A 72,089-nucleotide genomic window follows, 5' to 3' on the forward strand; every position below is an offset into this window, starting at 1 on the left:
GCAATCCGTGGTTACAATGTAGTTGGACCCCAGCGGTTAACAGGGGGAAGAAAAAGCTTTCGCCTTGACTGTGAGTGACTTCGCATCACTTCTCCCCAAACTCCAGAAGGCAGCTCCTGCCTGGACCTCTGACACATGGGTAAGGAGATGTTTAGGAAAAAGGCTCTCATCCCAGACGCTCCTCACCTCTTTCAGGGTGGTTTTGCAGAGACCTTGCCACCACATGTGTCATCAGTGGGATAACTGATCGCACTAGGGTGCAGGGCATCTTGCCCTGGCGGCTCCCCAGGGGGCCCAGGTCCGCAGCCCGTCAGTCTCAGAGGAGAGATGCCCGGACAGCGCGCGGTTACAGGGGTCCGAGTACTAGGTCAGGAGCTGATCTCCCTTCTCGTGTGCTAACAGGGAAAGGCAGCACTTGACGTGGAAGGGAATGAGGCAGAGAACACGGACCACTAAGAGTTACCTCCTCTTCCACATACGCATTTCCCACCCACCCTGTGCTTGGCATTACACACCCTCGCTCCCCGAAGTGTGGTCCCGGGACAGACCTGCAGCTGCAGCAGGACCTGGGAGCTGGTTAGAAGCGCAGAGGCCCTGCCCCGGGCCCCCTGAGTCAGACTCATCGGAGCTAATGCAGTTCCCTGGGGGGCCTGTGTGCGCATTAACGTGCGAGAAGCGCTCTTAAATATTATGGAATGGCGCTCCACTTCAGCTTTTCCAAAGAAAACCTTCCAAAGAACTGAACAAACCTTGACCTTTCAGTAAAGGGTGTCACTGAGGTAGCTCAGGTGTGCCCCAGAGCTCCAAAGCAAAGCGGTGAGGACTGCTGATGGCATCAGAGTGGCCGGTGTGGCTTTGACACCTGCAGACCCAGGGCTTCACTACCGTCGTGAAGAGGCGTCATGCACGCCCACCGAGCTGCAGGCACAGCAGGGCTAAGAGGGCTCCCGTCTGCCCGCTGCCGGGAAGGGCTCAGAGCCGTTCACGCGACGCCGCGCGGGGCTCCAGCGAGCGAGGCTTTGGGTGTCTACGGCGGGCCCTGCGATGGCTACCTGCAGGCCCCACGGGCTGCCACCTCCTGGTCTGGGCTTTTACTTGTACTGCGTCACCTCAGCCGCTTCCCCGCCCTAGCCCCGGCGGGCAGTTCACGAAGGTCTTTGCCCCTTACTGTAACACAGTCTTCGTAAACAGAGCAGCTGAACTGCAGCAGGAATCTCCTACTCACGGCTCCGGAGGCTGGAATTCCGAGGTCAGGTGGCGGCGCGGTCGGGCGCCGGCGAGGACCTCTTCTGAGCTGCCAACTCCTCGCTGTGGTCGCTGGGGGCTGACCGGGGCCCCTTGCATGAGGGCACTAATCCTGCCCGTGGCCCACCCGCCACCCACAGGCCTCGCCCACCTCCCAGGGCCGCTACATTCTGGGGGGAGGTTCCAACACATGAATCTGAGAGACACACACACATTCCATCCACAGCAACAAATAAAGATTAGAAGTTATTTTACAGAAAACAGCATAAAAACTATTTCCATATATATTTTAAGTTTACTCACTTGTTCATCTTGGTGCATTCCAATCTCTCTTTTTTTTTAATTCGAAATCATTAAAAGTCTCACCTTTCTACCTGATCTTGAATGCAAACAAATGGAATTAAAAGTTTTCTTTTCTTCCCCAAGATAATAGCTTTGAGAACAGGGTGACAAAACTGCGGATCCAGAAAGAGTGAGGACGGCCACGTGAAACCCCTTCCCAGAGAACTTGCTCGCACGCCACGGAAGGGGAGCTCCCGCGGCCTCCGCACCAGGCAGCCGGCTGGCGGCCGCGTCGCAGCCAGCCTGAGTCACAGGCAGGCGGCTCAGGCCGCTGCGAGCTGAGCCCGCAGGGCTGGGCTCCTCCGCAGCTGCTCACCGCCCCTAGGTGTGGATATTTACTCCCGGGGTTGAGCGTATTTTCCGCCACACCTGGATGCCTCCAGGTCACCAGGGGAGAACTTTCAGTGGAGGGGAAATGACAGGCCCCTGACGGGAACGCGAGCGTGGAGGAGGGTTACTCACGCTCCTCGCTTGGGAGCAGCTTTGCTTCCCGCTGGAACCGTGTGCGAGTAGGATGAGGCAGACGTGCTAAGAGGCTCTCCGACGCTTCCTGCTGTGTTCGGTTAGCCTTTGAAGGATGCCGGAAAGGGGCTCCGTTCCGATACCAGAGCGACTCCAGGATTTAGGAGGCCAAGCCCGGGGCTGCCGCCCCCTAACCAAAGTGGGTGAGCGCGTGACTGAGCCGCACGTGGAGGTACCACTTTAAATATTTCATGTCGCCATGGCCCAAGCTGGACACACTGCCCTTCGGGGGGAGGCTTCAAAAGTCAAGGAACTTCAGTAAGTAGCCCGGAGGGGAGCGAGGAGAAAGAGGTCCCCCAGCCTCTGTGCATTTGCAGAGCCAGCGGTCTCGCCCTCCAGGGGCTGCTCTGCCCACTGGCCGGACGTCCTTGGTCCAGGCCAAGCAGATGAAAGCAGGAAGCAAGCGAGCCAGGAGCTGAATGTTTTCAAAAAATAGACCGGACGGGAAGGAGCAGAGGTTTGCTTTGAGAGCAGCAAACACAGCCTTGGCTGCCTGCCAGGGAGGAGCTGACGTCTCCAGCAGATCCTGGAAAGCTCAGGGCTGCGGGGCCTCTCTGGGGCTGTGAATGGGTGGCAGGAGGGCTTCCGGGGTGGGGGTGGCGGTTCATCCCTTCTCCCTTCCTCTGCGGGGAGGCCCAGGGCCAAGAGGAAGAGCCCAGCCTGGGTCTGGTGTACGGGATCAACTCCCTGGGGCTCAGCTCCCTGAAGGGTGGAGGATGGAGAATAGCCAGGCAGCATCCCACGAGGTCCCCTAGCAGGTGCTCCTGGCCAGACGGGACCTTGCTCACAAGAAGGTTCTGTTACCAGGCAGTTGACAGCTTTGGGGTCCTTAGGGAGGGCCTGGCTGGATCTTAGCCCGAGGCTTCCCCGCCTCCCTTACAAGGAGTCTCAGAGGGGCCTGAACACACCCCCAAGAATAAAACCCTTCGCAAAGACAGACCCTTCCCTGGGCTCTGCCCCTGATGCCCTTCACAATTAACTGGCCTCTCTTGCCTTTTTAGGGGAGCGTGTCCCTGCCCACTCAGCACAACACAGTTATCAACCCAATCTTTCATCTTGCAAAGTGGCTGTGGGCGTGACAATTGCTGGGCATCCTCTGGTACCACTGGATGGGGGAGTGAGGTGTCATGGGCAAACACAGTGAGAGACAGCAGCTTTATTAAAACTTTATCCTCAGTCATTTTAACAGGGGTGCCCTCTGCGTGCCCATAAATGTTCATACCCTGTGAGAATGGGGCCGGGACGTCGGTGCGTTTTGCTCTTTTTGAAGAGCAGGGACATTCAGAGCAGACGTCACTGATGGTGATAATAATGAGATAACGACAATTGTACCAGTGGAGGAAGAAAACACACAGCCTGGTAATTCTGTGATTACACTGACTCATGGAGTGAACTACCTGAAACGCGGGGCGAGGACACCTCACCATCAAGACCTCGTTAGCTGGAGGCCCAGCTCATCTTGCCTGAGGGTTTCATCGGAAGTCCGCGCCTGGGGAGCCAGTGAGGACGATGAGGAGCTCAGAGACCAGCCGGGTCACGGCGGGGCACTGGGCCAGAGACCGAGCTTGTCAGCACCTGCTCACGGGCAGGGACCATGCTCCTGGGCCCTGAGGACCTCGGGCCTCCACAGCACATCCCAGGAAGAGGGTCACTGCGTGGTCAGCTGGAGTTTCCCCAAGCAGCTCTGCTTGGGTCACTAAGGAAATGCATCACTTGGTTGAAACAGCAAATCTAAGGCAACTTCCCAAGAAACCTGGGCCTGATCACCTCACTCACAGCCTTTCTGGTGCTCCTGGCCGTCCTGCCCACCCTCTGCTAGGAGACACACCAGCCACCATGGCGTCCAGCCCACCTGTGTCCTGCCCCTTCGCATGGAACATACCTGCATCCCAAATGAATGGCCCTTCAAAGCCAAGGGAAGTTCCTGTTTGTTGGCTTAACTCTGTCTTTCCTCCTACCCCATCCATCCTCTGTATGAGGCAGTAAAGCCAGGCTCTGAAGGGTCACACTGAACTGGCAAAGCTTCAATAGACGACTTGCATAACTGATTCTCACTTAGAGATGAGGGTTCAAAGTGAACCGTAAAACGTGGAACAGTAGATCAGAAAACAGTCTTTGGCCTCCTTCTTGTTTATCTAATTTGCCAAGTATGTTCCTGACCCAGGGCCTTTGCGCATGCTGGTCCCTAAGCCTTCAGTGCTCTTCCTCTGAATGTCCACACAGAGGGCCACAAGATAAATATCAGATGCAATGCATGTATACAGTGTAACCATTAAAGCAGCCAACTCAGGCTGGAACAGTTACAGTGACACATGAGACAAATATTCAACAAACTCAGTCAAAATACTCAACAGGTTGTTGCTGTGGACCTACTATGTATCAGAGGTTGTGTTTGCTCTACCAAAACCTAGTGGGAAAGGGCAGGGATGTGGTCTAAGTGCAGTGAAGTCTGATTCCTTGTTTCTTGGCTGTGTGAACTTGAGCAAGTGACCTCGAGCAAGTGACCTCTGCGAGCCTCAGCACCCGGGGCACCATGGAGCCCAGGGGGACCTGTGGACGTAAATGAGGACGGAGGTGAGGGCCTTAGCACAGCGGCACCACAGTTACAGGAACAGCGCCTTGGTGGCTCCTGTCTCTACAGCCTGATCCTGTCCATCAAGGACCTCCCTCCTGGGAGGAACATCCACAAACAGGTAATACATGAAACTCGGGAGATGCTGTAACAGAGAAGTGAGCGGGCTGCTCCGGAACCCAGAGGAGTGGGTAACTAGCCGTGCGGAGGTGAGTTGAAAACAGGCTGTGCTGGCATGAAGACTCTTCCCCAGTAGTTCTGGACTCCGGACTCCTCCTTCTGGCCCCTGGACCTGTGGCTTCCCAAGAGTTCCCTCTGAAGATGCAGCCACGGGATAAGCTTCGGTCAGTGGAAGTGAGCAGAAGCAACAGTCTCACTCCTGAGTGTCAATTTTAAGAATCAGGGGACAACTGGCCTTGTTTCCTACTAACTGTGTGGTGACTTGGGAGCTAACAATGGTCCCTCCACCAGCCCAGTCCTCTGGTGACCACGGCAATCCAGGCCCCGCTCCTGCGTGCCCACTCACTTTGGAGAATGATGCTTCTGAGGTCTGGTGGCTTCTTGTCATTGTAGCATTACCTAGTCTCTCCCAACTGATCTGATAAATAGTGACAATGTCTGTCTTAAAGACTGAGTGCAGGTGCCCAGGGCAAAGGGAACTTTCTATGCAGAGGCGGAGTCCTAAAAGGATTAACATCTGGTGACGGGTTCAGGGCTCCTGTCACCCACACTGGGAACCCCGGGCAGAAGGCAGAGGCTGACTCTAGTTCAGGTGGGCACAGAGCACCTCTAGCCTGCATAAGGCACCTTTGACAAGGCCAGTTCCCCCAAGGCAATTCAAACTCAGAAGCCATTCAGCAGACTCTCCAGATTCAATAAATTAAGAGTTTAAAAATGGATTAGTAAACGAAAATTAGAAAAAGATGAAAGGGGGGATGCAGTAGTGGAGGCAATGAGTTGAGGACCGAGACAGCACTGACTGGTACAGCATCCATAGGCACATTAGAGGTGAAGGACCAGGGCAGGTATGGCTGGGACCTGAATTACTGACACAGAGAAAACTTTCATCATAGAGAATACAGAACAGATGAAAGAAGACAAAGATATTAAAACATTTAAAAAGAAGCCAAATCATCTACAAAATAGAAACAGACTCACAGACACAGTAAACAATCCGGGGAGAGGGGGTGGGAAGGGATAAATTTGGGAGTTTCAGATTTGCAAATGTTAACCACTATATGTAAAAATAGATATAAAACAAATTTCTTCTGTGTAGTACAGGAAACTATATTCAATATCTTGTAATAACCTTTAATGAAAAAGAAAATGGTAATAAATATATGTAAATATATACCTGACTGGGACATTATGCTGTATACCAGAAATTGACACACTGTAACTGACTATACTTCAATGAAAAAAATTTAAAAATAAAACTAAATACAAATAAAAACAAGCTAAAGATACAGACATGAAGATGTGTCAAAGCCCACTGAAATAACTGTTTACCCCTAAAGGCAAGAACTCAATGAATGTTTTTCTGAAAGTATTTAAAAGTAAAATACAAGAACACTGTCATGACATAAAGAAAAAACTAGTCTCCCAAGGAAAAAAAAATACGAGCAAAAATAAACAAACGGGACCCAATTTTACTGAAAAGCTTTTGCATAGCAAAGGAAATCATAAACAAGATGAAAAAACCTACGGAATGGGAGAAAATATTCTCAAATGATGCAACTGACAAGGGCTTAATTTCCAAAACATACAAACAGCTTAATATTAAAAAAAGAAAAAGAAAATCAACCCAATTTAAAAATGGGAAGAAGACCTAAACAGACATTTCTCCAATGACGACATCCAGATGGCCAACAGGCACAGGAAAGGATGCTCAGTATCACTAATCATTAGAGAAATGCAGATCAAAACCACAGTGAAGTTTCCCCTCGCAGCAGTCAGCATGGCCCTCATCAAAAAGTCCACAAACGATAAATTCTGGAGAGGGTGTGGAGAAAAAGGAGCCCTTCCACACTGCTGGTGGGAATGTAAATTGGTGCAGCCGCTGTGGAGAACTGTACGGAGGGTCCTTAAAAAACTAAAAACAGACTTACCATATCCAGCAAGTCCACCCGTAGGCACACATATGAAAAAGACAAAAACTGTAATTCAAAAAGATACATGCTTCCCAAAGTTCATAGCAGCACTATTTATAATAGCCAAGACATGGAAGCAACCTGAATGTCCACCAACAGACAGTTACATAAAGAAAATTTGTCACACACACACACACACACACACACTAGAATACTACTCAGCCACGAGAAAGAGTGAAATAATGCCATTTGCAGCAACATGGATGGACCTAGAGATTGTCATACTAAGTGAAGTAAATCAGACAGAGAATGACAAATATCATATGGTATCACTTATATGTGATTTACAAATGAACTTATTTACAAAACAGACTCACAGAGATAAAAAACAGACTTACGGTTACCAAAGGGAAAAGGAGTGGGGAGCAATAAATTAGGAGGTTGGGATTAACGGAAACACACTAAAAAAGGAAAGAAAACTCTGTACCTGCAAACGCAATGCGTTCACAGAATCGCTGAAATTATTTGAAATAAAATGCCCAGCACTGAGGCATGTCCTGGTTAAGCTCCTGACCTTCAAGAATCAAGGCAGAACTTTTCAGAAGTGTAAACAGAGCAGAGAAAACACTGTAAGAGCGAGAAATCAAGTTGGGTGGGATCTCTATACCCCGAATCCCAGTAGGCAGTGGGGAGATGTCTACATAATGTTCTTGAGAAAAAGACCATATGACCAAGAACATTCCACCCAACCAACCCGTGGCTCATCTATAAAAGCCACAGGAAAATATTCTCAGATATGAGAGGACTCAGGCAACAAAGCAAACATAACATTTCTTGAAAAGCATTTTGAGTTTTCTGCTTGTTTTTAGGAACAAAATTGAGACCATTTTCAGAAGGGTCAGAAAGTAAGCCTGTTCAAAACCAGTGTCAGGAAATAAATCAACTTAAATAGATGTTGGGTAGTTGAAAATCATGTGAATTATATTACAGACGAGATTTTTTTTTAACCTGGGCAGTGCCAAATGAATCATGTAACTCACAAAATACAAGGAGGGGTAAGAGGAGAGGGCAGGAGAGGAGGGTGGGGAGGGCATGAGGGAACAACCGGTAACGTTTAAATGCATATTTTCAAAGGTGCTTCCAACCTCTAATGTTTTGCGTTAACTTCTCCCAAGGGATCTTTTAGAAAATGGGGTCTTTGGGTACACAGGTATTTGTTTCCAGTTCAGCCACTCTTTCCAGGTTCATTCTGTTTTCTTCTGTCCCCCGGCGGGGTACAAGTCACATAACTTGGTAAGGTTTCCGGTGGAACTCAGGGGGAGAACCATGAAGACGAGCCAGAAGGAGGAGGCAGAAGCCAGGTCATAAAATGCTCTGTGTCCACGAGGCTAAGGAGGTTGGCTTCCCCTGTGAGATAATGGTTTCATCGAGATACACAATCATGCGTGCATTTTTATAAAGGTCACCCTGTCACTTCAGCTGCACCACGTTTTACCATCCCCTGAAGGGACGTGAATTAGAGATGCTCTCTCGGCATCATTTTATAGCTAACGGTCCAGATTGATCTAACAGCCTTCTCTTCCATTCAAATTTTTAGCTCTTTCCTCCAAATTCCTAAACATGACTCTGGTACATAGTTTTACCATGAAGTAAAGTAGGTCAAAGTTGCCATGTCACTGCAAATGGCAATATTACATTCCTTTTTGTGACTGAGTAGTATTCCATCGTATAGATATACCACAGCTTCTTTATCTGGTCCTCTGTCAGTGGACATTTAGGTGCTTCCATGTCTTGGCTGCCAAAACCCAATGCTAAGGAGTGTCCTCACCCCCAGAGAAGCTGGGACAGGAAACAGGACCAGGACGCGCCGGCCAGGCTTCCAGGCCATGCCCTGAGCGCACGCAAGTGCTGCTGGCCTGGCACCACGGACAGCGGCACCCCCGCCCCTGGGACAACGGGGGGGAAGGGCCAGCTGAACTTGTGTGGTAGACCTGCCCCTCTTCCATCCTTTCAAAGAAAGACAGTTAACAAAGTCCTATTTTTTAAGGCCTCCAAGGAATGTAATCTAAAATTCTTTTGATGTTAATACTGGTATTTAAATTCTCATTTTCATCAAACTATTCCTTGTGGAAACAAATATGAATTCTCAGTGTCTTCTGTCCCTTGAAGGTCAGTTTACAAATCTTTTATCATAGCCTCTAATACAACGGATGCGATAAATCACCAGTTTTCCTCTTTCCAACCTAAATGGTCCTTGCTCTTCAACGCACCTTCAGAGGGCCAGCTTTCCGCCTGTGTATCTTGACCTTTCATCAAGCAGCTACCAATGCCTCGTCGAATCAGTAACAAAAACTAACATACGTGAAGAACAGAGTGACAGACTTATGCCCAGGGCCTCGAAAGTAATCATTCCGTAACTACAGGCCAGCATCGTGGTCACGGTTTTGATCACACTAAAGTAATCACTTTATTCCACTTGTACTTTGCTAGAAATCCGTTTTTCAAAATGACTGGAGACTGGGAGCAGGTGCGCCCGAACGGGAATAACGCATTTGAGGTATACACGCATAGGAAAGGGGTTTTGATCACCGTTCCTTCTTTGCTGCTGCTGAAGGCACCGGTAGCTGCCTCCCGCTTCCCAGCGCTCTGTTCCCGACACACCGCTCCCTTCAGTGCCTCGCAGCCTGGTGCTTCACGGGCTGCTGGCGCTTCCCTGCCCGAGGGTGAATGTCTTACAGTGTCAGCCAGCCACAGCGCAGCTCTGCTCTTGGGAACCAGTGTCAACATCCGGCCAGAGCCTGGTCTGGGGCACTGGGGAGGGAGGCAGAGCCGGCGGAGGCGGCTGGTTCTGGGCCTGTCTGTGTCTCTCTAACGGGGCACCCGAGGAAGGGAGACTGTCTCTGTGGGGCATCATCACGGGAGGATGTGCTGTTGGGAGCCGCTACAACCGTCTTATCAATACGGGGCGGATAAGTCTGCGAGGTAGAAGCTAAGATCCCTAGGTTGGCTGAGTAGGAAAATGAAAAGACCCTGGGCCCCTGACGATGCCACGTAGCTGCCTGATTAATCCAGCCGTGAACTCGTTACGTGAGATAGCACATCCCTTTCCTGTTCAGTGGTCCTCAGAGTATGGTCCCACACCAGCAGAGTCAGCATCACCTGGGAAATTATTAGGAAAGAAAATTCTCGGGCTTCTCCCCAGAGGTGCTGAAAAGCAGATCTGGGAGTCAGCGCCGGGATCCAGTCTAACGAGCCTGCCACGTGATGCTGATAGGCCCCGGCGTCCCAGACGCCTGGGACCAGCCGTCCAGCTGCACTCTCTCTGACGTGTGCTAAGCACATCCTAAGTAACACAGCGCTTGTACATCTGACGTGCCTTCTGTGGAACTCTATCCATCAATTAGGTGTTTTTGTTTTACTTTGGAGTCATCTGGGAACTCAGGGTTGTGGATGGGAAGGTCTGAAAAGGGCCTGGGCCACCCAGGGAGGCTGGCCAAGAGCTGAGGTACATTTCTTGAAGTGTAACAAGTTCTGGTCAAAACCTAAGAGCTTTTAGAGTTGAAAAGGGTGAAAGGAGGGGATTCTGAAATACAGAAAAGGAAATGCCGAAACCACGGCTCAGAGGGTAGGGTTTCCTCCCACGTGGTGGCAGAAGCCGTGAGCACCTCGAGGACTCTGGAGGACGCGGGAAGTAGCCCGAGAGGAACCAGACATGAAAGCAGCGTGAGTATCAACGCGCGCCCGAGCACGGAAGCGAGGAGGTGCCGGCAGAAAACAGGGAGCTACCAACGGCGAGGCAGGGTCCTTTGGGGTCGTGGAGCAGGAACAGAGACCAAGCTGGAAGAGGCAAAACGCACCGGGAGCGCGTTCAAACTGCCAGTCATCGCGTGAGACTCTGCAGGGCCATCATCAGAGGTGAGCGCCGAGACAGGGATCGTCAGCGTCCTGCTGGCTTAGTTGCACCAGCCAAAGGAACGTGGAAGCACTGCCCTCCTGGGAGGGGACGGAGAGCAGCACTGCACGTTTCCAAAGAAGCCGTTCCGCCCTTTGTCTTCCAGCGGCGGCACTGAAGGGCGGTACGACACAGAGGTCAATGCTGGTGGAGCCGTCGGCTGGGAGTTAAGACGCCCAGAGGAGTGGCCGGCCTGCCCAGGTCAGCCTGCAGACTTGCGAAGTGACGTTCAGCCTGGCACCCGGGACCAGGTATGAGCCTGCAGGTCCGCTCACAGATGCCGGAGACGGTGCCGAGACAGCCCCAGGACCCAGTGTGCATCTTCCAGTATGGCTCCTAACGGGTCAGAACCCAACCCCCCCCAAACCAACGCAGTGAGCCTTTCAGCCTTCCTCTCGGTGTATCTGAAGCTGACATTCTCCTCCAAGTCTATACGCTGGTTTCCAGTGAGTGTTTCCAGCACCTACAGAGCTTTGAAACAACTCTTCACTTCTTTATTTACAGTCGGCTTTTCTGAGCAAACACGTTCGCGGGTTCCTGCCTCACACGGCTCCCCTGGCCAGCCCTTCATCAGTAGTTAACGGATCTCAGGGACACTGAACCTTGCAGATCATACCTCCTTCTCAGCGCCTAACGGGAGGACGGTCCGTCTGGGCACTGACAGCCACATGCCACCTACGAGGTCCCAAATGCCACACAGTGCTTGCCAGTCTTGTGATTTAAAAGCCATCATTTAAAAATCATCTCCCATATTGCTGGGTTTATTTGTTCAAAAGAGATGACACCCGTGTCATTGCATGGCCATAATGTGAGGGTAAGGTGGATGGAGAGAAAAATTATTTCTAACAGGAGGTAAAACTGTCCTTGATAAATCAAGACACAATTGTCGTTTTTCTGCCTCCTGAGTGGTACCTCCTGGCTCTGAGGACCTGATGTCTGCATGGCCCGGTCCTCTGCATCCTGGAGGCAGCAGGCGGCGCCCAGGCGCCCAGGTGCTGGGGCTGTGCTGCCGCGGCCGCTGCCCGGCTCTGCGCGCCCGAGCCACGCGCCCCTCACAAGTCCTGGCACCCCCTGTGCCTCCGTCTCCTCACCTGTAGGTCGGGCTGGCGACTCCCACCACCGGAGGCTGCTAGGAGGGAGGGAGGAATTAAGACCTGCCCAGGTCTGGAACGCTCCGTACAGCCCCAGCACGCTCACAGCACTCCAGTATCTGGGAAGTGAATGACATGGTTCTGGCTTTGTTTTCTGAACACAGCCCCTTCTGGCAAATTTTGTGATTCGGGGGGTATTTTCTAGTTTCAGAACAAAACCTTTAAGAGGGGACCAAGCGTCTTTAAGGAGCCAAATATTTACCTCTTTACTCCAAAGCACTGAAAGGGTTGGCTTGACGTCAAATTCATCATCCACACAGGAAAAAGCAGCCCCCAGGCCTCCTTCGCTTCATAAATAATGTACTTTATTGTACTGCAATATGGCTATTAAGGGGAGCATCCGTGATGGGAACAGACTACGCACGACACGCTACCGCAGTCCCGCCGAGTCCCGCCTCCCGCGGCGCCACGGCGGCCCGTGTGTACCGTGAGGGCGCGGGAAGACAGAGCGAGAGTCTGCTGTCATGTCACAATAGCAAGAAATATATTTAACATCTTGATATCCAGAAACAATACGTACCCCAAAAGAAAACACTGTTTAATAACTATTAAAGTTTATATAGCAAAAAATATTTTAAATTTAAGGTAAGTCAGGCAAAATGTACAAAGACCCAATATACATCGTGAAGTTTTAACAAACATAACATTTATACATTTTGGTTCCATTCTGTAAACTAAATTAAAAATGTAAATATTGCATATGCCTTTTTTGAAATGTACAGGATAGAAGGAAATTTAGTATAGTGTCAACTTCTTACTTCGCTTGTTTTAAGTTGCAGGAGGAACGCGAACCACTGGGGTGGCAGCTCAGCTACACTGAGGACAGGGAAGCTACTTAACTACAAGGCAGAGGCTGCGCTCAGCTCAGTCCCACCTCCTGGGGGGAGTTTTGTAGCAAGGACCACCCATCCATCCTTAGTCCCAAAACTAAACCAAAACTTTAGGACATTTTATACATTTCAATAAAGTCTCTGTATATTACACACTGAAGAATGACCTTCCAACTAATGTTGTGTGGTCTCCTGTGCACGTCTGGGCTGTCTGATTCCAGAGAAGGAAAACCTTAAAAACGGTCAGGGGAGTCACTTTACATTCAACTTTGTCTTGCAATACAATCCTCTGTTCTAAAAGTTCAGCATGGGAGGAAGACTTTTGCATTGCGATTAAATATATTTTTAAGACATTGAATTTTTTGGTCTTCCTCTAGAAAAGCCTCATTTTATTAATGCATTATTCTATAGTGATATATATCTATATATTTATATATATTTTTCTCCAAAAAAACCCACCTCAAATCTCCAATGAATTCGTGTAACCTCTATAGGACTCTCAGAGAAGAGGCACTGGGGACGCACCCCGGGGGGGGGGGGGCTCTACATGCCCCTCCCCTCCAGTGGCAAGGGAGCAGTGAGATCAGGTGACATTCTGCTGGTCGAGGTCAGCAGTTTTCAGTGACACCTGCCAAGAACTGTCACAATACTGGTATTTCTCAGAACACTGAAAACACACAAAACAAGGGCAGCCCTGTCGGGAGTTTTTGTGACAAGTAACGTGTCCTGTGCGATTGTTTTTCTTCTTCGTCATCTATTAATAACACGGGGCCATTAATGCCTCTTTCGTCTGTTCCTTTCCTTTTTGTCTTTGTTTTTGGTGTTCTGTTGTTGTTGTTCAGGGCAGCCTTGCCAGCTGATGTGACAGCATCACAGTAAAGATAATACATTTTTTTAAAAAATCAGCCAAATCCTTAACCACCCTTGAACCGCCCACATGCCTAACGTGAATTTTTGGTTAGAGAAATGCAAGTTCAAGATTAAGGATAGCAGAGACATTTGAGCTGTAAATAGGATCAAAGGCTTTTGCAATTTGAAGTACCTACAGAAACGTCTACATGGAGAAGATTAAACAAGTCTGTTAAAGGTAAAAAGAGATATTGACCCCTGTCCCAGACCCTCCCCTCCCACCCCCCACTACCCAACAGAGTTGATGATTTCCAAAAGTAGGTTTGCTTCAGTTACATATAATAATTATTATTTATTAATTCATCTTCAAAGTCCAATCTCAAATTTCATCCCCGCGGAGAAACGTCAGTCCCACACTGGGCTTTGTCTGTGAGTGAGCACGCAGGTACCTGGACTGGAGTCCACGAGCAGCCGCGTATACGGGACCAGCCGGATGAGCCGAGGGCCGCTGGGGACCCAGCAGAGGGGCGTGAGGCCCCGCCGGCCCCGACCACGCCGATCGGCTTCACCTGGAACTGAGGTAGGACGGTGGTAGTTTTGAGCGGATGCCAGTAAATTCCAGATTTCACCACGTTAGTGCCTGTGGGTAGAGGCTCCCAGCATGCTGAGGGGAGACCTGCTCTGCCCGGACGAAAGTAAAGAAGAACTCAAGACACCAGCCACCACCGAAAAGGCTCGTGAAGACATCCAATTTTCTTGTGAACCACTTCTTCCGCTAATTTCATCAAAAAACGAAACAAAACACAACAGGAACAGCACGAGGATGATCGCCCCCTGCGGGAACGCGGGAGAGAGGCAGGTGGCTCCACGCCTGACAGTGGCAGATGCTTCCACACGTGGTAATTGCTCAGATCCCAAAGAAAACAGGAAGCAGCTTTGGATTAAGAAAAAGAAAAAAGAAACGCTGAGTGTCCTCTTTGAACGTTTTTCTCTGACGTGTGATGTCGTGGGGACAGAGCCAGACAGATCTTCACTCTGAAAGAGGAAAGACAGACGTCAGTGGGACGGCCGTGCACACACAGACAAGGTCCCTCTTCCCCGGCCTTTGGGATCCGTGCCACTTTCAGGAAATGATCCCCTTTGGGACGCAAACTCTTACTCACTCCGTTTTCCCGAAACGAGTTCAACGGGTGAATTCCCAGCCGGTTTCCCAAGGGGCAGAGCGACTAGACTCACAGCAAGTCGCGAGGCCCGTGAAGAGGGTCCTATTTTCAGCGCAAGAAAACTGCTCACAATTCTGACCCAACCCTTGGAGGGGGAGCCGGGCGACCTGGCGACAGCCCCCGACCGCCTGGGTCTGGGCTCTTCGTGGGGACAGAGAGGGAGGGACCACTGCCTTCCTCTCAGGGCTTCAGGGAGGACAAAAACCAGGACACGTGTCACAGCGTGCTGTCAACCACACTGACGATGCAAACGTGTGTTACAGTCCGAACGTGGACGAAGTAATCACGGCCACGCTTCTGCCCTCGGAAAACCCTTCCCACCGGATAAGGTACCCTGTGCCTAAGGTGACGCACGGTTTCAGAAGCTCCTGTTCTGTGCCGTCTCCCTCCGCCACGGGCCCCCTCGAGCTGAGCTGGCTGCACATGTGCTGGGACCCCCACCAGAACCCGCCGTTTCCCCCATTCGGGGCTGAAGGAGCCAACTTCCTTAACTTCTTCCTAATTCCCAATGTTTTCAGCATGTTTTTAATCTATGTGTCTATTCCTCCTTCATGGGACATAGCAACTGGAGACATCGATATTTCATAGCATGCTGCCCTTTTTTTTCCCCATTTTTGTTTTTAAAGCTTTTTGGCTTTTTAACAAAAATGCCAAGCTGCTGGTCACTCCTCATGCTGGTGACTACTCAGTGACACGCGTGCCCGGCGGGTCACGCCCCGTCGTAGACAGGAATGCTGTCTTCCCTTGCAGTTGGAGTCACTCAAACTGCATCTCTGAAAACGCCTTTAAAATCACTTAGAATTCTGACTGTAGGCTCCCACCACCTCCTGGATTTACATTCTTTGTGAATCTCTTGCTTTTCTGTTCATCTTGAGCTCAGAGGACTAATCCCCAGCCAGACAGAAATTTCCAGCGGGCCCCCAGGCTGAGGGTGAGCCCCTGCCTGCTCTGCAGTCGGGCGGTGCCCCCCAGAACAGGAGCCTTACAGACACGCGCTGTCAGCCTACAACACAAAGACAGTATATTCCCATGACTTTTTTCAAAAGTCCCCTATGTGTGACACTTTGAGGCAGTGCCACTTCTATTATTTTTCAAAAGGCTGATGTCCTTTAAAATGTTTCATTTAACTGTTCAGCAAATGACACTTACTGGAGAGCAGGGCCCCAACATTTCTCTGAAGGAAAGATGTGTCTCCAGCTACTTTATTCACTCCTGTGGTTTCTGGTCCTAAGAGACTGCGGCGAGAGCCTGCAGGTTTTTATCCCTTAAATATGAGCATTTGTTAAAATCCACTGGACGGGCGCCTCACCCCAGATGAGCGCATTTTGTCACGCAGTCCTGTTCATGAGAAGCGCCCCTCGCCCCTAGAGGCAGTCAAGACTCCATGAGTCCACTTGCAGGAAGATTTCTGTTGACTTTATTTTTACACTGACGTTTAGCTGAATGAGCCTAAATTGTCTCGTGTTAACCCCAAACCCCACTACCTTGAAAACAGCTAAGCAAGTGAGTTCTTTAATCCTTCAAACTCAAATGCACAGTCATATAAACGAGGGTTACTTATTGCTGAAAACTTCCTTCTCTTTACCCTCTGCAAATTCAGGGACATGTTCACTCTGTTTCTAAGGACGCTTTATTGCTATGAAGTGACTCCTATCATGAGAACTTCATCAACTCTGACCAAGTCAAACGTGTAATTTTATTTTTTTGAAGTTCAACACAATTGTGAAAACCTTGACCTCTGGGCACGAGCGTTATGAAAGAAAACGCAGCTAAAAGGCGAGGAAATCACTGTCACGCATTTATCTGCACACTGAGCTTCCAGCATCATTTTCAATTCTGCGCCGGGGCGGGGTCTCCGCGAGGCACGTGGTCGCGGATGGGGACAATGTTCCCGCCGGCGCAGGAGTCACAGGACAACCGATCTCCTGGCAGGGCAGGAAGGCCACGCTCTGAGGTGTGCCCCACGCTCTGCAAACACCTGTCTTCCGAAGGCTGCCCGGCCGCAGTTACCAGCAGAGGGAGAACAAAGCTCCTCCAGGGGCCCAGGAGAAGTGCGGGCTGCTGGCAACCCAGAGACGCAATCCGACGTTGGGACAGGGAGGAACGTCGTTCCCTAAGATGCTGAGTGGTGGACCGAGCCGCCCCAGGGCTCCGGGGAGCGGAAGGGGCAGGGACATGGTCTGACACGTGAGCCAGGGGAGCCAATGGATGACTGGGGAAGGAGGCCGACCCCACACACGCGGGCACACACACACACACACACACACGTGACGTCACAGGCTAAGGCCCGGGAGACCAGCAAGAAGGCAGCCACCAGCACAGAGACAGACGTCTGGGCAGGAGGAGCGCCGGGCTTCCAGCACATCTTCAAATGTGCAGATGGGCCCTGGCGTCAACACGACAACACACCGTGGATGCAGAGGACGCCAAGACCTGCGAGCCTCCTCCGCAGCCTGGGAACTTCAGTCACCTGCCACTGAAATCCCTGGGGCTCAGCCCCGGCTCACTCAGAGATCCTCCCACACGTGCCCCGGCAAGATCCCTGAGCGAGGACCGCCAGGAGGGGACCAGCTGCAGGAAAGGCGCGGGGAGCCGCTCGGGAAGATGCCCGGGCTACAGGGCTCGCCTGCCCCGAGCAGGCTCCCTGCGGTCAGGTGGGCATCCCGGCAGCAAAGCGGGGCTGGCCACCCGGGAACCACACCTCACTCCTCTCCCTGCATTCTGCATCCTGCATCCCGCATCCGTGTCCCAGGAAAAGTGGATGAAGGCAGGAGCTAAGAGCTAGGAATGGGAGCACACGTTTGCCTTTTCTTTATTTACTTTCAAAGTAAGTTAAACCATCCCTCCCTCTGCAGATGGTTCAGCCGACTAGGGGGCAAAAAGCCTAACACTGCCAGCCTGGTACCTTCACCTGGAAATCCTTCCGCTTCTGAATGGAGAGATTTCCAGCAAGTTTTTATTTATTTCATTATCTAGGTTAATTCTACTAGAGACAAAGAACAAATCATTCATTTTGCGATCTGTCCAGTGAACACCAGTGAGATGGGAGACACTCTCTGAACCGAGGAGGCGCCGCGGCAACGCAGAGAAGAGATGCGGCCAGAACCGTGCACTGCTCTTGCGGCTGCGGAACTGCACGCCGGGTCTGATCCTGCTCCTGGAGGGACGCCTCTGAAAGCAAACTTGCTGATACAGCTCGAACGCCATATAACTGCACACTAACATTCCGCAGTTTAGACACTGCCGTGTAAGGATGGCCAGGCACAGAGACGCCTATCCATACAGTCACTGATTAAAAAGGAAAACACTTTCAGCAAAAGGACCAAAGTTGTTCCATGTGACACGTCACGCAGCCTGGCCGCTCCCCACCTTTTCTTTTTACACTGCCTCATTGACAAATGACGTTCATGTGAGGATACAGTCCCTTGGGCCAGGGATCATAACCCCTTGGGGACCAGCGCTAATTCCACCCCTTTCCTTCCTATTTAAAGGAGGAATCAGAATGCAAACGAGTACGAGTGCTGCCGGCAAAAGGTCCCTCCTCCAATTTGCTCTATTTTACAAAAAAAGAAAGAAAGAAACAAACAAATAAACAAAGAAAGAAAGAAAAAACAAACAAACCACTAAAAAACCACTAAAATTGTCCTGAAGACAAAGGGGAAAGCTGCAGTGCCACAGGCGGCACTGACGTCAGAACACAGACACGTCACACCACCGCTGAGCTGGCCTCCAGGATTTCAAACACGTTAGTGGAAAACGCAGTGAGCACTGGATCCAGAAGATTTTAGAAATAAATCAGGTAAATGTACTCTGGTAAATAGACTCGAGCAGCATTCTGGACGTGCGTTCTGACTCATGACTTTTTTATGATTTCTCATGAGAATCTGGGTTTGGATGCAGACCGAGTCTCGTGTGGGCTCACGTGGGACTGGGGCACGGCACAGCGGAAGGGAACGGGTGGGCCTCCCAGGCCTTTGGTGAGCAATGCTGCACCAAACAGAATCCAAACCCACACAGTAGGTACAAAGACTTCATATTTTCAGGCATATCTGCATGAGGAGCAGCGCAGACACCGACTTGCACGACAAAATGCAATAATATAGTTCTTAACATTAAAAATTGCATTTCTAGTAGCAACTCTGATAAAAAAAGAAATAAACCCTCTGTGAGCCGAAACACGCCCTTCAAGTCCATTTAGACTTTTTGTTCAACATAGAATTAGAGGAGAAAATAAACTTTTCAGTTACACGAGAAATTCCTAGAAAAGTAAACCTGATAATTCAGTATCTCCCAACTTTACTAAAAGCAAAAAACACCCTCAGAATGTACCAAAAGAAAAAAAAAAGTAAGGTTGGGTGTGATAACAAACCAGCCAGGGATTCTAAGAACAACGGTTACTTGAAGTCTTCTTTTAAAATAGAAAAAAAAAAACAAACCTTAAAAGCATGGAAGAGCAGACCCCCCAGGACAAGAGGGCGCAGCGAGCGCTGTGGCCGCGGCTGCTTGTGCAGGTCTAGAGCCTTCCTGCAAACGAGCTCATCGTTTCCACTGACAGTTAAGCTCATCTCACCCTGAATGCATGTGATGAAAAATTCCCTAACAGCAAGTTGCGACTTGATGTTAATGACACAACATGAAACAGGATGAGACGGCCAAGTTTTCCTCTGACGCTGGGTTAATAAAAGGCATCTCTCCTTCGTTAGCTCTTGATTAATCCTTCACGTAAGACCTTGTTTTAACCACCAAAGACTATGGCAGTCAAGGGTCCCAGGCTGTCAGCTACCAGACTTCAGATTCCCTCCGTGTCACCAAAGTTCCACTCGCAGCAGCCTGCATTAACTCCAGCTGCACAAGGCGCACCGACTTCACGCTGTAACACTTAAGTCTTTGTCTCTTTTCCACTTGTTACTAAAAGGCCTGACGTGTGCATCTGATACGCAACCTTCTGTGGCGAGGGTTTCCCACCGCACCTGTGACGGTAGCGGCCGGGATCAAAAGTGCCCCGAATCTGCTGATGGAGCCTTCTCTTAATTTTTAAGAGGTCAGACCTTTTCTGGGTGAAAAGCAGGTGAAGAATCACCGGTGCCTCAAAGCCGGTCAGCAGGAAAGGACGGTCCTTCACTTCTCCCAGAACTTTCCTCTCGGCTGCACTGGGGGCCCTCTCTGTCTGTTTCGGCAAATAAAAGACTGGAGGGTCTGGGGGACCAGTGACAGGAGGTCTGGAACTTTCACTTGGGCCCTGAAGTTCCGACCCTGACATGGTACCATCGGCCATTCATAAACTACCCCAAGACACCAAACCTGCAGACTGTGGATGCTGACTTCATGCCTGTCTCCCCTGCTGTCCAGGGGCTGGGCCACATCAGACGCAGCATCTGCAGGTGCCTGCGAGGTCCTTCCTGAAGACTCGTTGAGTTAGACTGAAATAAGAACCCACGCTAGGTTTACACCATTTCTTCCAGGAAGTAAAGTGGAATCAACTCTTCTAAAGGCGCACAAAACTTTAGGGCGGTCTGAGGCTCAAGAGAGAAGAAAATCCTTCTTACCTCACACGAGAGGGACATTCTAAGAGGGAGGTCAGCGAAGCAAGGCCAAATCTGCTTCTGCAAATAAAGGTTTTCCGGAGCACGGCCACGTTCACTCCTCTGGCCATGGCTGCGTCTCAGAGGAGCGACAGGGGTGAGGGGCGGTGGCAGAGGCTGTGCCACCCAGGACTTGAGGAAGACAGTGAGGAGAGGGAGGGGTAAGTCTGAAAATGGTAACATAAACTTCCATGTGCATGTTACACCTGAGACTAACGGATGCCATGCCGCCTGGAACGTTCCCAGCAAGCTTACTGCCTTCAGGACGCCCCGTCTGCTTCCAAGTGCGCTGTCCCGTTGCAGACCCTACTGAGAACGAGGAGGCAAGTCACAACGCCAGCTGCGAAGCCGCCACACGCTTTTGGAGTTAGTTTTCCTCACTCTTCTGTTCAGTGTTTCATGCATGACACAAAACTGCTGGATAAACCTGATTACTACTAAGTCCATCCTCCAGTGTTACTCCTCCAACCTTAACAGAAGGGAAGTCCTGCAATTCAAAAAAAGGTCCAAACCCCTTCTCTTCCTGGGGCCACCTGAGTGCATAACTGTAAGCACTGTGTTTCTGCCCTTTGAAACAATAAGAATATTGCGGCCAATTGATATAACTTGCATTAAAATCACAAATATTCTATGAAGGTCGTGATTCTTTCCTCAGATTTAACACATTATTATGTTTATGATTTTTATACTGGTGTAAAAATATGCATTTCTGTACATTATAAAAATGTTTACACTGTGTACATAGGAAGTTCTCAAAACTAAATGTTGTTTTCCTATAAAGCTAAGAAAACGGAGAATAACAATCTATTTAAAATATATCCGTTCCCAAATATTCTGTTGTTCTGTATTATTTAAAGTGAACAATTCTTTTCTTCAATTATTTAAATAGTTAAGAGTGCTCCTGGGTTCTTTTTGTTTAGTAATTTGATGCCTTTTTGTTTTTATTATTGAAATTGAAATAAGCATTTTCCGGAAGTCTGAAATTACGCCAAATGCAATTCAAAGCCCCTCTATGACATCACTGACTGGGGAACCGTACCTACGAGTGCAGCTAAAAAGGCGTGCCTTCAGGACCCTGAGCTTTTCCACATTTAATGCTAACGCGGTAATTTGGAAAAGTAGAAGTGCGGTGGGGGGAGGGGCAGCTCAGCGGGGGGGGGGGCGAGTGCTTAGCGTGCACGAGGTCCTGGGTTCCGTCCCCAACACCTCCATTAAAATAAATGACAGTCAGTGTTGTGACGTGCTTGCCTGTCATCACAGGAAAAAAATAAAGGAAAAAAAGCAAGAATTAAATGAAAAAGGGGAACCTATTCCTACCCACCACCACGACATCTCCCTGATGCAGGATGCTGGCTCCCTTTCTTGGGGAAGGAAACACCTCGTCCACGTGGGCACCTGGCCCCTGGATGCGGGATCTGGCAGCGCAGTCGAGCTGAGAGCGGAGTCCCGTCCCGGAGCAGGCAGACCCCCCGCCCACCGCGGGCGTCTCAGGGGCATGGCCTGGGTCCTCAGGAAGGACCCCAGGCAAGCCGTCCAGACGCCTGAAAACCACATGCCTTCCCCCAGCCAACTCTCTGCCACGTGGGTGTGACAGCCACGGTCCCTGCCGGAGTCCGGGTCTCGGCCAGTGCCCACCAGCCTATTCCCGCTTAGGAAAATGGGGACCTCATTCCCCTGCCGTGGATTCCTCCCTGGGCCATGAGGAAACTACCAAATGGGGTGTATGTAGCGCCCGTCTGAATAGACAGTGTAAACACATCGTTTCTTCACATACGGAGCAGCACACGCTGCTGCCGTGACTGGCACCTCGGGGCCCCATCCCTGCTCCGCGCACCTTCAGTGACGGACACGCGCAACCACTCGTTCCGCTGTGAACGAGGCAGACCTGAGGGGGCGGCCGGGGACGCCCGGCCCTCCCACCCCGCCGCTGGTCCGTGCGGCTGCAGCCGGGCTCCCCGGGCACGTCTGCGGCCACGGGCTCAGAACGACACCCGTGAACGACGCCACCCACAACTCATCTTCCAGCAGCAAGTAAACAGCCGTGGACGCACAGACGCAAGGGCAAACAGCTCCCGGGAAAACAGCAGACTTGCTGCCGTGGCAGAAGCGGAACAGGAGCAGAGCTGGTTCCTCCCTAGGTCGGGGGCGACTCTGGGCCACTGAGCGCTAACAGCTCTCCAGCGCGGCTGGGCGCCTCCCCCACGTCCCGCGCGTGGGGCCCGGGGCTCCCCGGGGCCGGATGCTGCCAGCTCGCTGGGCTCCGGGCACAGAGCCTCCGCGCCCGCGGGTTCACGCACAGCGCTGCCCCGAAGCGCACGTCAGCATTTAAATTCCTCCATCACCAGTGAGGGCGATTTACAGCCAGACGACATACGCTTGAGCTAAATTTCAGTAGCGATGAAAAGTGGAAGATGCTAAATTACAGAACCGTCTTTATAAAGTTTACTTACTACAAAATAAAATGAAGTAAGACAGCGGCGGCTGATGGCCGCACCTCCCCGGGGAAGTGCGGACAGCGCCCCCGCCGGCCAGGTTAAGCTACCGTGCGCCCCCTCAGCCCAAATGCCGCAACGTCTCTGTGTCATTCAAAACTTGAGTCTCAGCCTTGGCAGAACCTAACCTAGACATTCTTACACGCTCATCTGCTGGGAGAGGCCCTGGATCTGGGATTTTCAGAGGCCCCTCAGGAGAGGCGCAGGAGCTGGAAGGTTGGCAACCATGGCCCCCATCGCCTCTGGGCCGAGGACAGCCAGCTGTCGCACGCAGGGCTGGGAGGGGGCACCAGCTGCTGCCTCCTGGTGGGAGGCCTTCATGCCCGGGGATGGAGGGCACCCAGCCCTGTCCAGACGGTGACACGGGGCACTGCTGGGACATCCTTGATGATCACCCCACCTTACCCCTCCCTCTTCCCCGGCGAGGAAGAGGCCAAGTGCAGCCACCTAACGAGAGCTTCTCAAACCGCAGCAGGCTTGGAAAAGAGGGAAATGATGAACTCAGCATGAAGACAACATTCCTTGCAGTAAAAGAAGGTTGGATTGTGAGTGCTAACTGGCCTCAACACATTCCCGGGCACCAAAAGCTGGGCAGGGCTTCCTGAAGACATTTAAGAATGGATTTATGCATCCACTGTGGAAAACAGTATGGGGATTCTTTAAAAAACTAAAAATGGACTTACCACATGATCCAGTGATCCTACTCCTGGGCACATATCCGAAGGGAATTCTAATTTGAAAAGATACATGCACCCCAATGTTCACAGCAACACTATTTACAATAGCCAAGATGTGGAAGAACCTAAGTGTCCCCCAACAGATGAATGGATAAAGGAGATATAGTATTTATTTAAAATGGAATACTACTTGGCCATAGAAAAGACTAAAATAGTGCCACTTGCAGCAACATGGATGGACCTGGAGATCATCATTCTAAGTGAAGTCAGCCAGAAAGAGAAAGAAAAATACCATATGAGATTGCTCATATGTGGAATATAGAAAAAAAGACAAATGAACTTATTTACAAAACAGAAACAGACTCAGGGACATAGAAAACAAACTTCTGGTCACCGGGGGGACAGAGAGTACAAAGGGATAAACTGGGAGTTCGAGATTTGCAGACACAAAAACTACTACACATAGAACAGACAGACAGCAAGGTCCTACTGCGCAGCACAGGGAAGCCTATTCAACATCTTGTAACAGCCTATCATGAAAAAGAGTATGAAAATGAACATGTGTGTGTACGTGTGACTGAAACCTTATGCTGACCACCAGAAATGGACACAACGTTGTAAAGTGACTATAATTCAACTAAAAAAAATAAGAACTGATATACAATTTTTAGAAAAGAATGGGTTTAAATAAGAGGTGACTTCCTAATCACCTCTTTAGAAGCCGAGACAAAGTCCAGGCGGAGCAGACGGACCCTTCATAGACAACGACTGTGCCCCGCGCCCCACAGACACGGCCCACGGCCTCCCAGGAGAGCATCGCACGGACCCACGTGGCCCGTCCCAGGAGACCACTTCCGCCCTTTCACATTTAGCAGCTTTATGAGTTTGCAACACTCCGTATGTATGAATTCATATAAAGTAACATACTTTCCATTCTTTTTGGACAGCAAAGGGCCATTTTACAATTTCTACTTGTTGAACTGAACAGGAATGGGGCACTTTGAAGCTAAAGGGACCTAAACAGTGAGTAACCGAGAGAAACAGCACACGGGCTCATCCTTTACACACTTGGCACCCATGTAAGACTATGCGTGAAATCAAGTCATTTACAAATCCACGCTGGCAATCTGCCAGGAGGGTGAGTGTGGCGGACACGGGGCAGGGGCGCAGTCCCCTGCAGCGTGCGTCCTCGCCAAGCCCCGGGTGCTGGTCACAGACCTTCCCGACACGTAACCCGCTGCCACTTACCACTCCCTGCCCTGGTCCCTGACACACCAAGTTCCCACAAATTCCTTCATGAACCAGAGAACTCAAGGGACCCGTGTTTCCTACAGTAACACACTTGCCCGTGATCACTGACGTTTCATGCTTCCGGCCTGGAAGAGGCAGCAGCAAGGCCCGCGGGAAGGAGCAACCACTAACGCAGCCGAATGAGCCACGAGGAAGGATGCGCTTCTGCGAGACGCTTCACACGTGCGTGCTTTTTTACGTATTTCAGAAAAATTAAGTAAAACTAAGTCAACATTCTAAACATAGACTTAAACCTATGTCAGGTCCTTAAAATGACACAAGCTACAACTAACCACACACAAGTCCATTTATCAAGTGTGTTTTCCCCACAGACAGGCTAAGAGGAGGAGATGGTCTCTGACTACTAGCTTTTCTTCACGTCTTTCACCCTGAGCGCCAGACGCCCCGGCAGAGCTTTCCTGTTAGGCGCAGTCTCCCCGGGATGCATGGAATGCTGATTAATCTATCATTTTGTTTCCAAATCAGCTGAAGAAAGAAATCAGTTTGTTGCAGAGCCTGAATGTAGTGCTCCTTACAGGAAAGCCCGCTGTGCGGATGCCCTGGGGGTGGGGAGTAGGGAGTAGCTGACCCAGTTTTTTAAAGGAAGGCATGGTGGTACCGGGAAGACACAGAACCAGGTATCAGCAAAGGGACCGGAGCAATGCTCCCAACAGCCCCGCAGAGACCCCGCAAGGCATTCAGAGGGGTGGGGTGCCCACAGCTAGATCCCCTCGCCCTCGGGCTGTTCCTTTAAAAATAAGGATAAGACAGATAAACAATGAGGTCCTACTGTGCAGCACAAGGAACTAGTCAGTAGCTTGTAATAGCCTATAATGGAAAAGAATATAAAAAAGAGTGTGTGTGTGTGTGTGTGTGTATGACTGAGTCACAACACTGTACACCAGAAACTAACACAACGTTGTAAATCAACTAAACTTCAATTAAAAGAAAAAAGATAAGAGCAGGAACCTTCCCCCCAAGGAGGTTCTGAAGCTGAAACATCACTTAAACATGTTTTACAAGGTGCTTCCAAATACATCTGTGTGGCTGAGTGTGTCATTCAACGACTAAACGCTTGTGCTCGGATTCCACTGTTCATCCTCTGAAAACTTCCCACTGCCTTCTGCACCGCAGCGACCTCTCAGAGCCTTCCTTCCCCTGGAAAACTTCTAGGTCTCTTCACCTTTGAGACTCTATTTTTGAGAAAGAAAGTCAAGAATGGACATCTACCTCACCAAGTAAAAAAAGACGCTACGGCAAAATCATATGAAAAGTGTTAAGACACTTTACGTACTGTTCCAAAGAAACATTTTCCTCCTAGGCTGTTAAACATGAACAGAGTGTTTAAGGCGGTTGATCGGGCTCCACACTTCATGGTCAGTTGTTAGTCCTTCACATTATCCACTATCGTCGCCTGCTCCCTTTGTCAGCTACATGGGTCTCCCCCCACCAGCAGTCTTCTGCCCCAGGGCCTTTGCACAGCTAGTCATTCCCTTTGCTCATCTGGACCACCCCCCTACCAAGTATCTGCAGGACTTGCTTCCTCTCCACCTCCAGGCTGCCGCCTTCCCCCCTCCCCCACTTTATCTTCATTTCCTGGAGCACCTGCGACGCTACATGTTCTGAACACATGTCAGCATTATGCTTATTTCCCAGATTTCAAAGGCAGGCCTTAAGAGTCAGTACCTTTGTTTTGGGTTTGGTTTTTTTTTAAGTTTGAAAGCCTAATCTCTTTCTTTCTAGACTGTACCTTAATATTTTTAAAATGGGTGAAATAGTTTTAAAGTATGCAACATGCAACAATTGGCATCTCTGTAATGAAAAAAAACCCGAAAATGTAATGATTTGGTTAAATCTGAAACTTGAGGGGAGACTGAACCTTCTCTGCTGCTGCCCCTCCTGCCCCACAGCCCACCTTTCCATCCTCCCAAGAAGCCCTTATGGGAAGTTCCTGTCGTTTGTTTGTTTGCTTTTTTGGGAAAAAAAAACATTAAAAAAATACACTTTTAAAAAGGACTCAGAGGTGCCTGCACGTGGTTGCAAACGTGTCTTGAGAAAACAGAACGCTACGTGGACATTCCTAGGACAGCTAAAACATAAGCAGACGTGTGACGTGTTAAATGCCTGTGGACCCTGATGAGAAAAGTATTAACTAGAATCCGAATGTTCACTTTTCACGGACAGGCACGGGGGTGGGAGGGCGGCTGCACTGAACACATCTCAAGTGTGAGTTTCCACACGCGTGCAGCGGCGAGCGCGGAGGGAAAGGTGATGAAAGCAGGGATGCGTTCACAGAAAGATTCCGATCACACAGACTAGAGGGGACGCCTCCTTGTAAGCGAGAGTTGAGGGGGAGCAGGGAAGGGGGGCCCGTAACCTAGCACTGTGAAGTTCCTGGAATACAAGGGCTGACAGCAAAGACGGGGCACACAAAGAAAGGCTGGTAGTTACAGGGCGAGGCCGCCAAGACCTCAGAGAGGCTGCCATTGGGAGCCAGGGCCCAGCAAAATCAAACCTAGGGTTCCCCAGAGAAGGAAACTGCCATGGAAATTCCACCCCGTCAGACGCATCTCCAGCACAGGTGGGGGGCACGAGACGTCTGAGGGGTCCCACCAGAACCTTCCAGCAGGGGCACCGCAGCCCAGGCAGGGACAGCCCGTCTTCTGTCTTCTGTCTCCTCTCCAGGGTGGGCACCTGCTGAGGACTAGTTGCCTGGGAAACAGCTGGTGGGCGTGGCCCCTGGGGACAGGGGCTGTTTCGGGATCCCGAGCCTCCCACCTACTCCTGTGCTGGGACACACTGACCTCGCAATCAACTGACTGGCCGGAAACGTCAGCCACGCTCCAGTTTTAGAAACGGCCGAAGCCCCAGTGGATTCTGAACATTCCAGCTCAATGGCACCGACTCCAGTCAGGAAGATGCGTGCCTGTCACCCTGAGTTATCCTAGAATTTGAATGCTCCGTGCCAGGGAAACGTGGGTATTTTACCGCAGTGGTTATTTCATCAGGACTACGAACAACCAGTACTACTGACAAGTTAAACTGCAAACGACAGCGAGAAGCAAACGGGATTGAGATTAGTCGGTTCTACAGCATCTTGATAATTCTGGTACGACCCTAAGGACCAAAATGACATCACATTTGGAAGCTACAAAACTTCAAAAGAAAGTGTTTATTTTAAAACTTTTTCAAAACAAATAAAATCTAAAGAATGTTGAAAAATTCATTAATGTTTTTATTGACCGGAGTTCGTCCATGTTTCGTAGCTAATGTTTCCAACACCGTTCCTTTAAAGCGTAAAGTATTTTGTTTACTCAGAGTCTTCTGAAACTGACTGAAATAAATGGACACTCTTGGTTTTATAATATCCTAAAGGACGAAGAAATATAGATTTTGCAGTTTTACAACTAACATATTTTGCTAAATATTTTCAACTGAACTACACATTTATTAGAAGTCTGTTTGGTGAAGTAATGAGAGTAGGTTCACCAAACTTATTTGATAAATGTAACCAGAAGAGCTTATGAGGAGCTTATGGGTTTCTGGTTTCATTTGCATATGAGAAGTGTTATTTTAGGTCACTTTTATGCTGGAAAACAATTCTAAAAATGCCTACATCATATAAGAATAAGACAGAAGCCTACCACCACCACGAATCACATTAGCAATTTATCTTTTAAAAAATACATCATGTTTCTGGCGTACAGCATGATTCAGCTATACATAATACATACATATATATTCATTTTCATTATAGGCTATTACAAGCTATTGGAGCTAGTTCCCTATGCTGTATAGTAGGACCTTGTCGTTTACCTATTCTGTATCCATGAATCCCAAACTCCTAATTTATCCCTCCCCTCTTTTCCCCTTTGGTAACCATAATTTTGTTTCCTATGTCTGGGAGTACTTACTATTGTAAATCAATTATATTAAACTTCAATTTAAAAAAATGCATCCAGGCTGTGGTGTGAGACACTGACCCCTGGAGTCCCCCTTTCTAGGAACTCCTGTTGTCTGAGCAGCTCTGGAGCCTCCTGGTGACTATGGCGGACCAGGGTCCTGGAACCTCCACTTCCGATCTTCAGCAAACAAAATCCAGCTTCATAGCACCCTCTAATCCACGCCCCGCTTAACCCTGCTTATTGCCTGGAGTTCCTCAAGTACTATGTGCATAGCTTTTAAATTTAGCAAGAACATCCTGGCCTATTTGCCAGACTTCTCCCTCACCTCACGATTCCCCATCCACCCATGCATCCATCCATCCATCCACCAACCGCGGGCTCGGGGAGCCCTGGCGGAGGGACGGGAGGCCTGGCCGGGCAGAGGCGCGTCACTCCCGAGATGGGAGAGGGTGGCTTCCACGGCAGACCTGGGGATCCACGGGCAGCAGCTGGCCATTAACCTCGGGCTCTGTTTTCGGTGGCTCCCCACCGCCAGCACTGGGTACTGCAGCCAGCGCTCGGGCCCCCGGTCCCCGGAGGAAGGGACGTTTTCACGGTGCAGACCTCGTCCGGGGCGAGGCTGCTGGGCTTCTTCAGGAAGAGCCCCGCCCAGCACAGAAGCCCCCTCACTCCCCTCCCGACGGGGCGAGCGCCCACAGAGCCAGTGCTGGAAGACGGGGGGCTCTGAACCCTGCTTTCCTCTTAACCCGAGGGGCAGTTCCGGCACTGCCTTAATTCCTGGGAGGAGGAAGAGCACTCACGTTCTGTTCATCCCGTGCCGCCGGTGGACAGCAGCACCGGGCACGTTACTGGTGCGCGTGGCTCGGAACGGCGGGCGCGTGGCCCTGGGGCTGCCACCGGCCGGGAAGGAAGTCCTCTCTCCTCGGATGCTGGAGAGACTGACAGCTCCTATAAACACAATCCTGAGTCACTCCCCAGAACACGAGGCCACAGATCCCTGGCTGCATCTTCTCGAACCTGGAAAGCTCGGGGATCGCTCTGGTGGCTCACCTCTTCCTCTGTGCCTTTCCAGGGGGGCTGGGGAGGGGTAGGGTCACATCTGAAGGAGGCGGACCCTTCTGAAAAAAAGTTCTCAACACGTAAAAAGTAAGCTCTCTCTATATATTTTTTTAATTAAAACACAGGAAGGGCACAGGTGAAAGGGCCGCCCGCCGGAAGGCCACCCCCTGGCAACAACCGACCAGCTGCTTCTCGGTCCTCAGGCAAATTCGCAAGTGGTTGGTTTTCAGGTAAACTCATCATTACACAGGGGGATGACTCATTTCTTCACAAACAGTAAATGGATTTATTAATCATGAGTACGTGGTTTACAGAATAAACGCATCTGAAGGGTCCCTCAAGCAGAGACTGAAAACACAGACAGACCCACAGACGCTGGGTCAGTGGCCCAGGATGAAACACCTACGCAGAATGAGGACCTGTATTTCCTCAGATCATGGAGGCCTTTCTATTTAAATTATCTCAAGAATTTTCTTTCTTCTTTTTTTAAACAAGTAAGCACACGACCTTGAACGCTTGCCAAACCTTCCCTCTCGGGCAGCATCAGTAAACACTGCCCACACGGTGGCGGGCAGCCTATTTCTCTGATGTGCAAGGGGCTTCCTCACTGGAGGGCCTCCGTGTCCCCTTTCTGTCGCTCAGCATCCCTCGCAGCGCCTGCAGGTGGCAGTCTCCTGAAATGCTCCCCAAGAAAAAGGCCAATATCACTTCTGTGAATAAGAAGTGGTTTAGCTGGAACAGGCCGTGTGCTGGGAGAAAGTTTCTCATCGGCACACAAAGGCTATGGAGACAAGAGCAACCCTCTTTTTTTCTGACAGTATTTACCAACATCTCCACCAGCTAATTAAATCAGTGACCTTGAAAGGATGCCCACCCTCCCTGGGCCTCCATGCTCACAACCTTCAGAAGAATTACATCACGCCGATGCCTGCCAGCCCTTCTCACTCGAAGTGACCCTGTATCTGCTCTCCCGACGGCCCCCACGCCGGGTGGCGGGAGTTTTCGTGTACTTGGTGCTGGCAGGGACGTATCTTATCAAGTATAATATACAGTTTGATTTTCTGAGACAAAGACAGCTGGAGGAATAAAAGTTTCCACTCTGCAGGCCAGTAGATGTCCAGGAAGGGAGCCTCCGGTCCCCCAGAACAGGTGACCTAACCACCATGTGACTCAGCTCTAAAATTCACCAACGGAAAGAGAGTCTGGAAAACAATACGGAATCCCAAGCTCTTCAAACCGGCAAGTATGGAAATGAGTTTTTAAAAAGAATCTGAACTAATATATATATATAAACATATACATATATGTTTATGTATATGTACAACTGAATCACTTTGCTGTACACCTGGAACTAACATTGTAACTCAACTACACTTCAATAAAAAATAAGAATTTAAAAAAAAAATCAGGGAACTCTCCTTCAACATCCAGTCTTCCTGCTTAGCTGTCCCCGTTTCACTCTGAATGAATAATGTGGGGATGAAAAAAGAGAGAAATTAAGTAACTATCACCAAATGAAATGAAAGCCAAACTGTTAACCTGAAAGTTGCCTTGAGGCCGGTCTACAGTGAAACCCCAAGGTCACTGCTGTCTAAGAGCGCCCGGCGCAGACAGCGCGGGCCCTGGGGACGACGGCGTTCACTGCAGCAGAGCCCCGGCCGGGGGTCAGGCGCTGAAACAGCCTCTGTGTCGTTCACCCACCAGCACTCTTTCTGGCTCAGGGATTCCCGGCCAAGTCGCTGGGATTCTCTAAGCTGCAGGTTCCTTATTCCAAAAATGGGGATCTGGGTGCCCCCGGATACATCATGGGGTCTCTGGAGTATTATGTAAGATTCTATGTATGAAAATATCTTAACACTGTAAAGTGAAGAAAAACCCCTTTTGAATTTTAAACACTTCTTTTGATTGAAAGTTGGGAGGGGCATGCAATTATCTTTCAATATTGATCAGAGTAATGGTTCCATTTTCATCATCTCCACTTCCGCAGAATTTTTTCAAAATCATTCATTGTCCACCAAGTTTCAGGACTGTTGATTACACTTGTAATTTGGAGGTCAAAGATGGACGGATTTAAGCAACTACTTCTAAATTTGCATAAAGCATGACGTTGCACACATAAATATTAAAGATTATGCACTGATTCTGTATGAAAGAAGTCATTCTTAAGATATACATATAGATTTTAAGGTAACTATTAAAATCATTAATATAATGAACTCTACTATAATTTCTAATTCTGTCACATTGAAAAAATTGGAATTTAACACTACACCATAATTCACTCAAGTATTTCTACCAATACCATGTGGGCAGATTAAAGTAATGGTAAAACTACAGTTATACTTACGGTCATAAAGTATTAACATGATTAGAGAACACACAACTACTCAGTGTTGAAGCTTCAGTCACAAAAAAAAATCCACATCCAGCCTCTCGGACCACGATTGGGCGAGGTATTATGGTCCTACACGCACGTACTCGCCACACATGCACAGTGTCCCAAAACAGTATAATTATTTATTTCTAGAAAATTTGGGACTCTTTAAAATTGATACTAAAAAGCCCAGTATTTATAAAACGCTGTGCATGCGATCATTCATCTCTAAGGTGTATTATAGATAAAAATATTTGACCAAGTATTTCAAATTTCGGTAAAGGCACAACAAGCAAAGAGCATTTTCTAAATCTCCTCTTTGGGCATAACTATCACGTATGGCATGAGAAAACTGGGCCGAGTTTGAAGACACATTTGCCGGATCAACTTTACAAAGGGCAGGCAGAAGTAACTCTATGCAAATTTAATATTTTCTAGTCCAATCAAGAAGAAATCAGAACTGCTAACTTGACTATCCTACCATCTGTAAATGGGCAGCCTCGAAGATCTAACCTAATTCTATTTCAGCAGAATTCAATGGATGCAGTTCTAACACAATGAAGTCAGTTAAATGAGACCACCAAGCACAGCGCGTCCTGTATTATTTGCACCCACAGAGCAACTTGCCAGTATCCAGCACGTGCTCCAACTTTCTCTATTCAAACTTTCGTCGGCGCCTTTTATTTTAACGCAGTTGAAGTCCCTGCAACCATGCAGGAAGAAGTGGAACAATCAGTAGCAATTACTAACCTCAGCACTCCCTGGGTCTTGAGTGATGACTTCCCCAGCTCTCTCCAGAAAAAAACCTACCCCTGAACTCTGTCCACAATGATCGACCTTGACTGACTCAAAATAATCACTGCCATCTTGACGAGCGCGTGCAAATTAATAAAACTGACACAGCAAGAATGTTCCCGTTTCAATGCGGATGGTGCTGTTCTCGCAAAACCTACCACCTGATGAACGGCATGTTTATCCCTGCTGATTTGGGAGGTTCCGAAAATGCCCGCATCTTATGAACACGCATTCTCCTCTAACCTGCAGTGGATGAGAGTCTGCAGAGATCACCTGCTACAGGGGCCGCACTGAAGAACTGGGTGTGGGGGCGGGGCACCATGGTTTCCTTCCCCGAGTGCCCCCGCCGTCTCCGGGGACTTGGCCTTGCAGATAAAAGAGCACAGGGACGTTTTCCCTTAAGTTTCTAAGGTGAACTGGGAACACTTGGTTCTGTGCTAACCGCCCCCCCTCAGAAAAACAACACAAAGAACCTTTCCGCCTGCCAAATCTGATACCAAAAGTTCCCCGGCTCTTAGAACTCGGATTCCACAGAAAATGCATTCGTGGGAATTTAACAGAAAACCCATTATCCCCGTGCTGGGAGCGAAACTTCTGCAAGTTCTTTTCAGAGAAAGAAAGAGATTCATTTTAATACTAATCGTTCAGAAAAAAAAAATCAAGCATTCATGATCTAGTAAAACTCCTTCTCTGGGGGGAAGTGGGCCTGTGCAGGAAGAGCAAATCAAACCCTGGAGGTTTTCCCGACCCGGCTTGACAACCAGACAAATCAAAACAGGGCAGGAGTGATCACCCTAATCAACCCCGAAGAGTGAAGCCTCAGGCTGAACAATGGGCGATTCAACAGCTGAAAGTTTAAGCTGTTTTTCTTATAAGGCATCGAGTAGCAAGGGCCAGCGCCGCCCCTCTAAACCCTGCGCCGCCCCTCTAAAAACCCTGCGCTCTGCTTACCCATTCGCATCCTGGCAGTGTCTCTGAATACACAGCAAACCACAGAAGGTCGTCAGAGTGCAGTCCTGATACGGTTTCAGGATTAGAAGGCTGTTTTCCTTCATCCTTATTTTACTACGTAATTGAAAATGCTACTTCATTACTGCTGATAGTTACGCATAAAAAAATCTCCAGTTAAATTAAGAGGAGGATGAACAGTGGCTCCTGGAGATGGGAGTGGAACCAGTGCTCAAACAGAAGAGGCCTGCAGTTCTTAGGCAGGTACCGGCTCTGTTTTCAGACAGCTATGAGCTTTTTGTTTGGTTTGGTTTGGTTTTGAATCTAAGAACACCCATTTACACAAGTGTCTTTCCTGGATGTACTCGTGGTTTCAAGGCAAAGAGTATCAACAGCATTCCTGGATTTATTTTCCTTTGTAGAAGACCTTAACCGCTCCGGACGCTGACAATCTCCGGGGCCTCCCGGCGGCCCTGGGACCCAGAGGAGCAGGTGCCAACTAGCCCATTCCACAGACAGAGAAAGTGAGAGAGCAGCTGGACGGCTTCCCTCTGCTCACACACCACTCAGGAAGGTCAGGAGCTAGGAACCAGGTTTCCTGCTTCCTGGGTTAGTGTCCCACAGGGCATGCTTCCCTCCCCGAAGCACTATTTTTGTAAACGTTTCTCTTTCAATAAAGGAACTAGAACAAGTCACGTGACTTTCATTCACGAAAGCCGGTGTGTTTGCATTAGCACCTTAGTCGTCGTTCCCGGGGAAGGGGCAGGAACAGCGCACACGCCTATCTCCTGATGACAAGAGCCAGCCAAGCCAAGCGGAAACGCAGGCAGGGCAGAAAAAAGAAAGCGTGTGTGGTTTGTCAAGCCATCTCACTGGAGCTCTAAAAATATGTAAGTCCTCTGCTTTAAGACTTCAACAGGCGATGCTTTGAAACATAAACAGTGATTGCGTCCTTCCTTCCGAAACATTTCTCTTATCCCATAATTCTTTCACCCTGGGATGTGACTAAATAGTCCTTTCATCAAACAAATTTAAATACAGATGCTTTCAGGGGCAATTCTTATCTAATCTGCCTTATACATACACATAAACCAATTTTAGAACAAACACCCTACTAAAGAGGAACAGTGAAATAGCACAGTTTATGGTCTACACCACGCTGTAATCCTAACAACCAGATTCATAAAGTTCATTTGAAAAAGCTGTTTTACAAGCTTATGGTCACCAGTGGGGGAAGGGGAGAGGGAGGAAGAAATCGGGAGTTTGGCATTAGCAGATACACACCACTATATACAAAATAGATAAACAACAAGGTCCTGCTGTAGAGCACAGGGAACTATATTCAATATCTTATAATAACCTATAATTAAAAAGGACATGAAAGAGAATATATATTTGCATAACTGAATCATTATGCTGTACACCAGAAACTAACCCAACACTGTAAATCAACCATACTTCAATTTAAAACAATGAAAAAAAGAGAAAAACACTTTCCGAGCACAGTAAATTCAGAAGCATCGTTCCAGTTTCCAAACAATGACACTTGAACAGATAGGTTAGATTTTTCCACACGCATACTCACAAAATGCACGGCAAGGAAGCTTCTCCTTACTCTTAAGTGAGACGGATAATTTAGGGTTACATGTTCACCTGCTCTGGACTGCATACAGACACACACATGTATCTGTACGTAAAACTAAGGGGTACTAACTTTTTAATTGGCTCTAGCATTGAAATCCCACCCCCCATTGCCAATTCTGCCGAAAACAGCTGTAAACATGGCTGGAACCTTACCTCCTGGTCACTGCTTATCCAAATACCGAACACTACCCAAATGACCCCAAATGATTCTGCTTCAGCATAACTAATGAAGGGTTCCCATGCGGAACCCAAGGAGCTGGATGTGGAAACACATGCCACTTCTGAGAGCCAGGGCAGGGCACCCAATGACCCAGGAAGCCCATTTCCCATCTCATCTTCAAAGAAATGCCTTGCAAGTCTTGCTTCCACTAACCATGCTCCTGGAAGACACTTCTCTCCCGGGAACTTTTTATTTACGGGCACCACAAACCAACGTCGACGCGCATACGTGAGTGACACAGCAGTGAGTGTTCCTTCTGAGCTTCTCAAGGGTCCCTTCCTGGCTCCGCAGAACGCAATTTGGCTGCCACATTAATTAAGATGACATCCTCGTCTCCCCTAGTCTACTGTTCTCTCTGCTCAAATGAGTTTACTAGAAATCCATTTAGCGTGCAGTCCTTTTTTTTTCTCTTTAATGTGGTTTTGGCACAATGGATCCATTGTAGTTATCTATTTTGCTTAAAAATAGTCTTTTTCCTTCCTCAGAGGGTATTTGCCATAATGCCCACACAGCTCTGGAAAAACAACAATCAAACGCCATCACTCCGCTTTGTTCAGCCACCCTGAAACATACAAACCACTGTTTTGATTTCAGAATCCTGAATCCTATAGGTTGAAAGGAATTTTCTCCTGGTGGGAAAATCTGAAACAAAACAAGGCAAATCAGGTCTCTCTCTCAACTCATCTCCTGCAGTTGAAAATTCTCCCTCATCTGAAAAAGGCAATTGTATCGTACACGAATCCCGTTTCTGGACATACCTACTTTATCAGAAAGGCCTCGAATTCTTTTAGGCTTGTAGGCCAAGGGCCAGCTCACGCCTCCTGGCACTGTGAGAACCCACTCCCACGGCCCTCCTCAATCCAGCCCAGGTTTTCACTGCCTACTCCACCAGCAGCAGTACAAGGTGTTATGTTCTCAGGCTGTTTTTCTGATGAGAGTCAGATTTCAGCAGAATGCACTTTCCTGTTCACTGTGGTGCAGATCCGCTCGCCTGTGTGTTGTCACCCCCACTCAGCTGCGGCTGTGCTGGGGCGCTTCTCCGGCCTGCGCCTGGGACAGCAGCTAACCATCCTTCAACTCCCAGACACACGAGCCATTCTTCAGATGCACCTGGAATGCACAACTCCAGCAAAGTGACCTTCCGCTGAGAGTCACCATTCATGAAACACATCCTGACAGCTTCTGATTGACTTAATTAAATGCGGAAGCGCCAAACTCCTGACAATCCTCTGCGACTTTCCATCTTATGTTCTGTGGTTTTCATAAAAAAGCAAAAAGCTTCTCCCCTATTCTATTAGAATAACAGGGTATTCCCCCTACAGCTAGAACTTCAAATCCCGTGGGTACCATGAAACATAGGCTGGATTTAGACAGCGTTAGTCAGGTCTGTTTACTTTTGGAACAAAAGGTGTGTGAACCCCAGAGCCGACTCGATCATCACCTTTTAACCCTTGCAGACTGCTGACCTCGGGCCAGCACTGGACACCACTTAAAAGAGTGCTCACTACCGCGGGCTTTGTGGCTCCCACGAAGCCTCTATCTTACCCGCAACCCTGCAGGGAAGCAGCTGCAAAATTAAAGAACTCTCCTGAACAGAATGCCCATCCCCGCCCCCCTCTTCCACCTCATCATTCCGAGTCTGAGACAGTCAGATGTACCACCAGCGGCAAAGCACAACCTCCTCATGGATATTTGATGAGAACGTTTAGAACAGTACTCGGGGCACCATCCCATCCAACTGTTCTGAAAAGATGGGTGCCATCCTCTTCCAACGTCTTCTCTGAAGCACAGATTCACATCACCTGGGCAACCAAAAAATGCTGGTGTCTGGGCTCCGCCCATGGGACACTTTCCTTGACTTGCACCCGGGATGACGAAGCCCCAGAGGTCACTTCTCAGCCCTCCGCAGGGGATCTAACTGGGGCAGGTGCTCCCAGGACGGCCCCCAACCAGCAGCACCGGCACAACCCGGGGGCCCCTTAGGGACACACGTCCTCGGCCACACCCCAGACCTACTGCATTAGAATCTCAGGCTCATGCAGGTTTGAGGACCGCTGCGTGTACGCTGTGTGTAAGCAGTGCGACCACGTCAGCCCCTCAGGAGAACAAAGTCTGGCGGAAAAGCTCCCCCAGCTGACGTGTAAACTTTAAACGGTTAACTGTTCCCCGCGGCAGAGACCAAAATGGACGTTCACTTCCTAAACAACTTTGGGGCCTGTTTTTATAAACTTTGAGGCTGAGCAAGAATCACCGGGCCCGGCTCCAGGAAAACAAAGAGGAAGGTGAGGACTGGAGCCCGGGCCTGTGAAACTTCAGGCGCCTTCCCAGCACGTTCCCCACCTCTCAGAACAAGAAGCCCCCCGTGCCACCTGCTGGGGCGGCCGACCTAGGGGGTCCACCGGGTGCTGACGCGTGGGGGTGGGGGGCTGTGGAAAAGAAGAAAGGGGCTGGGCCAAAGAAAGCAAGTCAAAGTCTCCGGGGCAGGAAGCCGCGCATGCAACCCAAAGACGGCCGAGTGCTCTAGGCAAGGCCTCCGGGGAAAGAGGGCCGACGTGCGGCCAAAAGCAAAACAAAACAGGAAACCGGCGCCCGCTCCCCGGCATCTGGGTCAAGGAACCCAAGGAAAGAGGAGTTGACCCCCGACGCCCCCACCCTCCCACCGCCGCGCAGGCCTCACCTTTCACAACTGTGGCCTCTTTCAGGTGATGCGACAGGAAGTCGATGCTCGCGTAGGTGCTGGTGGAGGGCAGGGCGCCGGGGCCCGGCCCCCCGCACGCCGCGCCGGCGCCGCCGCCCCCCACCGCGCTGATGAGCCCCCCGAGGCCGCGGGCCCGGCCCCAGGCGCTCCTGTCTCCGGTTTGCGGGAGCAGATGCTGTTGCGGGGGCGGCGACCGCTCTGGCTCGTCCCTCACGTCGATGGCGATGTAGTTGAGGCCGTTCTGGAAGCCCGCAGACGTCTCCCGGCGCATGGGCGAGCCGCTGCCCCCGGGGCAGCCGACCAAGCCCCCGGGCTGACCCGGAGTCCACGGCCGCGCCTGCTGGGGGAGTGGTGGCTGCAGCTGGCGGGGGGACGTGGGGAGGTCCTCGCCCCCACCCAGGACGCCGCTGCCGCCCCCTTCGCTGCTTTTCCTGAGAGAGACGTTTTCCACGGAGGCCGAGTTGTGGCGCTTGGGGTTGTGGGCGAAGGACGGGGACACGGGGGTCACAGTGGTGGTCGAGGAGAAGGTCTCAGAGCTGTGGCGGCGGCGGCCCCCCTGTGGGTCTGCGCGGATGACCTTGGCACCCCGGTGTGGGTCTGGGGCCTGGCTGGCCTGCAGGAAGGCCTCGACCCCCGACACCTGATCCATGAGACTCAGCCTCTTCAAGCCGGCCACGGGGCTGCTCACGCGGCCACCGTCCGGCTTCGGGGGCGCCGCGATGGGTTGTGGCGGGGTGGCAGCCACGCCGAAGGCCATCTCGGTGTAGTCACCATTGTCCCCCGTCTCCGAGGACGAGGAGGAGGCAGCGCTAGGGCCCTGGGCGGTGGGGGCCGGAGGCAGACGGTATAGCTCCCCGGGCGGGGGCGGCGGGGGTGGCGGCTGCAGGGCAGAGGAGGGGGCGGCCGGGCGCGGGGGCAGCGGCGGGTAGGCGGAGGCCTCGGGGGACAGGAGGGCGTCCAAGGAGCCCACGGGGTCCCCGCCCTGGGGGCCCGGCTGGGGTGACTTGGGCGAGCTGAAGTCGAGGTTCATGTAGTCGGAGAGCGGAGAGCGCTGTCGGCTGTCGCCGCTCGTGCCTGGGGTGCCCGAGCCCAGCGATGAGGCCGGGCTGCTTGCGGACAGCAGCGAAGACGACGAGGCGGCCGAGGCCAGCAGCGGAGGGGCGGGCGGTGACAGGCGCGCGCCCGCCTCGCCGAAATCAATGTTGATGTACTCGCCGGGGCTCTTGGGCTCGGGCGGCAGGGGGTACTCGTGCATGCTGGGCAGGGTCTGCAGCCCCTCCAGGGACAGGCGCGTGGGTCGAACGGCCCGGCAGCGCTGGCCCAGGAAGCTCTCTGGGCGGCCACTGCCGCTGCCACCCGGCCTCCCGGGCGAAGGCACTGCTGGGTGGGGCGGCTGGGTGTGGCCGCCGCCACCTGCCCCAGCTGCGAAGGCGCTGGCCGACTGTGTGGACCCCGGGCTGGCTGGCGGCTCCAGCCTCTCTTCCTCCAGGATGCGCCCCACGGGAGAGCTCATGAGCACGTACTGGTCGTTGTCCCCTGTGCAGGTGTATGGAGCCTTGTAGGAGCGAGGCAAGGAGCTGTAGCAGTAGCCGGGGACGCCCCGCAGCATCTCCCCGCTGCCATGCAGGGCAGCAGAGAAGTCCGGCGGGGTTCCCGCGGTGCCTGCGTCGCTGGGGGACATGTTGAGGTAGTCCCCGTTGGGAAGCAGCTTGCTGTCGGCGTTCTCCATGGACAACTTGGAGCCACACCACATGCGCATGTACCCACTGTCCTCGGGAGAGCTCTCGGCCGGGGAGCTGGCCTTGTAGTTGCCCCCGTTCCCTGGAAAGGCCCTGCTGACCGCCGAGGTGGGCGTGGGCACTCCAGCTCCAGAGGGGGGCAAGGCCGTCGCGGCAGCGCGTGGCTGCAGAATCTGCTTCGGGGCAGACACGCTAGTGGGGCTCATGGGCATGTAGTCGTCACTCTTGCAGCTTCCGCTGCCACCGCCCATGAGGGCCACGCCAGGGGTCATGGGCATGTAGCCGTCGTCCGTGCCCAGGTTGCTGCTGGAGCACCTGTGGGACCCAATCTCGATGTCACCGTAGTCTTCGGGGTAGGGGTGGTAGGCCACTTTGGGAGAGGACGCGGGGCAGGAAGGGCAGAGGCGGCCCGAGCTGCCGGAGAAAGTGGCCCGCATCAGGGTGTATTCATCCAGGGAGGCGGAGGAGGGCTGGGGCACTGGCCGCTGCCGGGCAGGTGTGGTCAGGGAGTAAGTCCTCTTCCTCAGCCCTCTGTCCAAGTCCTGGGCCCCGTCCCCTGAGATTCTGCGGTAGGGACGGCCACAGTGGCTTAGGGGCCGGTCCATGGTCATGTATCCATACAGCTCGCCCCCGCTGCCGTCCCTGGCCGGGGGGGTCTCGGCGATGGATTCGGGCGTGTTGCTCCTATGGCTGCAGAAGGCTCTCAGGTCCCCGGGGCTAGAGCCATATTCATCCAAGGACATAAAGCCAGGGTCGCTGGGGGAGCCCGAGGCCGAGGCGCTGCCGCTGGAAGGTCGCTGGGGGTGCAGGGGGTGCTGCAGGTGCGGGTGCGGGCCTGGAGGCGGCGGGTAGGAGCCCGAGCCGTGCCCGCTACTGGACGACAGGCTGCCTGGGCTGGTCGCGGCTGGAGGCGAGTGCGCCACGGGCATGGACATGGAGCGGCTGTGTTGCAGGGCGCCCCCTGCCGGCGCCAGCGTCACTTTGCTCGCGCGGCCGCCGCAGCCGCCGCTCAGGGTGTGCGAGCGGCTCAGGGGCGCGCGCACCGGCCCCGGACTCAGAGGGCTCCCCGCCACCGACACCGGCCTGCCGCCCGCCGCCCCGGTCCCGGCGGCCGCGCCGCCGTCGCCCTCGCTGGCCGTGCGCACCCGACACGAGCTGCATTTGGCTGCCGGCGGGGTGGCGGCCAGACTGTCGGTGCGCGAGCGGCGCACCAGGCCCGTCTGGCTGGGGGGCAGGTTGACCAGGTGATGGTGGCGGCGCGCGCCGGGGACGCTGATGGGATGCGTGGCCGACGAGCCTGACGACTGGCTCTTGCTGCGCGGTCGGAACTCGAAGAGCTCCTTGAGCGCCTTCATGGCCTCCAGGATCGTCTCGTGGATGTTCTGCGCCACCACCGAGTCGTCGGCCTGCATCCACAGCTCGCCGGGGCCCGTGACGGCCGAGCGGCCCACCTCGATGAAGAAGAAGCTGTCCGAGTGGCCGCAGCGGCGGATGTTCATGAGCTGCAGCGTCACCGACGGCTGCTCGCAGTTGAGCTTCACGAAGCCGATGGTGCGCGCCGACAGGCACAGGCGGTACACGCCCGTCAGGTTCTTGCTCTGGCCCAGGCCCTTGGGCTTCAGGTTCACCTGCCACACCTCGCGGTAGGCGGCCGTGGCGGGCGCCACCAGCCCGTAGCTGTCATCGGCCACGGCGGCGCCGGCCGAGCCGCCCAGGGCGCCGGGCAGGGAGGCGCTGCAGGACCCGGCGGTGGCGGCGGCGGGGGGCGCGTCGCCGGCGCTCGCGCGGCCCTCGCTGACCAGGTCGGTGAGCGCGCGATACCAGCCCTCCTGCTCCTGCTCGTTCTCGGCCGCCACGGCGAAGTACTCGTCCTTGGTGTAGAGGGCGATCAGGTACTTGTGCTTGGCGTCGGCGCGCTTGTGGATGTTCAGGCAGCAGTCGAGCGCGATGACCCGCTTCGGGGCCCCCGCCTTGCTCCGCCACTTCTTCTCGCTCTCGTAGTACTCGAGCCGCGGCGGCTGCGGCGCCGGCCCCCCGCCCGCTGTCGCCGTCGCCTCGTCGCCGCCCGCGCCGGGCCCGCGCAGCACGAAGAAGCGCTTGTGGCCGTGCTTCTGCTTGCGCAGGTAGCCGCACTTGCGCACGCTGTGGTTGTTGTTGTTGTTGTTGTTGTTGAGGTTGGGGCCGTCGCCGCCCGCCGGCCCGGGGGGCCCGTGCAGCGGCGGGCTCGCCATCGCGGGCGCTTCAGGCCGCGCCGCCCGGCCCGGCTTGGAAGGGCTGGGGGTAGCGGAGGGGGGCGCGGGCGGGGGCGGCTCCCTCCCCCCCTGCTCGCCCGCGTCCCTCGGGCCCAGGAGGTGGGGTGGTTGGGGGAGGCCCGCGGGGGCCGGCACCGCGCGGTGGCGCAGCGCCCTCCCCGCTCCGGGGCCCCAGAGGATGCCCGGCGCGGGCGGTGGCCGCCCCCTGGCCCGGCTGCCCGCGGCTGCTGCCTCCCGGGCTCTCGGGCGGCGCCTGGGGACTCGCTGGCTGGGCCGAGAGTCGGGGTCCCCGAGCCGCGGGGCCGAGCCTAAGGCGCGCGCGGCCGCACGGGTCTCGCCGCCGCGCCGCGTTCCGGGGTGCCGGGGTGTGCCCGGGTACTCGGGGTCCGCGCCGCCTCTGGGGCTGCTGCTGCTGCTGCTGCTGCTGCTGCTGCTGCTGCTGCTGCTGCTGCTGCTGCTGCTGCTGCTGCCAACGGCGACCCGGGCTCGTCGCGGTCCCCGCCGCACAGTGAGTAACACATCGCGCACCGAGTGACTGAACTAAGAAGAGCAAAACAACATGTGACTCGGCGTTACGCAGGCACACACGGCGCGGCCGCCCCGCCCCGCCGCCCGCATTGGCGCCGTGCCCCCCGACGGACGGCGAGCGCGGCCAATGGGCGCCGGGCGCGGGGGGGGCGGGCCGCGCGCCCCCGCCCCGCCCCCCTTTCTCCCCAGGCCGCGTTTCCCGCCGTCCCCTCCCCCTCCCGCGGAGGCCGGGGCCCGGGCGGGGTGGGGGCCCGCCCGAGCCTCATTAATCAGAGGCTCGTTGTGGATGCCGGCGGAGGAGATGCCACCCAGGGCGGGAAAAGGGACGCGCGGGAGGGGCGGGGGCCGGCCGCCGCGCGGAGGGCCCTGCCCTCCCGCCTTTGACTCAATTAATTGGGCTCGGAGCTTCCGCTGGGGAGGGGACCGGGGGAGGGAACACTGCAGGGGGCGGGGGCCGGCGGAGATCAAGGGCGGAGACCGCCCGCCAGGGCTCCGTGCAGGGGAGGGGGCGGTTGCACCCCACTCGGGCCCCGCTTCGCTCCGCCGCTGCCCCACTCGCGAGGGCCTAGAACGGGCAATGAACTTGGCTGCCCTCTGAGAAACCCCTTCCCCCAACACACTTCAGTCTGCAGATCCGGCGCCCAGGCTTGAGAAGGGCGCGCGCCCGCCCGCCTTGGCGGGTTTGCGCCTGGGTGGTTCCCGGGTGCCCGGCCCGCGGCTTGTTTACGAGCATCACATTAGTCACCGGTGAGCTCTGGATCGATAGCCGCTTCGTGCCCCTTCCTGGAAGGAGAGCCGGGATGCGGGAGGGAGTGCGGGTGCGGCGCCCCCAACCCCAGGCCGCGCAGGGTCCCACACGCTCAGGGGCGCCCTTCCTCCGCACCCGGTCGTGGGCCCTTTCCGGGGCGTCATCAGCGCCATTCACTTGTCAGGTTCTCGGGAAGTTGAAATCGTCTGTTGGGGATGTAATGGGAGAAAGAAGGACGAGCAGGAGTAGAAAACTGCAGTTTCCACAGTGGCGGGCAGAGGGCGGGCTCCGGCAAACAGCCCCGGGAGCCGGGTCCCCGCGGCGGCTGCCGTCCTCCCGGCAGACCCTCCGCACCGCGCGGAGGCGCCGGAGCGGGAGGCGCAGGAGCGGGCGTCGCCGGACCTGCTCGCCCTCAGCCGGCGGTGGTTGCCGCGCGGAGGATGCCCTTGAAGAAGAGCTTCGAATTGTTACACCTACGTGGCTTTTGTGACTTTCAATGTCACATACAAATAGGACCCACCGTACAAGCAATCGCATCTCCTAAACGACCGTGAGGGCTGCCGGTGAGGGTCGGGGTCCCCGAGTTCGGATCTGAGCAGGCTCCGGATCCTGCGGAAACTAGCCCTTGTCTTTTTTTTTTTTAAATGCACCTGTGTCTTCATGAAATAATTTGAAACAATAATGTTGGCTATTTTTTATTAAACCCTGGAAGTTTGTCTTTGAATGTTCTCTATACTTTATAAAAGCATTTTAAATACAATGAAGTCAAACTTAAGAAAAATAATTTAAGATTGTAATTTTTGAAAGGATGATATATATATTTTAACATGTTTGTAAAAATGTGACAAAATATTACTAGTTAATTTTATGGGCCAAGAGACCCCCACTTACAGTTCCTAACATTTTGTTTCGTTGTGTATGCAAGTCATGATTATTGATGAGTAACAAACAGAATAATCAATGACACAAGTAGCATCATAGAATTTGCCTCAAAGAGGTACATTTAAAGTCGAGTCTTCATTTTAAAGCATGCTTTAAAAATTAATACCGCTAGGAGTGCCGTTTTAAGTGTGTGTACCTGTGTGTGTTTCTATGTGTGGGCGTGGGTGTGCGCATGCACGTGTGTGTGTGTGTGTGTGTGATTGTGTGTATGTTGGGGGCACCACCCTTGTGGACACTACCTGGTTTTCTGTCCTTTTTAGCTCTCGTTGCCCTTTTTTATGGTAACAGATGTTGCCTGCTCAGAAAGGAGGGATGAAGGCATTCTCATCTGGAAGCTGGAGCAAACGGAGCCCACTTTCATTAGTCAGTGCTGATTTACAGCAGGGGGACTACCTGTGTGTTCAGTAACCCTGCCTAGCAGAGAACGATGGTGGGGCAACCTCTTTGCAGCATCATGTGACAATCATTTCTTCTGAGAAAGTATCTTTTCTTTTTGATTTTGGCTTTTCCTACACAATTAAGTTTTCAAATGTTCATTGAATATTTACTGTACCCATCGGATGTTAACAGGTCCATCTTGGGTTGGTCTGGTCCTTCCCTCAGAGCTGGTGGGTGTTCAATGCCAGGGTTCAAGTTGAGGTGTTGGAAGCTGTCCGTCGGCAGTTGGCACTGTCCCCGCTACTACTGCCCCGTCACTGGTTGGGGCGGACAAGGTAGAGTGAAGCGTTATCACCTGTATGGGAGGTGTTCTTATACAGTAAGGTCACACAGATCTGCAGCAAAACTGCAAACTAATTGTCATTCTGAGGTCCTAGAACCTCTGACTACAAGTGTGGGGGAGTACAGTTTCCATTCTCATTAAGAAGTCAGTCCATGAAGCCAGCAGAAAAGAACTCTGAAATTAGAAGTAGCCCAGTCTTCTTCCTCAACGAAGGAACTGGTTGTCTTTCTCCCTTTGAGGGGCCAAATAAACGATTTATTTATGTAAAGCTGGTTTGACACCTTGTGATTTTCCAACTGTTCTCCCATACTTTTGCAGCAAAAGTCAGCTAATAACATCTGCCAGCCTCCTCTCTGCACTGAGCTGGGTGCTACTTTTGTGGCCGGTTGCCAGCAAGAGCCTGGATGAAATATTTTCTCATGGACCAAGATCTTGTGTTGGAAGTTCTCTTTCCTTTCATGGATAACAAAATAGCTGTATCTTTTAGCAAGGAGTGTTTTTTGTTTGTTTGTTTGTTTGTTTTTTAACATAGAATCTTACACAATGATTCTTTTACTAAAACAAAAACTCCTTTCTGGAATAATTTATACCTTTTATAAAGTAATCAATTTCCTAAAAATGTAGATACTAAAAGTGTATCATCAATACATAATACAAATAATAGTAATGCAAATAATAGTAATAATAATAGTGACCGTCATTCATTCTCTCCCCTGTTTCATAGAAGAAAGGTATGTATAGGAGGAAAAAGTAGGTAGCATTCCAGTGCTTGAGAGTCCCCCGCCCCCGCCTTTTTAATTCTTAACCCTACATCAGTTTGACAGTATTTTCTATCTGATGACTGTCATCTACAAACTGACTACGCAGATCATTAAATTGAAATATTATATAGCCAGTTAGAATAGCTTTAATTTAAAATGTATTTTAGCAGTAGAGATTTAAATGTCAGACGTTTATGTCGTAGTCTTTGAAAAGAATGGCAACATTTCATGAGTTTTGCCGTACTAAGTAAAGTGTTTCAGCTGCTCATTTAATAAATATCCCTTTCTGTGATGAATGAACCCTGCAGATGACTTCCTATCTAGGGTCCATACAGGGACTTACTGCACTTGAGTAGCTAGTTGGGCTTTTTTTCCTCCCTCGCAAGTATATTGCTAATATGTTTCAACTGAAATTTCACAAGGATTTTGTAACCCGCCAGCTCTGTGCAACAGGATAATTCACACGCGGGAACGCAGTTGCTGTCGGACTGTTCACTTGTGATGCGCTCACGTAGATTGTGTCAATTAGAAGTTATAAAGGCTTTCCACCTCAAGATTTATTTTGCTCATTAAAAATGCTGATGTATTTTACATAATCCTTTTCTTAAGTACTCATTTGGGGAAGAGGGATTTTCCAAACTAAATGATTTCTCATTTGTGTTTATGCTAGAGCAAACTACTGTAACACTTAAAATAAAAATTATTCTGAAAAGTGTATGAATGGAATGAATACTATTTGGGAAAAAGCTCATTTATGGAGTAGGCACGAGAAGAGCTAATCTAATATTCAAAATATTTTCATTTCAAATAAAATCATGTTGAAGAAATATTAACACAGAAACAACTGATTGCATAGTGACTGCAGTTAGTAACTTAAGATTCTTATTCATTCACCCCTGAATTTTGTTGTGTTTGAATTTTGAGAATGTATCTAGCTTTAAAAAAAATTTCCCCCAAGTTTCCATGACTGAAATAAGAATTTCACATTAATGACTGTATAATATTACCGAATCATTAAAAAAACAAAAGTTTTCCTTCTTAGAACATCCCTCTTCCTTGGAATTCTTGGCCCTGGCACCTAATAGCCTGGTACTTTGCATGACTAAATTGATGTGCTCGCTGTTAATGTTCTAGCTGCTAGGTTAAAACGTTGCTTGTTCTGTTGTATTGTGTGTGTTTGTTTTTTCCTGCAGAGTAGAACAAAAGTGTCTGCTTCTCAATATGTAGTTCATGAGCAGATGACATTTTTTTAAAAAGTCTCTAAAATGACACAGCTATATTTTCTGGGCGGAGAGCGGGGGTGAGCAGGGGAGCCAGCTGGGAGTGTCCTTGAACGGAGCACAAGTGTTAGGAAGGGAAGGATCAGCCCGAGTTCATTGATCCCGCTGTTTGTTCTAGAAGCAAGCTTTCGCCCTGTTTTTGCAAACTGCCCAGAGAGGCAAATCAGGCGCAGGCTACCCGGCTTTCTGCCAGATGCACCAGTGTTTTGTGGACTCGAAACCTTCCTCTCCTCTGCAGTTGTTCGTGGGCTGTTCCAGGCTTGCATTTCAGTCTGGTTTTTTTTTTTCTAGAGTTGTTTTGAAATGCAACCTAAAGATAAGAGAGGAAATGTGACCCACTCTTGTGAATGCTGCCACCAACTGGCAATGGTTTTTCCCAAGGCAGGACCAGCTACCAGGCGACTTGTCACAGCCAGACTGGTGCCTGCTTTGACAGAAAGCTGGTTACAACCTCACGTTCACTGGCTCTGCTCAAATCTTTAAATAAGTCGATAGAAACTACCTGAGATAAAACAAAGATACCAACAATGAGTGACTAAGGACAGATGACAAAAGAGGAATGACTGTGTTAGTAAGCTTAAGAACTTCTTTTTAATGGACTGGTTATCAAGCTGTTGTGTTCACACTTTCTAATACACTTTGTATCTCAATTTGCATCTTTATTTACCCAGAACAGCTATTGTATAAAAATATTTATCAATGTTCATTTAAGAGTTTATCTAGCCAATGAATTAAACCCAAGAATGTAAACAGGATTGTTTCAGAATATTTACTTGAGCAAATCTAAGGGTTACAACTGAGAGGTCCTTTTCTTGCAAGCAAACTTTTTATTGTATTTCTCCACTAACTTGACCTAGTCAGTCTCTCTCTCTCTCTCTCCCTCTTTTTTTTTTTTTTTTTTTTTAGAATAAGCCACAGTCATCTTGAGAGATATTGGAAACAAGATTTGAAAAAGTATGAAGGAAAGAAAATATATTTTAAAAACTATAAATAACTATTTTTAAAGCTGTAAGTGACAAATGGCAGTGAAGTGTCAAATGTGGCTACCTTTTTGATTAAAATAGTTTGAATTTATGAATTCATGGCTTCCTTATCAAAGCTAAATGTATAAATTACATTTTCCTTCATAACTGCTTCAGTTCCAGCTTTTAGGCAATGCCAGTGCCAGAGACAGTCAAGGGAGTGATGGTGTTTGAGCCAAGCCATCCACGTAGGGTGAAGAGGTCAGAGGACATGATTTATTTGCCACCAAACATTTTTTTAAGTACCTTTATCATGCATGAACGAGAAAAACCCCAGTATATAAAACAGCAAAAATACTACAGCTGCTAACAAGAATGACGGGTGAGGACAGTTCCTCAGCGTATTTACATGTTGTGGCCTTTGATTCTCGCTGAGCTGCGAGATAAATAAAAAATACGTCATCCTTCCACGAGGCCAATATTATAAATCTATGATTTGGACACAAGTGGGAGTCCAGCTAGGTCCTTCACTCCGATTCCAGATAACTCTATAACCTGTCCTGTGAGCCCACATGCAAGGGTGCAGAATGACTAGCTGTTCATACACGTAGGATGCTTTTTGTTTAGAACACTGGTAACACAAATGACATTCACTAAACTCAAGAAACTTGAGGCAATAGGGACCCTTGAGGTTCACAAGAAAATAGAGCGACAACTTGTGAAATTAAAGCAGGTGCCACGTTTCGCTGTTTCCCACTGACTGTGAAGTGTTAAATGGAGATTTCAGTTCAGATAAAGACATTCTAAGAATCACCCTGTGAGTGAAACGTGTTCACTGTTGTCAGCCGGGGTTTTCATGTCTGCCGGTCCTTTATTAAAGTGTCCATCTATCTTGTTTCTAAAAGAGAAAAAAAGAATAATATATGGAAAATTTCTTAAAATTACGTTTATACTACAAGAATGTCTTTTTAGGTAGTTACTAGCAAGAATGTAAAAGCACTATTTTTCACTGCTATTAAACAGCACACAGAAAATGACACACATTGGTATTTTGAGACTTGATATTATTCTGTTTTTATTTTGGCAGGGATGTCCCTGATTTTAAAAGTTTTACACAGTCGGAGTGGATCACAATTTCAAAATGACAACTGTACCCCTCACAGTATAAATTAAAAAGGAAATTATTATGCAGATTGTCATTCAGCATCATCGTTTAAAGTCACATTATTTTTCAGTTATAGAGTAATAGAAAAGTAGGATTATCCTTTATTATGCAGGTGAATTTATATCTTTCTCAATTTAAAATAAAAAAATTAGAAAGCACTGAATTACTAAACATACATGAAGTATTTGAGTATCTAACAGTTTAGGAACTGTCTAGAGCATCGGTTTTTGCCCCTTCGGTTTTCTATCTAAATAATAAAGCACGATTTTTCTTCAGTGATTTATGTTTGAGAAATTTCTTTTTTCTTGTGCCTTTTGTTACAATATTGTCACATGTAATTCAGAATCAAAAATTGTTACATGTCTTTACAACCATCATCCAGCATTTTTGTTGACTTCTTACTGCTGTTTTCTAATTCCTAATGCAGCTGTTTTCGCCTCTGTAATATATGGTAGAGAAAGCCATTTTCATCTGCAAGCCCAGAGAGTTTCTCATGTCACATCAGATAACATTCAGGAAAATTCCAGAAAAAAAGAAGAGACAGTGAGAAGAAGGTCATCTGGGTTACATGGGACTGTCTTCTGGGTCAGACTGTGCTTGCACTTAGGCGAAAGGAGGGATGAACTGAGGCAACTTTAAAATCGATCTTGTTCTAAATGGCATTTTAGTTTAGTTTAGTTTAGTTTAGTTTAGTTTAGTTTAGTTTTACTGATGTGAGGCGTTGAGCAGTTACCATTGAAGCTCATCTGCTCATCGCCCTGAGCTATCAGAGCTCTCCCCACTGCTCTCACGGGAGCCCTCTCCTGGCTCTTCCGTCCTCATTCATTCCTCAGTTACAGTAGCAACCCCGTTTCTAATGGTATCAAAGTCCCAGTCCTTCATTTCAAAATGTTTCCTAACTATAGTAAAACTATTTGCTACTGTGTCTCATTGCTGTTTTCCATCAGTTCTTTTTCTTCTTTTAAGTTCTCAAGCAAGTTCACCTTTCTCTCTAAGTGGTGCTGGCGATCTCCAGCTAACTCCATGGGAGGGGGAACCCATTTTGTCTCCCCAAGTTTGCTTTCTGGATGTTGTTTCTAGTCATGACTGGATTACAATTTCAAACAAGACAATGCGTAATTAAAACATTTTAGCAACAATAACTAAGTGCTCATTTTAGAAACAAGACACATCCATTTAAAAGAGATTGAGGGTCCTTAAACCCTGCGCTTGCCAAGTTATCAGCTGAACACTGCGGGAAACAAAAACGGTAAATAAAGTGTCGACATCTCACCTAAGGGAAATCACTTTTAACTAGTCAAACACTAGAAATTCTATCTGGTTTATTTTTGGGTTAATGTTTTTAAAGCTAATGATATAACTACTGATCCTGAAGGTCTACAGTGTGAGGAACTGTCTGCTGAGGTGGGAAGACTCATAGGTGGTGCCCAGTTACGTTATCTGATGGTAAATCCATGCTAAACTAACAAAATGTTTGATTCTATCGAATTGATCAATGTTTTAGCCATCTGTGTGTGCTAGACACGATGTGTGGTCCTGTCGGCACTGAGACGCAGACCTACAGGAGCTGCCCCACTGTGCCCCTCGGGAAGGACCGTCCTCCACGGGCATCTCCGGCTCTGAGACCCCTTGCTGGTAGGTGAAATGTGCAGGTCCTGGATGACTCCCTCCAGGAGAAGCAGCAGGCTTGCTTATTTCCTGCTACAAAAGAGGCGGCGCCCCCGAGCCTGGCGCACCCGCTCTGCCAGCCCCACTGCGGGGACTGCCACAGGGAATCTCCGTGTCAGCCCGGAGGTGTGTGGGGGCGGGGAGGCGAGAGGAACAGAAGTGTGCTGCTGTTTCCTGTGGCACAGGGCTGTGGCCCCAGCAGCTCAGGTCCTCTGCCAGCGAGCGTGTCACAGTGACAGGCTAACTGAGCAGCTCAGAAGGAAAGCACAGTAAAATCCCAGCCTGTGGGGGATCCTCAGGACCCTCACAGCCCGGGGAGAGAGGGAGCCGGTGTGTATATAACCGGAGCTGGGGGCCCCTGGTGTTCAGTGCAGGAACAGATCCGGCTTCACAGGGGAAGAGGGTGTCTCCTAAAGTCGGCATTTTATTTCATTTCTGGAGAAGATAGACTATTTGATAAATGGTGCTGGCATAACTGGAAACTGTATCTGAAGGCATGTTAAAGTTGCACCCTGTCTCCTTCCACTAAAATGTCAGATGAGTCAAAGATTCAAATATTAAACCATGAAACTGTAGGACTTAGGAGAAAAGGAAAGAAATATTGACGCATTTAACTTTCTGAAGTAGTGTTCTGTGGAGAAAAATATGGTAACAACAAAATCAAAGTGCAGACAGCAAATTGGGAGGAAGTCACGACCAGTATCACAGATGAAGAGCTTCTTACGCGTTTGTTTAATGCCTTAAAGGCTCCTTCTGTGAGGCGAATAATGAGGAGACCAAAACCAACATGAACATGGGTGAAGGGTCTGAACACAGAGGTCACGATGTTGAAAACAAACACAGGAGAGTCTTAAGCCTATAGAAGCTCACTTCACCCTTCTCATAATAAGATAAATGCAAACTAAACCACAGAGTGGTACAATCACTTACATACCTGGCTGGCAGACTGAGAAGTGTGACAACACGGCATGTTGGCCAGAATGTCCGGCAGGCTCCCACGTGAGGCTGCCGGCAGTGCGCACCGAAGCAGATCCCGGGCAGGGCCGCTGGACTGTACGTGTCAAAGGGACACAAGCCCACTTCCTTGACCGACAATTTAACTTCTAGAAATCACTCATGCATACATGGGGTGGTTTATCTACAAGAGTATTTATTGCATTATTGCTCAGAATAGAAGTTGATATTCATGTGAAATAATATGTATTGGAGGAACTTCATTACAGTCTTGTCTGGAATAGCCAAAATTTGGAAGCAAATTGACTGCCAATAATTTAGAACTGGTCAAATCATATATGTCTGCAATCCTATGCGACTGTGGCGTGATCCAGGCAATGCAAGTCGCATGGACTGTGAGAGCCGAAGATGCAGTGTGCACAGGGAAAGTAAGTTACAGGGCAGTGTGTAGAACAGAGTGATACCATTTTTATTTAGAAAAAAAATATGTGTGTGAACGTGGGAAGACATTTTGGAAACCTGCTCACAAAGCTGGCCACAGCAAGGACCTGGGTTCCTGAGGATGGGAAGTTGGGGGATGGGGAACTCACATTTTATTACTTTTTGGATTTTCTGAATTTTGTAACACAAGACTCTATTAAGAGGGGAAGGTGTAGCTCAGTGGTAGAGTGTGTGCTTAGCGTGCACGAGGTCCTGGGTTCCATCCCCAGTGCCTTCATTAAAAAAAAAATTAATAAACCTAATTACCTTCCCTCACCCCCGAATTTTAAAAAAGAATCTATTAAATATTCAAAGGTGTAAAAGTAATGCACTTTAATGTCTAACGGCTCCGTAGACCTTGGTGATGGTGTGGCTGTGAGGCAGGGCAGGAGAGTCCAGAAGGGTTCCTGGAAAGTCTTGCACAGGAACTGGCGAATGGACGGCAGCGCCCTGTCCCAAGGTGGGGCGACCGCCAGCGAGAGAGGGCTGGGGAGGGAGGCTGACTGGAGATGCTGGAGGTTTTTGACACAACTGTCAGGATCCCGAGGGAAGGTGCTGGGCAGACTGCCACAGAGGTTTGGACCGGAAGTCTCAGTCTGGGACTCACAGGGACACAGCAGCATTTAAATCTGCGGGACTGGCGCAAACTGCATTGAGACGGATGAGTTGGGGAGGAGCACTCACGTTCCCGAGTCGGGGGGGCGGGGGCGCGGGGGGACACCGGGAAGGCACAGCCTGGGAAGCCCGAGGAGACAGCAGAGCCTGTGGGAGGAACCAGCCGCCGGGACAACGATGCTGAGTGACCAGGGAGGCGGGCCTGGCCACGCGGACGCTGCCGTTGATCTAGGCGTGAGTAGTCTGCTCTTGTGCGGGGTTCACAGGGACGGGGAGGCTGGAGTGAAGCCCAGATGGGGCGTGAAAGATGAGCAGTGTCCCTGACGGTGACATCTGAGGAGTGAAGTACTTCCACCGGGGGTTGAAAGCACTGTCCTGGCAGGAGCCGCGGGGGGTCAAGGAGGCCGCAGAACTCCGAGGGAAGCTCGGGTGGAGGATGAGCCGCATCCTCAGGGGGGCGGGTTAGCTGGCGTCCTCGGGATGGAAGGCGGTTCAGATAAGACAGACTCGGGTTTACAGTGGGAGGATGCTTGGAAGAACCTGACGTGTTTGGGAGAGACAAGGCAAGGACCAGTTAGGAGAACTCCTAACCCCACAGGAGCAGGTAGACCCTGAGGGGCTCCTGCCTGGGCCAGAAGGACGATGCAGGGCAGGTTGGGTTTTCACAGTGTCGTGAAGATGCCAATTAAGCTGAGACCAGGAAGGGAAGCCCAGCACGTGGGACCCCTTCCTATCTGGGCTGGGGTGCCCTCCACGGTGGTGCAGCAGTAGCTGTCATCAGTGGACAGAGGGCTTCCAGCTTTGGGGTCCTTAGTGTGGGACAGGGAGAGGCAGAGACCCACGAGTGAGTCGGTGCCCCTGGGATCCCAGGCTCGGAGCTGTTGGGGTCTCCTGTCTGCACAGGGGGGCTCCATCCATCCCCTCCATCTCACGGTTTTGTCATAAATCTTAGAACCCCTTAACCAGCTTTTTCCCCAAATAAATATCATTTTACCCCTTCAGTTTTTGTGTTTTGGGAAGTTGGATCAAAATCTACACCCCCTCCCCGTTTTTGACTCTCAAGCCAATAGCTTGTTAGAACCTGTTCATGTCATGCCTGGAAGGGATGCAACTGCGTGCGGCTGCTCAGAAACTCCTTCCAATCCTGCGGGTCGAGAGCGAGCCGACGCTGCTCCACCAGGCACTGATCGGTGCCCCCAACACGTGGGCCCAGATGCTGGCATCATCTTGGAATAGAGACGCGAGGTAACACTGGCACTGCCTTCCCCTCCAAAGCCCTGCAGCCTGGCCTTTCTTCCTGTGCGTCATCAGACGGCTTCCGCCAGCCTGGGGCCTGTGGAACCTACATCTGTGGATTCACTCTTGACCTTTGCTGCGCTTCCTTCAAGGCCCTACCACGGAGTCGTCAGTATGTTCTTGTCAGGGTCGCTCAGCTACTTTTTTGGATTATATGGATACACTTTTTCCTCTGATTAAACATCTTTTGTGCTTATAGAAAACTATGGAAGTTGACAAAGGGGGAAACCGAGATGACACCAGGTGTGGTCATGCCTTTTTAGATAAAACAGCAAAGATACGATCCATGAAAGAAGTCATTGAGGAGCTGGTCTTCCTTAAAATCAAGCACGTTTGCTCTGCGAAAGACGGCATCAGGAGACCTGGAAGACGAGCCAGAGACTGGGAGAAAGTACTTGCAAGAGACACAGCTGGTAAAGAGCTGCTGTCCAAAATGTGCAAAGAGCTCTTAAAACTCAGTAATCAGAAAATAAACAATCTGGTTAAGAAACAAGTCAAAGACCTTCCTAGATGCTTCACCAAAGAAAATACACAGATGGCAAATAAGCCCATGAAGAGCCGCTCCGCATCTGTCCCCAGGGAAATGCAGATTAAACAAGGAGATACACGACGCACTCACGAGCGTGGCCAAAATCTGGGACATGAGCGACAAAGACGGAGCGCCGTGAGGCGTGGAGCAACGGGAATTCTCACTCACTGCTGACGAGGACACAGGACGGCGTGCCTGCCGTGGGAGACAGTTCGGTCATTTCCTACAAAGCTAATCAGTCTTGCCACACAGTCCAGGCTTCATGTTTCCCGGTGTTTCCTCAAAGGAGTTGGAAACTATGTCCATATAAAATGTGAACACAAGTATTTATAGCAGCTTTATTCAGAATTATCAAAACTAGAAGCAACCAAGATCCACATTAATAGTTAAGTGGATAAACAGACTGTGGTACGTTCACGCAATGGAGTATTGTTTACTGATTTTTTAAAGATGAGCTGTCAAGCCATGAAGGATAGCAAAGAACCTTAAACGCACGTTACTAAATGAAAGACGCCAGTCTGAAAAGGCTACACACTGTACCAGTCCAGTATGCCATCCTGGAAAAGCCGAAGTTCTGGAGACAATAAAAGCGTGTGGACTTCAGCGGAGTACAGCGTGTTCCTCGCGGTGAGAAGTGTATCTGTCCCCCTGATGTGCCACGTGGTATTGGGGGACACTGCGTATGCGTGGGGACAGGAGGAAATCTCTATAACTTCTCAGTTTTGTTGTAAATCCCAAACTGCTTTAAAAGATAAAGTCTTAGAGGGGAGGGTAGAGCTCAAGTTGCAGAGCGCATGCTTAGCAGGCATGAGGCCCTGGGTTCAATCCCCAAACCCTCCATTAAAAAAAGTAATTAATAAGCAGACCTAGTTATCTCCCCCCTGCAAATAAAAACAAACAAACAAAAACTCAAAAAAAAAATAAAGATAAAGTCTTAAATTAAAAAAAAAATCTACCACGAGAAAGTATGAATCGTCCCTGGACTGTGCGTTTGAACACAGCTATTTTTGATGATTTGAACCTTACCTGGAAGAACAGGCGGTGATCAAAGCACTTGACCTCTGTAGGGAGCGTTCTAGCAACACTGTGGTTACCCCACGGCGTTGAACAGACAGACCAGAGCATGACCCTTCTTCTAAAAGATGTTCTTCTTTCAAAAAGAAGAAACAGTGGAAGTGGATAGAGACAATTAAGGAGAATGGGAAGACGAGGCTAAATACCAAGATGCTGGCATTCCCCATTTAAGGAGAAGAGAAGGCCAGCGGTGCTGCAGGCCCCCCAGATCAAAGGCATTTCTGGTAGCTGACAAGCCTTCTCTCTACGGGGGTCAGTGCCGGAGGTGCGGGGCACTCACTTTGAATCCCCCGGGATCCTTTTGCCCGGAAGGCACTGGATCCATGATCCTGCGTTAAAAGTCTGAGGGGACGTTCTAACTTGATTGCCCAAAGAGGGTTTTAACCCCCAGCCACATAATTATTTCATAAGAAGCATACGTTTCTCTACCCCGCTGGTTTCCCACAGCACACACACAGCTTCATGTGGGACTTTGCAACCCACCTAACGTCAGTGCCTTAACATGCCCTGGAAGGGACTGGCAATGATTTTAGTTGCCATGTGAAATGCTACGTGTATATTCTGATTATGGAAGAAATCATTGCTTAGTGTGGAAACATTTTAGACAAAAGAAAAGTGAATAGAAGAAGATTAAAATAAGTCGTAAGTGTAGCGCCCAGAGACAGCTGTTGTCAGCACTTTAAAGGTGTTCTGACGGTCGTTTTACATGCACGTGTGTTATTGTGCAAAACGGAAACCATAACGCTTTAAAATTTTTGTAATATCGCCAATCTCTTCAAACACACCACTCTGACGACTACGTGCCGTTTCCTCCCTGCAGTTTCATCGGGATTCGCTGTCTCGTCCTCGCCCTTTTCCTTACTGCTAATTTCTTACAATGGAAAATGAAAGTGTGCTGACTAGACACTATTTGGGGGTATTCTTTAGCTTGGTAAGTAGGTCCCCCAACATCCAGCTAGGAAAGGTGGAACCTACCAGTCATTCTTGCTGTGGGTCTCCCTCCTAAACCCAATCCCGTACCAAGTGTGGTTCATTTTCCATCCAAAACATCCTGCAAACCATAACGTATAACGAAAACGAATATATGTGTGTGTGCATGACTGGGACATTGTGCTGCACACCAGAAACTGAACATTGTAGCTGACTGTCCTTCAAAAAAAACCCCACAAATTTATCTACTTCTGTCCACCGCCATCCCCTCCCTCCACGTCAAGACTTTGGTCTTAATATTTTTAGTCGCTTCCTGGTCAAGTAATACACGAGATATTTGCTCTCTCTTTCATGTTTCCACACTTCCTCTCAGAAGGAGCTATTGTTTCTCCTCTTCCAAGTTTTCTCTCACACTTTGGATGGGATTTTGTTTGTTTAGTGTAAGGACTTTCTTTTACATCATGCAGCACAGCACACACAAACAGCTGTTTAACATGCATGCCAGTTATAAATAATAATTTGAAACTGGTATACTCAGCTACAAGCTTATTAAAGAACATTACCAATATTTTCCAGTCCATTGGCTGGTCCTACCACCATCCTAAACTTTATTCTGTTATTCTCTGATTATCTTTATGATTTTACCACATACGTATGCAAACCTAAGTAGTATATTTCTACATTAAGCTTATATTTAAGCAGTATACAAACACTGTAGTTCAGTTTATATTCTTCTGCAACTTGCATTTTTTAATGCATCATATACTTTTATTGAGGTATAATTCACATACTTTAAAAATACATAGTTCAGTGGTTTTTAGTACATTCACAAAGTTTTGAAATCATCACCAGTGTCTATGTTTGGAACATTTTCATCACTCCAGAAAGAAACCTCGGCCCGTTAGGAGCCACTGGTGATGTTTTTCTCTCTGACCCTCATCAGCTACTAACCTAACTTCTGTCCCTATTCAACACTATGTTTTTGAGAGTCATATGTTTTGGTCCATGTAGCTGTGATTAATTTGTTTCAACTGTAATAAACATGTAACAGGTTTTCACTTGTGCCAGTAGAAATTTAGGTTATTTGTAGTTTTCTTTTTAATGTTTATTTTAACATTACTTTCTAAAAAATGTGTTTAACAATGAAGCAACTTTGAACAATGGAAGTCCTGGTAACAACCCCTGTGCGTACATATGTGCTCTCACGCACGCTGTTCGGGACGTAGGGGTGACCTTGCCTGCCTTAATTCTGCCCGTCGTCAACGTTAACACACATGTAATAGTTATTTTCTGAACTGAATGTACAAATGAGAACTCCCACCAGCCGGGCATCACTGAGTCTCAGTACTGTCCTGTGTGTGGTGGATGCGAAGTGCTGTCTGCAGGCTGTCCCTTTCACTCGCTGGGGCTGCTAAGGAGCCAGGAGCACTTTCCTGGGCTTAGTGGCTGCTGCGGCTCCTCTTCTGTAAAGCCAATCGCACGTTTTTGCCCGTTTCACACTGGGCTCTTGGTCTTCTCTCCCTGGTCTGTAGGAGTTGTTATACATTCTCAGCACGAGTTCTTTACAAAAGTGTCTTTTCCTGGTTGGTTATTGTCTCTTCACTTTCCTTATGTTGTCTTTTGAATGAGCAGCAATTCTAAACTTTAACAGAATCAAGCTGATCAATTTTCTCTTTTGGATTTTGGGACTTTTGGTTTTTTGTGTGTTAAAATTTCTTTTTTTCCTATTCCTGATGTCACAAGCATTTATTCCTTTATTTCCTTCCTTCTTTCTTCTGATTCTTTTTCTTTTGGGCTTTAACTCACCTGCTTTAATTCACTTGTTGTGTCTGGTGTATGAAAGGGGCTCAGTTTCATTTTTTTCACTCTCTTTCTGAAGCACGTTGTGAATATTTGACTTTTGCCCGCTGGTCTGAATTAGCACCTCTCTGATGCAGCGAATCTCCATGTTGGCATGGGTAAATTCATGTCGTCTCTTCTTTTCCACTGTCTCATTTGCTTATTCCTAAGCCATTACCGCACTGTTTAATTACTGTATTTTATCAACAAAACTCACTGTCCGGTAAAACATTTCTTTCACCTTCCTCTTTAGAAGCATCTTGAATTTTCCTACACCTAGGACTCATGCATTTTAGATCAGTTTGACAAGTTCATGGGCCACTCTTTTAAAATTTAGGTAAGTTTGGGAAGACTGGACATCTTTAAGATATTGAGTTGTTCTATTCATGAACATGGTACATCTCTCAATCTGTTCACAGGATTTTAAAATGTCTTTTTATAAAGGTTTATAATTTTACCTATAGAGATGTTAAACATATTTTGTTAGATTTTCCCTAGCACCTCATTTATTTTGTTTCCTTTATGAATAGCATCTGTATAAAAATTAACATTTTCCTCTTCATTGCTTGAGACTATAAATCAAATAAAAAACTGAGCCTCCACATAAAGGTGCACACACTGTTAGGGCTGGTGTACACCATGACTGGTGGCTCCTGGATTTGTGCACAGCTGTAGTCCCAGTCTTGTGGTAGATGACAGTCCCCAGCACTGAGCCACTCAGCTATGAGATAAGAATCATGATGGTAGGGGTCATGCTATGAATAAACAGAATAACACGCAAAGCCTCTTTATTATGAGGGTAATTTGTTTATCAGAATAAATGTTACTGTTACCTCTGTGCACATCTTTGAGAGAACCTACACAGTTGCTGGACATTCTGCTAGATTTTTGCCACTCACTTAACTCTATAAAAAGAGAGCTGCCCAGGCTGGTCCAGAAGGGGCGATGGATGTTCTGCTGAGACGTCTGTCCTTCCTTCCATGACTGCATCATTTAATGGCTATATCATATCCCCACCGTAAGGTCACACAGTCCTTTCTTCCTTTATTTTCTGATTGTTAGGTATCACTTTTCCTTTTTTCCTTTGCAGTGATAAATAATCTTTTGATGAATCTCTCATATATACATTTTCATTCCTATTTTTGTTCCCAAGGGACAGAGTTCTGAAAGTAGAAATACCAGTTCGAAGGTTCTGAATGTTTTCAGGTTTTTTACACATATTATTTAATTGCTTCCCAAGCTGTCCCAACAGCTTGTGAGAATGCCGCTCTCTGTCCATCTCTCTAGGGCTCAGTGTTAAGATAATTAAATATTTGTAACATTCGATATGTGAAAAATGATGTCCCCATGCTTTCATGTGCTCTGTTTTGATTTCTAGTAAGGTTGACATGTTTTTATGTTTAACTAAATGTATTTTATTTTTTACAAATCCATTCTTATGGTTTTGCTAACTTTTGGGGGAGCTGGTAACATTTTCCTCACCAATTTGTATGTGAACTTTAGTTATAGTAGGGTTAGTAACCATTTGTGGTATATTTCTAATACATATTTTTCAGAGTTATTATGTGAGTTGTAATTTTGTTAATTATGTGTCTTGATCTGCAGAAATTTAAAATTGCTATATGCACAAACTTTCTTTTCCACTGTGTTCTTTTAATTGAAGTATAGTTATCCAGTATTATATAAGTTACAGGTGTACAATATAGTGATTCACAATTTCCAAAGGTTATCTTCAATCGATAGCCACTATGAAATCTTTGCTTGAGTCCCTGTGTAGCACAATATACCCTTGTAGCCCATTCTACACCTGACAGTTCATACCTCCTAACCCTGACCTCTGTGTCCCCATCCCTGCCCTCCCCCTCCCCAGAGGCAACCACAAGTCCATCATGGTCCATTTAATACATTTTTATATTTAGAAATTCTTTCCTTGTCCAGATGTAAGTATTGCTTATGTCTTCTTATAATTTATTATGGCTTTATTTTTTTGCTTCTGTAATTCTGATGAATGGTGTTAAAAAAAAGTAGACGTTGACATTTACCAAATATGAGCACTAGTTTCCAAGACCACATATTTGATTTTTCTCTATGTTCCACATTGATTTCTGCTGTTTCTATTTTTTCCTGTTGTAAACAATATTTTGATGAACTTTGCTATACGTAAAGTTGTCCTTATTTAAATTCTCCTACATGCACAGAGGCATGGATGAATTCCTAACGTAAGCGGGTACTTATTTTCACCAAAAAGACATGTATAAGAAACACTAGACAGCAATGAAAAAGAACAAACCTCTTGCAATGGATGGTTTGGCACCGCTTCCATTCCATTGTAGTGGCTTTTTTTTTTAACAGTGTAATTTAGAGGGGAGGGAAATAACTCAGTGGTACAGGGCATGCTTAGCACGCACAAGGTCCTGGGTTCAATCCCCAATACCTCAGTTAAAAAATAAAATAAAAGGGAAGAATAACAAGAGTTTAAAAAAAAGATGTAATTCAGTGGGAAAACCAAATAGGCTAAAACAGAACATAGATATAATAGAATACATAATAATACGGTTACTTTTTATTCTAATGTTATCTGATTCTTAAAACATGTCCTGTAAAGCAGACTGTTCTAAATAATCTTGAGTAGACACGTTAGCAGACACATCCAAGGAACTGCATTTCTGAGCCACTTCCAGCATGAGACAGTCAATGGACCTTTAAGGCCAGGAAGTTGCAGATGTGGTGGCAGCTCCAGGCCACTTGGCCACCTGAATTCTGCTCCTGCTTCTGCCGTTAATCACCATATAACCATGGGCAACCCGCTTACCCTGCGTATTTCCCGTCTAAAAACACGTGGGTGTCTGGCCAGATGCTTGTTGAGGCTCCTTCCTGTTATAAAAAATTACATTTTCCTACAATGTTTAAACCCAGGGCCCTTGTTTTGTAAGTGATACAGCTTGGGGCTATATTATTTCAAGTAGTCGATTTATTGGTCGGAAGTTATATGTGAAGTACTGTGGCAGCAACTGGAAAACGCACACTGGCTCCAGCGGGAGCCCCAGCTCAGTGTTCCTCCCTCTTTCGCAGGCTTTCTCAGCCCTCCCCCACGCCACTGCTTCCCTCGACACTCACCTTCAGGTCCGAGCTCAACTTATTAAAACCTGCTGCCCCTCCTGCCACTCGCTGTAACACACCCACTTGTGCCTCGTGCCATCTCCCCACCGTCAGGCATCTGCAGGGGAAATCTGAGTGCGGCGAGAGAAAACGGAGCCGCCGACAGGTCTTCCGGGAAGCTCACAGGCACACACAGCACGTGGACCCAGGCCAGCTGAGCAGCCTTCGGCATCTCTGATCCACCCCTCCTTCCCCACCCTCATCTCAGCGACATGTGACTTTCCCAAGGCTGTCGTGGCCATGTGCTACAAACTGGGGGGCTTTAAACAATACAAATTTATTCTCTCACAGTTCAAAGCCTGGAAGTCTGTAATCAAGGTGTCTGCAGGGCCCAGCTCCCTCTGAAGGCGCTAAGGGAGGAGGCTTCCCCGCTTCTTCCAAGCCCCGGGAGTGACCTTTGATGCGGGTGTGAAGATGCTGTGGTCCAGTCTCTGACTCCATCTCCCCACCCCCCGGCCATCACCCTGCAGGTCTGTCTCTTCTGGTAAGGTCACTGGTCACACCCCCAGTGACTTCATCTTAACCTGATCGCATCTGCAAAGATTCTGCCTCCAAGTAAGGTCACATTCACAGGGACTGTGACTAGCACTTTGACACGTTTTGGGGGACACGATTCAACAACCCCCCATGGACAGGCTGTGCCATCCTGTTCCCTCTGCACTGAGCGCTTTCTCTCAGGGAACATTTGGCTCCCTTGTCCATTCTAGGGGAAAAAAAGCCAAGAGTTTTCCGATGGCGAGTGAGGACCTCCAACATCTGGCAATATTTGCCTTCTCTCCTAACTCTCTGTCCCTCGCTGTCCCCACTATTTCAGCAAATCTGATGCACTTGACCTTGGGGCCATGGCCTGACCTCAATGGACATGCCCTGGACATCCTTCAGCCCCCGTCTCCTTCAAGTCTTTGTCCATAGGTCACCCAAATTCTGTTTCCCCTCTTTGACTTGATTTTTCATAACAAAGGTCCCTCTGTAACTTGCAAAGAATATGTGTATTTATTATTTCTACTCATAGTGGTGGATTTCCCACCGCTAGGATATAAAGTCTTCATTGGGGACACTCACTGATTGTCTGGGACCTCGTGGGTCTTTAATAACCATTTAATTTGTCAGCACAGGCAAGAACACCTCCCAGTCATTTTTTCCAGTCTGTCCAATGTTTTGGAACATATGCCCCCTTGGAAAAAAAAATGACTGCTTTCGATTTTTGTTCAAAATGATGTAATGAGCCACAAATTAGGTATAGCAACTAAATATGTCAGTAAAAAAAATAATATAAAACAAATGTCAGGAGGCCAAGCTGGAATATATTATTTTGGTCAAGAGTGAAAGAGTTGACAGACATTGTGAATAAAATTTGTAGGAAAAATGTGGGGCCGTTGAAAAGTTTAAAAAGTGCTCTTTTTGTAGAGAAGGGGGAGGTGCAATGTAGAGGAAGGGGAGCGAGAGGCGCAGGCTGTCAGGGTGACGCGGGCTGCAGGGCACGCTGTGCGCGGCGGGGAGCAGAGCCGACGCTCCGGAGTCACCGGACGGGGAGGTGGCCCCCAAACGTCGTGAGCCACGGTGTTGTGCACCTGCAGCTTGTCTAGCTCTGCACAGCAAACACACAGCGAGGAAAACACGTTTACGTGCTCTTGCGTGATAAACTTTTAAAATTTTCATTGAAGTACTGTTGACTTACAGTGTTGTGTTAGTTTCTGGTGTACAGCCAAGTGATTCAGTGATATATATAGATTTCTTTTCATATTCTTTTTCATTGTAAACCATTACAAGGTATTGAATATAGTTCCCTATGCTCTACAGTAGGACCTTGTTATCTATTTATATGTAATGTAATGTTATACATTATAACAAATGTATATTTATATAATAAATTTATAATATACGTATTCATTTTTGTTAATATAATAGATGTTACATAAACTATACGTAATAATATAATTTATTATATATAAGATAATAAAAATATGACATATAATGTTATCTATTTTATACATGATAGTATCTGCAAATCTGAATTCCCGATTTACCCCCCCACCCCTCCTTCCTACTAGTAACCGTAAGTTTGTTTTTCTATGTCTATGAGTCTGTCTCTGTTTTGTAAATAAGTTCATATGTGTCTTTTTTTCCCTAGATTCCACGTATAAGTGATATCCTATGGTATTTTTCTTTCTCTTTCTGCTTACTTCACTTAGTGTGACGATCTCCAGAGCCACTCACGTTGCTGCAAACGGCATGCCATTTCAATTAGTGAAGTCAACGTAGCATGCGCTGTTGTTGGTGCTAAGTATGCACGAAATATTTCTGCACCTCAAGACACGTTCTTGAAGCATTTATTTATTTTTCAATCTAAGTATCATTAAGACATATTCCTGCTTATTAAAAACATTGTTAAAAAAATTTCTGCACCTTGTTAAATTATATGAAGTGTCAGTAAATACTTGTTGATCAAACTTCAAACAGCAAGTAGAACTTGGCAAAGGGGGTTCAGGTGGCATCTGCAAGATTATATCACAGGGTCAGCAGATTCCTGCAGGAAGATGTGGTCTCCTGTGGACTATTTGAAGTAAAGGTTCAACTTCGTAAATAAAGAACGTGATTAAAAAAATATTAAGAATGGTGTTTTCTTTTAAACAGCATCCCATACGCAAATAACTTTCATAAAAGGATTTATATAAATATTCTAATTGGAGTGGTTCAACATGAACCACTGAAATATTCTAATATTCTAATTTGAAATATTCTAATTTGGAGTGGTTCAACATGACTCGGCATGACGGTAATGTGTGCGAATGCACTTTTCAATCTAGAACGCACCTGAGTACCTGCGGGGGGAGGTCAGCGTCAGGAAGGGTTGCTTGATCAGACAAAACACCAGCCTGACGTGGCACTGAGCTCAGATACGTGTGCTCAGCTCACGTGCACCTGCGGTTGTTGGGATACCCCACCCTGCGCTCCAACAAGCGAGTCCTATAGTTAAAACTGCCTTCCTGAGCTACGGGCGGGAAGAACCAAGTAATCTGATTTTCATTTTGATTTGAGTGGAGACAACAGAGCTGTATACATGGTGCAAACATCATCAGAGGTAAGTTAGTGTCCGTTTGGTGTAAGTTTAAAATCAGTGTCTTACATCTGCCCCATGTTTACAGTGGAAAATAAAGTTCTTCTAGCTGAGACATTCAAAATTGTTTCCGAGGAGCTAAATTATGTAACAGTGAGCACCCTCACAGAGGTGTTGCTGGCTGACAGTATGGCCAGACCTTAAAATCTGGGCAGGAAATTTCTTGTTAAACGTTAGGGCATGTGGAAAGTCTCAGCCGTTTGCCTTGGAAATCTCCTTAAACTGATGCACTCACACCACTTGATAAACAATGCAGCAGGGTCCGTGGAAAGATGTTTCAAGTCATCACTTTGCTTACTCATCTGAAGCCAGCTTCCCCAAAAACACACACAGCCTTCTACCTTTTTTATCTGGGGCATTCTGCAGTCACAGGGACTCAAAACACAAGCGTGTTGTTCCTCAATGACAGGTTTGCCAACACAGTTAATGGTTTGCTTACCCGCCTTGCGCAGAGGTCCAGAACCCATCCTTGCACCTGAGTGAGTCAGTGCCTGTGGAACAAGTGAACAGGTGTGGGCTTCTCATCTGACCCCGGTGACTGGGGAGGAAGAGCTGACTGCAGGTCAAGCATTGGAACGGCACGAGGACGCCTGCACTGGGCGCTTCGGGCAGCGCCCGGCGCCTGGCCCGGCACGCGGCAGGCTAGGGTCGGGGGGGGGGGTTCGCGAGCGCTCAGTAGTCCAGCCCTCTCCAGCCCTGTGACCTTGAGCAAGGTACTTCATCTCTCAGGGCCTCAGTTCCTTCACTGGTGACGTACATGTGCCAACACAGTACGCTTACAACACCAAGTGCCTGATGGGCACGGGGCTTGCCGCCCGAGGACTGCGGAGCTCAGGACTTTGCAGACGGAGGAAGCTCCATTTCTCACACACGTGTATGCTGGCGATTTTAGAATTCTGAGGTGACACTGTGATTACCGCATCACACATCCACTTAATAGACGTCCAGGTGATACGCACGTATGTATTTCTCATCAGTGGAGAATGAAGGTACTGTCTGCTGGTCTAAATAGTTTTGATGTTATAAAAACGGCCTTCACATGGGCAAAGCTTGGAGATCACAGTTCTGCACGTCACTCTTGAGTCGCGGGCTGGGGCCTGCCGTCCAGAGGGGCTGGATGCTCAAGTCCGGGGGTTTGTCAGACGAAGAGCCAGAATCCCTTTTTCGTGGTATGTCCATTTTCAGATGAAAACTTGAAAAACATGGTATTGGTCATATTTCTTTCATCAGCATACCACAGGGCTGATGTAAGAGTAACGCTTTTTCAAGTCTGAAAAGCAGCTGTTAACCTGCTACTTCGGTCATCCGGGGCGTGGGGGTCAAACGAGGTGTGTCCGGGCGGCGGTGCCGTTTCACAAGCTGCCTTTGGCCGTGGGGCGCTATTACTGTTTCAGCCTGGTTTAAACACTTAAGATGTGTATCAGCATTACTGATTTCTTTCCAAAACACGTCCCCCCGTGACTTCGTTAAGTGCAGCCCGAGCTTCTAAGGCAGGAGACGCGGTGCAACCGCGGCCCACGTCAAACAAAACGTAAGCGCGCTTGTCAGCAAACAGCGCCCTCGCCGCCAGGACGCAGCCGCCCGACGCGAGCGGAAAGCTCGCAGCTGACTTGGCACCGCGCGGCCTGCGCTTCCCTCGGGGAGCCTCCGCGGACGGCAACGTAAACGGTGCGTAGCTTTTGTGTCGTGACGCGTTGTGCTGCTCTGGCTCCTAACGGGAGGTGGAGTTTCTCGTTACTGAACGGTCATGCGCCAAGGTAGCTGGTGGCCGCACGGTCACTCGAATTCCGAGCGGACTTCAAAGACCGGGATTCGTGGCTCCCCTGTACTGGCGCTCCTTGGTCATCGTTCACTCAGATCCCTGAGAAATGTTTGCACACGCCTCACTTGCAGTCAGACTTCGAGGATTATACAACACCGTTTTCCGGTCTTTTTTTTAACACCTGAACCTTTCTACGAGCAGGTCTGAGCATCATCAGTGACGATACACTAGGCGTTGACAGTGGCCGAGCCGACACGCCAAAGACGCGGTGTCTTCGGGGCGCGGTGCAGGTGTTCTAGTTCCGCCTCCTGGTTCAGACGTGCGCTTCGCTATCTCAGAAGGAAAAGCTCCAATACACATTTTATGCCACAAGCATAAATATAACAAATGTGAAGACCGTGCATAAATGGTTTTCCAAGGAGTAATATTGGGGGAAGAACCTGAAAACGTCTTGCCGGGCTTCCCGGGTATCCTGTGGTGCTACTCGCTTTACACGCGGGGCTTTAACGCCCATGGGAAGAAGCGCCTCGATTTCCCACACCGCCAATCAGACCGAGAGGAGGAGTTTCAGACTCCCGCCCCCAGCCCCACAGGGGCCCAGAAAGCACCCTCGGACTGGCTCTGTTGTCTTCACAGAGATTCGTGTAAGACACCGAAAAGTACCTAGAAAGCCGCGTGTTTTAAAAGTTGAAAACTATGAGTTTGTTTTCTCACGTAATCTTCATTAAGAAAGGAAAAATTTCCATCTCAAGAGACCTGTCCTACACAGATGTGGACACGGACACTGAATGCAAAACAGCAAAAGATGCGTTAAAATTATGGGCATCCGGCCCCATGACTGATGTGCACGGAGAGCCTGGATCTGGGACCCAGAGGAGGGGTTCGGGGACCTCTCGGTCTTTCCAGGCTCCGTGCTGCTCTGTCATCAAGGTCTCCCAGAGCCTGGCGGCCTGGCTCGAGGTGGGGTATCCAGAAAGGTGGAGCAAGTCCAAACCAAGAAAGAGATTCCCAGGCGCTTTTTTCCCCCCACTTTTTTTGCGTGGGGGAGGGGCATAATTGTAGGTTAACAAGTAGCTACGGAAGTCAGGCAGAGAGGCCTCTGACAGCCACAAACCCGTTCCCCTCTATGGTTACACATCACACGACTACGTTGTAACATCCAAACCAGGACATACACGTCTCTGTCCCGAGCGACGCGCGTTTCATCACCCGTAGATTTCTGTGTGTGGCTGTTCCACCCTTCAGTCACACAGAGGGGCTGGCGCAGAAAGAGAGACAGGGTGCAGGTGAGGAGGGGCCCCCAACACTCCTCGTCCTCATGTGTGCAAGGGTCTTTATACCACCTTGGCACCTGCTTTTGACCAGCCACGGCCCCATGACTGAACACGCCCTGCACACTCACCTTGCAAAGGAAAAAGAGGAGCTTTTCTTTGACTGACACAGTGTTCCCCTGGGAGAAACAGTGGGAAGAGGGTTGACACGGAGAATAGTACATTGGTCATGAGAAGATTACGGGGTAGGACCCAGAGAGGTGGGCCAGGGTGCTGGGGTGGGGAGACTGGTTAACGATGTATGCTGCTCTTTGGGGTCCCCAGGCCCCAAAACGTGCACACACTAACTTAACAAACAAGATCAAGTTGCTTGTTACCTACACCTGTACCAAACCACCTGTTTACCCAGTGTCACTAAATGACATTTTCCCTCATGAGAATTAAGTTGTCTGGATGAGTAAAGGGGAACCCCTTTAACACCTGGTGTGTGAATTTGACCACTGAATGGAACATTTTCTAAACTGAGATGTGGGTCGCTCTGCTTCTTAAACAATATATCTCTTACTTAACAAACATGTCTTGTTGACACAGCATGTGCTAGAAAGAACACCCACTGTGGTTCTGGAAGACACTGGGTTCCCGCAGCCCTTTGCTTCCATCGGGCTGAGCTGCTGGACAGCCCAGGAGTGTTCAGCCACCCCCTTGCTCTTTTGCCCTCGAGGGTTGCTGTTTTGCCCTCGAAGCACCTAGGACCATCTAGAATGCACAGCTCTGGCTCCCCTGCTGAGCCCTGCTCTCACTGGAGCAGACTCTCCTTTATCTTCACTGTCTATTTTGCAACATTAGGGACCTACCTAAGGTTTTGTTTGCGAATAGCACCTGCTGATGAGAAATATTTTGAAAACCAACAGATCAGACCACCTCTTTATGATCCTGTGACTCAACCTTGCCCTCAGGCAGGGCTCACAACTGCAATACTGAGATTCTCTAGCATTTTCAATATTACTCCCATATTTAAATATTCAATGTTCCAGCTGCTCCTCACTCTCCATCTCTCCCACCAGTTGTTGGTGATTTCTGGTGGGAACTGGGCGTCAGCTAGAGGCAGTGGCCCCGTCTCACTTCCTCCTCCCAGACCACAGACTTCCCTGTGAGCAGCGCTGCTGTTCCCTCTCACAGGGAGGGTAGGATTTACTGATGAATATTCAGCCATGGTTCAAATCAATGGAGGCAAAACATGTGTTGCCTGATGAAGAGTCCAGAGGTATCCAAGAGTTGCTTTGAAAAATCCCCCCATCTGCACAGAGTGGAATGAGGAAACACCGTGCTGACAGACAAGGAAACATGTAACATGTCTTTCTGTAAAGTTAGCTAAGAGATTAGTGGGTGATGCAGTGGTCTGTCCATCGCTCCCTTCTCCAGGATGGAGTGGGCACCCTCATCCATCTGTGCCTTTTCACCCAACAGCACTGTTCACACCTCCCTCCCTCCCTCCCTCCCTCCCTTCCTTCCTTCCTTCCTTCTTCCTTTCTTTCTTTCTTTCTTCCTTTCTCTCTTTCTTTCTCTCAAATGAAACAACTTGTGCCTCCTCCTGCTGCTGGGTTTCCTGGTTTGCTGATGCAACAGAAATGAGCCATATGTTTAACCATTTCAAGAATATGTTTTGATATGGTTTTTGGGCAATGTACTCCAAAACCCACTTTTTCCCCCCATTGTCATCAAAAGTACATCAGTCATTCAAAAGTCCACAAAAGATAATTGCTGGAGAGGGTGTGGGGAAAAGGAAAATCTCCTACACTGTTGGTGGGAATGTAACTTGGTGCAGCCACTATGGAGATTCCTCAAAAAACTAAAAATAGACTTATCATATGACCCAGCAATCCCACTCCTGGGCACGTACCTGGAGGGAGCTCTAATCTGAAAAGATACACGCACTCCAATGTTCACAGAAGCACTATTTATAACAGCCAAGACATGGAAACAACCTAAATGTCCATCAACAGATAAAGAAGCTGTGGTATATTTATACAATGGAATACTACTCAGCCATAAAAACGAATGAAATAATGCCATTTGCAGCAACATGGATGCTCCTGGAGAATGTCATTCTAAGTGAAGTAAGCCAGAAAGAGAAAGAAAAATATCATATGAGATCACTCATATGTGGAATCTAAAAAGTGGACACTAACGAACTCACTGTTTTGCACCTACAAAACGGACACAGACTCACACAGAGTAAACAATCTCATGGTCACCAGGGGAACAGATGCAGGAAGGGATAAATTGGGAGTTTGAGATTTGCAAATACTAACTACTATATATGAAAATAGATTTTAAATATTTCCTCTGTACAGCACAGGGAACTATACTCAGTATCTTGTAGTAACCTATAATGAAAAATAATATGAAGATGAATATATATATATATGGGTGTGTGTGACCGAAACATTATGCTGATCACCAGAAACTGATACATTGTAACTGACTTTACTTCCATTTTCTAAAACAAGGCGCATCAGGCTCCTGAGGAAAAAGCACCAAAATAGGGTTTAATCCAAACTGCTCTGAATGATGCATTTTAGCAGAGCCCCAGGCACATCTAGTATTAAAAACTACACCTCTGATGTTACGAGATTAAAAATCTGGCACATTCCCTGGATAATGGATCATATAATTACATTTCCTTTGAAAACCCTTTTGTAATATTTCAGGTTTTAAATAGCACCCTCACTCGTGGCCTAAGTCAGTGGGAAATACATTAATGGCCCGGAAAATCAGTCACGGAAACATCCCAAGAAAGTACCCACAGAATAGCTTTATTTTCACCCAGCAAGCCTTTGATTGTGACATGATCTTTCATGGAAAGTAAAATTATGGCACAAGCAGTCAGAGAAACAAATGGTCCATCTGTGCTTTTGCTGGTCCAGAGTAGGAGAGAGGGCAAGGGGCGACAGCTTTGGATTCTATAAAATAATTAACTTTCTAAACACATAAGTTCTTATTTTCTGTCTGCCTGCAGATTCATCAGCACCTGTAAAAGCAGCGTTTTGCACACTTGCCTCATTACAGTGTGAGAGTTTACAGCTTCACCAGAATTCTTTGTTTGCTCCCTAAGCCAGCACAGAGCCTTTGTGCTCTGGCCCACTCGGAGTCCTTAAAGGGTGTTTTAAAAATTATACTTACTTTTTTCCTCCTCAGAATCATAAAGAGTTTCTCTTTGGTATTGTGTGCTGTTCTTTCACATATATAAGTGATAAAATTATTCAAAGAGTTGCTTGCTGTCCATCAAAGACTAGCCATCCAGTCAGGGAAGAGCCATGACCAAATCTGGGAGAAAAGAGACCACACTGTCATCTGGGGAGGGTGGCCGTCCGCCTTGTGACGGGAACACACTGCTCTCTGAGGTCCCCCCACTGCCCTGTTCTGCTGCGTGGCCTGCATCTCCCCTTCCTCCAGTCAGAGGTTGCCCTAACCACATCGCCTGACCTTTCTGGCTGATAACCTCAGCCTGTCCGTCAAGCTTTTCCAGCCTACCTGTGCTGACCAACCAGAGACAGCACCTTGAACAAGGGGCAGGTGCAGGTAAAGGTCTATCACCTTGGGTCTCCTGCAAACAGGAGAACCAAGAATGGCCCCAATGAGAAAACAAAAGTGAGCGTCAGTTTGGAGATGGAGCGACTGGCTGGAGAAACCCAATGACAATGCTTAAAAAAAAGAGAGAGACAGGGCCGTGTCACCAGGCAATCTGAGAGAGGAGAAGCAGCGTGGAGGCTACTGCCCACCACTGGGCCTTCCTCTGAGCAGCGTGGCCCTTCCTTGGACAGTTCCCCTCTCCA

At 49.2% G+C, this 72,089-nt stretch overlaps 1 protein-coding gene across 1 annotated transcript; it reads right to left on the bottom strand.

Moving 5' to 3' along the window:
• Positions 1-13,843: 13,843 nt before the first annotated feature.
• Positions 13,844-42,432, bottom strand: IRS2 (insulin receptor substrate 2). Its single transcript, XM_072976532.1, has 2 exons — positions 38,440-42,432; positions 13,844-14,588 (listed from the first exon to the last, which is right to left on the bottom strand). Exons 1-2 carry the CDS (start codon positions 42,428-42,430, stop codon positions 14,584-14,586), a joined length of 3,996 nt encoding a protein of 1,331 aa, XP_072832633.1. The 5' UTR covers positions 42,431-42,432; the 3' UTR covers positions 13,844-14,583.
• Positions 42,433-72,089: the final 29,657 nt, after the last annotated feature.

The sequence above is a fragment of the Vicugna pacos genome, chromosome 14, assembly GCF_048564905.1.
Source record: "Vicugna pacos chromosome 14, VicPac4, whole genome shotgun sequence".
NCBI classification, from domain to species: domain Eukaryota; kingdom Metazoa; phylum Chordata; class Mammalia; order Artiodactyla; family Camelidae; genus Vicugna; species Vicugna pacos.

Excerpts from the sequence above, each read along its gene's own strand:
- IRS2 (XM_072976532.1), bottom strand. The coding sequence starts at position 42,430 with ATGGCGAGCCCGCCGCTGCACGGGCCCCCCGGGCCGGCGGGCGGCGAC.